This window comes from Rhinolophus sinicus, chromosome 3, assembly GCF_057876585.1.
Source record: "Rhinolophus sinicus isolate RSI-liver-muscle chromosome 3, RSI-T2T, whole genome shotgun sequence".
Lineage (NCBI taxonomy): Eukaryota > Metazoa > Chordata > Mammalia > Chiroptera > Rhinolophidae > Rhinolophus > Rhinolophus sinicus.
Genome location: NC_142503.1, coordinates 3,544,477 through 3,616,565, shown reverse-complemented (window position 1 = coordinate 3,616,565; position 72,089 = coordinate 3,544,477). Strand labels below are relative to the sequence as shown.

The 72,089-nt window shown below is 44.0% G+C and overlaps 2 long non-coding RNA genes across 2 annotated transcripts; both read left to right on the top strand.

Annotated features, from left to right (window-relative positions):
- The first annotated feature begins 32,001 nt into the window (after nucleotides 1-32,001).
- On the top strand, nucleotides 32,002-37,315 carry LOC141570738 (uncharacterized). The gene is made up of 3 exons (XR_012495195.2): nucleotides 32,002-32,707; nucleotides 32,982-33,064; nucleotides 34,179-37,315. It is a non-coding gene; the product is annotated as an uncharacterized LOC141570738 (long non-coding RNA).
- Nucleotides 37,316-38,520: 1,205 nt separating this feature from the next.
- LOC148758449 (uncharacterized) lies at nucleotides 38,521-57,462 on the top strand. Its single transcript, XR_016020533.1, has 3 exons — nucleotides 38,521-38,587; nucleotides 48,787-48,913; nucleotides 56,063-57,462. It is a non-coding gene; the product is annotated as an uncharacterized LOC148758449 (long non-coding RNA).
- Nucleotides 57,463-72,089: the final 14,627 nt, after the last annotated feature.

Genomic DNA, 72,089 nt, shown 5'->3' with positions numbered 1-72,089 from the left:
AGTTTTTTCCTTTCTTAAAATGTGTATACATTTTTTTGGCACCCTCTATTTTAAAATATGTATGCAAGCATTTACCTGGGCACAAGTGACAATGAATGAGTGTAGATGAGACCATTAACTTTCAAGAAGTGATCTCAACCAAACCATCTAATTTTATAAATGGATGGCTCCAACTAGGGGAACAAGGAGTCTGTTCTTCGTGGGAAGACTCTGTGACATACATAGACCACATCGCTGCCCTTTAGAGTGTAACTCCTTGGCACGTGGAGCTGTCTGGCTACAGAGTGCGAGCCTGAGCAGGAGTGTCACGTGCAGGCGGCATGGCCCCGGAAGGGGCAGGTACCACGTCTGTCCTGGGTGCTCAGCCCGTGGGGAGGGAAACGTCCTCATTTGTCAGACGGGGCCTAGCAGGTTTGATATCCTGCTGCTCCACCCACTCCAGGAAGCTCGTTGTCCTATTGGGAGACCTGGGAGGCCCTGGCTGGTCTCTTCCTTGTTTTCCACAGCTGTTCCTGACACCACCCACACAAGTGCTCAGGATCGTGTTGTCGTCAGAGCTCACCTCTGATCAGCTCAGAGAATGAAAACGCTGACAGCGCTCTCAGCCATGTCTTCGATGCAACATACCAAACCCAGAAGAACTGGGATAGTTACTCGGAAGCTAAAGATGCAGCACCCCCTCCGGACTCTGTGCCAGGCTGGGGGCAGAACCTGCAGCACCCCTTCTGTCGCCATGGGCTGATTGGGCCAGGATATTGGATGGGGACAGCAGTGAGAGGTTCGATTCACTGAGAAAGATGAGGACAGCAGGCTGGTTGGATGGAATGCCAAGCATGGCAACATGGCCCAGTTAGCTTCCTGGTGAGAGAGTCCAGCTGGAAGGGAACACCCTACATGTCCTGGTGTTAGGACGTGGGAGAGAGATGCAGTCACCATGCAACAAGACGCCCTGTGTTACGAGGACATAGAATAGAGAAAAAGGCACAGTGGCTCCGTGTCCTACATCCCCTGATCCCAGGTTCTGCCTCCCTGGCTCTCTGCTCTGCCAGCCTCAGGCAGGTGACATATACGGGACTCAGCGGGACGCAAAGTAGAAGGTCCAGTCACTCCTCTGGGTACCCCCTGAATATGTCCCCTCTCACCGTCCCAATGCCTGAAGAGCCCTCAAGACAGTCTGGCTGAAAGGGCTCTTCCCTGGAGGGTGGCAAATGCAACACAGAGGCCTCTGTCCCTTTAGAAGGGAACCTTTTATTATAAAATGCAGTGGCGATTGGTGGTGTGGAAAATGATGTTGTCAGTGTTTCCTAGCAATTTGTGATGAGGTGACAGCTTGGGACATATATGGTCTGTCACAGTGGTGAAACCACCTAGCCTGGAAGCGAGGCCCATCTTTATTTTTTTTTTAATTAATCTTTTTTTTTTTTTTAATTAGTCTTTCCCTCACTTTATGTTTGTTTTGTTTTTTATGTTCTTTTGTGTTCCCATCTGTTGAACTGTTTTTATCCTTAAAGCACATGAATACATAAGGCTGCATTTTTTTGCTAACGCTGCTGGTCTCTGCCCTCAGGGTGTAGGCATCAAAATAAAAGCCACATGTTCAAGGACAGGGCTGACACCCCATGTGGAGTAGGTGTGGTGGATTTCACGGACAAGAGATGATTTTTTTTTTTTTTAATTAAATTTATTGGGGTGACAAGTGTTAGTAAAATTACATAGATTTCAGGTGTACAATTCTGTATTACATCATCTATAAATCCCATTGTGTGTTTACTACCCAGGTCAGTTCTCCTTCCATCACCATATATTCGATCCCCCTTACCCTCATCTCCCACCCCCTCCCCCCTTACCCTCTGGTAACCACTAAACTATTGTCTGTGTCTATGAGTTTCTGTTTCTCATTTGTTTCTTTTGTTCTTTTGTTGTTTTTGTTTTATATACCACATATCAGTGAAATCACATGGTTCTCTGCTTTTTCTGTCTGACTTGTTTCACTCAGCATTACTCTCTCAAGATCCATCCATGTTGTCACAAATGTTCCTATATCATCTTTTCTTACTGCCGAATAGTATTCCATTGTGTATATATACCACAACTTCTTTATCCATTCATCTATCGAAGGACATTTTGGTTGTTTCCATGTCTTGGCCACCGTAAATAAAGCTGCAATGAACATTGGAGCACACGTGTCTTTATCTCTAAATGTTTTCAGATTTTTTGGGTAGATACCCAGGAGAGGGATTGCTGGGTCATATGGTAAGTCTATTCTTAATTTTCTGAGGAACCTCCACACTGCCTTCCATAACGGCTGCACCAGTCTGCATTCCCACCAACAGTGTATGAGGGTTCCTTTTTCTCCACAGCCTCTCCAACACTTGTTACTATTTGTCTTGTTGATGATAGCCATTCTGACTGGGGTGAGGTGATAAAGAGATGATTTTTTTTGTCCCAGTGCTAGACGCCCAGACAGTACCTCCCAGAAGGGTATGGAACCGTAGGTAGCCCAGGGAGTATTTTATTTCATTACATTAATTGTATTCACCTCAAATTTACATCATAATTAGAAGCATTTAAAACCCATTCAGGGTCAACAAACTTTGAAATTATATTTCCGTATCAGTACAGTGCCTAAGGAAAACAGCACACAGATTGAAAGGTATTTGTGGAAACTACCCTTAAGGTAACTTCTCTGGTTTCTACTTGAAGTGGACTTGGATCGTCCATTTTATTCCATCAGGAAGAAATCTAATAGGAATGGTTCCAAATCACCTCTCGGGTACAAGAAGCCCCTGGACGTATTATCCCCAAAGCTCCTGGTGAGGCCAGTTGTACTGGAAAGTGTCCGAGGTCACTCGGGTTGAGGGGAGGAGCTTCAGGTCAGCGGCATCTGGGATGCAGAGAAGACAGGTGGGTGATGTTTGGGCTCCATAGTGGCCATGCCCTGTATACCCCTTCTTTTCCATTCATTTTTAGACTTGAAAGTGTATTTGCTCAGTGGAAGATATCCTGCAAGTCTTTCACAATTGCCTAAATAAATATGAAATAAAAGTTCTATTTAAGTTTGTTTCAAAGGCAACCCTCTCTCATCCCATGTGCTCATTACTTTTCAGTCTGCTCATAAACTAAGGGCACCAAGTCTTGGCAGTATATTTAAAACAAAAATAAAACAAACAGAAACAAAACAAAAACTTCACCAGTGATAGGTAAGTTGTTATTTTATTATTAGTCTCTAAACTAATTTCATTTTAAGCACATGAAAAACAATCTTAAGGGGAAAGAATGCTAGATTTGCTATTAGAAAATAAGGTTGTACAGCCTGCCATTGTCTGTGCTACTCAAAAGTAAATAATTGAAAGGCAAAGAGAAAAATAACTAGAACAGATTAAACTTCACCCTCATTCTAAGGCCGAATACAGTCTAAAAATACACCTGATCTTCTCTCTGTTCATTGAACTGTTCATGCCTCAGTTCGCTTGCTCACTGTTCTGACTGTTTCCAACGACACTTCCGCTCTTGCTTAAACCACACGCTACCCAAGACGCACTTCTGCTGTCTTCCTGGGGGGACCACTCGCAGCACGAGCTCCCCTTCATCCCGCTCCCCCACAGACCTCTGGTCGGATCTTCACGGGACTCTAGGTTGCCCGGCGTCCTGTTTCACGGCTGTAATTCTAATTTACAGATTCTAATGAAGGAGCTGCGTGAAATTTCAGAAAGTCTCCTGTGCTTTCTTTTGGAGTTAAATAGTAAATGCCTTTGCTGCTATTGTAAGATTTATTTATCATATCAGTTTATGCCATTAGCATATGATGTTTTAAAGAAAGATTTTCCTTATTAATCTTTTATTTTCCCTTCTTCCCCTTCCACTTAATATTCCTCTTTGAATGTAAGAGGTGTGCAATAGTTGTTGATATTATTTAAGCTTTTTCTTAAATCACATGGCTCAGAGCTTTGTTTTTAATTTGGGATATTCTTTTCTGCCAGCCCATACGTGGCAGGTAGAATAATGCTCCACACCCCCTGCCAAGATGTCCAGCCCTCATCCTGAAACCTGTGAGCATGTCACCTTTCCTGGTAACAGAAACATGGTAGGTGTGATTCAGGTGCCTGTCATGTAAGGGGGAATTCCTCTCTCCCCCCTTCTGTAGTTTTTATGGCTGGACTAATAATAAAATTGACACAAGACCAGATTAGTAGGAGCAAAAACAATTTAGTTTGCACGAGAGATCATAAATAATCCTCTGAGAAGTGATGAACCAGATAGCGTTTTATACTTTTTAGACAAATCAACAATACATTTCTTTGTGAAAAATCAACAGGACAAAAACACTCAGACTTGGGTGCTAATTAGTGAGGACTATGTACAATGTTTGGGTTTGGGGAGTAGATTAGTGAAGGGGTAACAAGATGTGTTTATGTAAGCTTTTTGACCCTGGATTCCTTAACTTTAGGAACTAGTAGTAAGGGTGTCTCTCTCAACTTCCCTACAGCAAGGAGGGCAACTATCACAGGGTAGAATTACTTCCTGCATTCAAGGAGGCAAGGGAGGGTCAGCGTGCCTTGCCTGCACTGGCTGCTTGTCAAACAGCTCTAATTCAAAGTAATCGTACGCCATGCAAGATGTTTGCGGCAGGCCTTCCCGGGCCTGAGCATTACCGATCTGGAGATGGAGATGTTCCCTGCATTACCCCAGTGAGCTCACTCTAAACTATGGAGTTCTTAAAATCAGATAACTTTTCCTGGCTCTGATCAGAGATAGATACAGTGACAGATGAAGGTCAGAGAAATGCAGCATGAGTCAATCCATCATTTCTGGTTTTGATGATGGAGGAGGACACCGGAACCAAGAAAAGCAGGCAGCCTCTAGAAGCTGGAAAAGACAAGGCGCATTGCATGATGGTCCACCCTAATCCATTATGACCTCATCTTAACCTCACTGATTGTATCTGCAGAGACCCTCTTTTCAAAAGGGCACATTCTGAGATTTCCCACTGGACATGAATTTTGGGGGGATACCATTCAACTCAGTACACTCCTTTACAACCCCTGGAAGGACTGCAGCCCTGCCAACACCTTGATATTAGTCTGGTAAGCCCCATTTTGTAATTCAGCCTCCAGACTGAAAAATAGTAAATTTGTGTTAAGTTATGAAATTTGTTATAAGTTGTTCCAGTAGCCATAGGAAACTAGACACCATTCAGCTGGAGCCACCAATGTCATCTTATTTTTAACTACACGTTACATATATCCTCCGCCCTCTACATTCACTGAGAATGACATATTCTTTAGTATGACAGAGTAACGTAAGTCAGTGCCAGTGATCTCTTCAGTAAAGTCCAGTAAAGGACATTGCAAAGTTCTGTCAAGTTCTCCTGAACTTTCTATCGGTGTTAAAGTACAAACGTCTGTGTTATTACTGTAAGGTGCAGGGCTGTGGGACCATGAATCTGGCTACAAACCTGCACCATCCTCGGAGCTTCTTGGATTTGATACACTGAGCTATTCATCGACTCCTACACACGTGTTGTCTCATGTCCTCCATGATAACCTGCCAATCATGGTAAACTGACAGCAAACTGAGTGATGGTGCTTTGTTCACAGAGAAATTCAGACAATATGTATGGACACTTTTCTGACTCCACACACAAAACAAAATGAAGAGCAGAGTGGGGTAGCGGAATAGTGCAGTTGTCACCCAACTGTTATTTGCCACTCGTTTATAAACACTGCTATGACCACATCATGAAATCCTGCTCATTCTCTTCCATGCCGGCTGTTCCTTCATTTTAGTTCCATAAAGGGATTCAAAAACAGCGAGCAATAGAGCATAGCTGCCACTGGGGACTGCAGGAACCCTGAGCCTGGGGAAGACCTAGGTGGAGAGACGTGGTCATACTGTCCTGCTCTGTCTTGAGATGCTGCCTGAGAGCTCAGGCAACTGGCCTCCTTAGGAGACGGCCAGTCCTAAGGCCAGGTCCTTCACCTGCTAGGCCAGCGCTCACACTGTGAAGCACAGTATTGTATGTCACAATCAAGGGGGATAGATTGGGAGGGATTTGGGGGGAGTACGCTACTAGGAGCTAAGTGCGTTTTGTCTCGGAATTTTTAAATGATATATATGTAGATAGATAGATAGAGAAAGAGAGAGAGAGAGAGAGAGAGAGAGAGAGAGAGAGAGAGAGAGAGAGAGAGAGCATAACTGAATGTATTTTCTGACACGTATCACAGAATATGGCGTAGAATACATTCCACATTGCTGTGTGTCTGTTAGGGTTCAATGAATTTCTGCAAATGAGATCAGAGCTCTTACCAAATTAACAAATGCAGAGCAGAGGATACATTTCATCTTTGACACGTCCTCTTGGGAGACTTCTAAGCATTTTAATGTGAAATGAGGAGCAAGACAATCTCCACGGTGAACCCCATTTGCTTTTGTGTCCCTACCAAAGCATGTCATAATGTTCATTTGTGGTTGATTAGAGGTCCAGTTTGTTTTATTGTGCAGAAAGAAATGAGACAAATAATAGGCAATATGTCAGGCTGCTGGAAGACGCTTCCGCCACTGTCACGGTGGATAGTGCAGTTCATTTCATGTGTCCACAGGAGTCCCCACCCACTGTGAGGACGAGCTGACCCGTGTTGTAACTGCAGCACCCAGAACACCCCTGGCTCTGGAAGTGCAACTGAGCTGGGGTCTTTGTGAGACCAGATGGTTGTAAAACTAAACTCCAATGCCAACTGCAATGGACGTCAGCACCAGCGCCTTGAGGCTGGGAGTGGAGAAGCAGGTGATAAAAGTTCTTGTCATTAATGTCCCCGCACTTGCCTGTCTCAAAGCTGGTTAGCATGCGGAAGGACAGTCAGGTTTTCCCTTCAGGCTAAGACACATGTCATGCCAGCCAACTTCTCTGGCTGGGTCTCTCCTGATTTCCACAGTACAGGGTAACAGTGGTGCCCTCTATGCAACCACACAGAGGGGCGTCTGTCATGCCCCTTTATTGAAAGACTCCCTGGCCTCAGATAGTCAGATGGTCTGCGTGCCCTGCTCAGGCCAAGGGTTTTGCCGTGTGTTACATAGTGACCAAGGTGAGAGCCAGGCTTCTAGTGCTTGCTCTGCCTGATATATGTGGCACTGACAAACACTGAGAGTTTTTGCCCTGTCTTCCTCCTCCTTAAAATAGAGAGGACGTTACTTTCCCAAACTATTTCCTAACATTATTTTCCTGTACTATTTGTTAGTTTCCTAAGTAACAATCACATGAAAATATATTAACAAACATAAATTTCTCTGCCAAGTGAGATGAAGTATTACTATCTTAACATTTATATCTCAAAAATAAACATAAAAATCCCCCATCTTCTATTGTAAATTAGATTGTATGACTCCCACTTCGCGGATTCTCAGGAGAATTGGGGCGAAGAGAAATCGACCACCTTGCCCCAGATCAGGGAGCATGATGCTTTGGAAGAAGGCATGACACCTCTTCCCTCGTTGCTAATCATAGGGGAGGCACAGGAGAAAGGGGCCATGATCTGAGTTGAACTTTGGGCAGGTAAACTTGTCTTTCTGACACCCCAGCATATCTCCAAATACTTTAAAATAGATACTAAATTGCCAGATATGTTTTTAACCGACATTGATTCTAACGCATTTTTAGAGGAGGTTGTCTGGTCATGCTTTGAAAGTGTGTCCATTAGACTCGCTCATCAAAAATGGTTGCCAGACAGGTCTTTAAAATCACAATCGCTAGTATTAATCCCAGGCCTTGTCTCAGGAGCCTCCAGCACAATCCGGTATTGATCTTATTGACCTTCATAAAAGCCCTGGGGGAGAGGAAAACAGGCACAGCCTTTATTCTCTGAGAGAAGACACAATTGAGCTGGGTCCCAGCAGGGTGGGGGCGTCTCTGAAGACCACTCAGGGTCCATCCACTCAATTCTTCTGGATGGTGTGAGCTCCCCTCCCCTCTGGAATTGCAGTGTGGCGTGAATATTCATGAGATCCAGCCACTTACCCTTATCCCATTTATGCCATCACCATCCACAGCATTCAGGCTTTTAAATTCCTCTCTAACGTTATTCAGTCCTTGATTACTTTTTTTTAAGGTAACACTGTTTATAAAAGAGCCCTAGTGCTTAAATGATTTGTGGATGTGAATGTGAAATTAGGAGACTGAATATATGCTCACGGGGAGGAAGACATCTGCTCTCGGAAAACAAAGGGCCGTAAATATCAATATTAGACAAGAATTCCAGTCTCTCAGTCTCTCCTCCCCCACTAGGGCATTTCATACTCAGAGATTTAATGAGCAGCAAGACCAATCTCTGCTAATTAGTCCTCCACACATAGAATATAGCAGATTTATTACTTCCAAGCCTTTAATGTCTAATTATTTACAGAACATTTAGCTGAGGGTTGAGAGACCATGAAAGGGTCTCATGACCTTCAGGCTCTTTTTAAAGAATATTCTCTGCGGGGCTGAGGCAGACCTACTCACAGAAGTCCCCGTGGTTTTTCTTTCAAACCACTGCACAGCACATCAACTTAATTATCTCCCTGCCGTGGTGGTGGGGGATGCTGGGATGCAAGTCCCATAGACTATCCGTGTGCTTCTCTGAGTTGTCACGACTGTTTCTTAGCGTTATCTTCATGGTAGATGACAAGTACCAATTAAAGGACACACAGAAAATGATATGTTAGGGTTTGGGAGCTAATGTTTGCCAGACCCTACTATTTTCAGCTAAGTTGATGTGCTGTCTATATGTGGGGGGGCATCGTGTATGCAAACAGGCAGACACATAATTTCTCTACATCATCAGATTTATTTCCAAAGTAAAACCTAGAAGTGTGAGTGGTCAGAGCAAAAAAGGTTAATAGAAAAGTATAACTGACTGTGAACATTTTTTAACATCTTTATTGAGTTGTATAATTCACATACTATAGAATTCACCTATGTAACGTGCAATTCAGTGGGTTTTGGTATATTCTAAGATATGTGCAACTGTCACCACAGCCAATTTTAGAAAACTTTTATCACCTCAAATAGAAAACGCATACCCCTTAGTTATCACCCTGCATCTCCACTCTCCTCCATGTCATCTTTTGCCAACCATTAACCTACTTTTTGTCTTTAGAGATTCACCTATTCTGGTCAAGTCATATAAATAGAATTGTATTGTATATATTCTTTTGTGACTGGCCTCTTTCAATTAGCATAATGTTTTCATGGTTCATCCATGTTGTAGTGTGTGGTCGTGCTTTGTTCCTTTTATTGCTGAATACTACACAATTGTATGGATAGATAGCACATTTTGTTTACTCATCTGTTCACTGGTGGACGTTTGGGTTGTTTCCACATTTTGGGGCATCATGAATAGTGTTGTTATAAACATTAGTGTGCAAGTTTGTGTGGGTGTGTTTGTTAAATTTCGGTTGGGTACATACCTAGGAGCGGAATTGCTGGCTCATAGGATAACTCTGCGTCCTTGTTTGAGGACCTGCCAGACCATTTTGCAGAGCAGCTGCACATTATACATTCCCACTAGCCATGTATGGGAGCACAAGGGGTCATTCAGAATGATATGTTCTTACCTTTCTAACATTTTACATTGCCATCCCTGGAAATCCCGTTCTCTCTGAGTGGAGAATAGGGCCACCATGTACCCATTCTCCTTGTTTTCTTCATTGCCAAAGCTCCCTGTACAGACCTGGTATTTGAGTCCCTCAAAGCAGAACAGAATTGCTACCAGCAAAGCCTATCACTAGCCTGGTGCTCTCTACTTAGTCAGAGTGGACGAGATGATTCCTCCAGTTCAGGTAAAGGGCTACCCCGACGGTGGCCCCACCTTGGTCCAGGCATTACCTGGACGTGCCAGGTTTACCTTGTTCTTTTTCTCTGAATGACTCTGTGAGGTGTAACACAGTACAGGCTTCAGTGGGCAGACTCTCCTCTATTCCCAGGTCAGCCAGTTCTGTCTGTGGGACAGGAAATCCTGAGCCATTCTCTCCCAGCCTTATTCATCTCACATGTAAACATGCTGGAACAAATTAAAACAGCAAAAAGACAAGGCAACCGTCTACTCCATGAGTTTCCTTCCTCCTTCCCTTCCTATAGGATGAATGTGAGGTCACAGAGCCCAACATACTTGTTCAGCTCACTCAGCGAAAAGGAGAAAAGCTGGCATTCACCTCTGACATTTTAATCTAAACTCTAACGATCGCTTTTGGCACACCCGTTTGGGCTTGAGTGACGCTTTTATTGGTCGGGAGCATTAACTATGAGAAAATTTAGGGCTCTGGTGGGTTTCTAATTAAATGTATTCATTCAGTTACTTTCTTAAATACCGAGATGACTTTCTTACCTTAAAATGTCGGTGTGTTGGTCGTCTTGTTGTTATTGCCATCATCGTACTTTGCAGTCTCCTTTTGGTAACAGTTCTATGAAACACAAGCTTCTGACATTCACTGATCTGGATAGCAGATGTTGGTACATTCTCCCCATAAAGGGCCACACAGTAAACAGTTTCATGTTGTGGATCATGGGGCTCTGTTGAGATTGCTCGGCGCTGCTGCTGTAGGCAGAAGGGGATGTAGGAAGGGCTGGAGCAACAGGCCTGATCAGGTTCTGCCCACCTGTGACCGGGGGAGCATCAGGATGTCACATCCACACACGGCCACATAGGAAGTGGTCACCGGAATAAGGATGCCGTGCTCTCTGTAGAGGGCATGGGAAAGACCGAGGGGCTGGGGTGAGCTTACTGCCCTCGCCTTTGCTTACAGAGTCATTGCTGATCATTTACTTGAAGCTCAGGTCAGAAGATGAACATCGAAAGTCATGAGTGGTGTCACACTCCGAGGACGATGGTTAATTAAGTGAATCACAAAAATTAGCCCCAAAGAGAGACAAGAATATCCAGTAAATTGTAGGTGGACCTGTGACTCCCTGCCAGAACAACATCAATTGACTTTAGGCAAACACTGATTCGCCCAGATCCAGATTGGGAAGGAAGCCGACATTGTAAGGCCCACTCCAGGAGGTGAGAGAGAGGCAGGAGAAGAGGGAAAGACTCCAGGTCAGGTTGTAAGCAGCCCTTGTCCGGAGAAGACCAAGTTAGAGGAGTCACTTCAAGCACAGGGTACAGACCCAACAGAGGAGCGTCCCCACCAACTGGGGTCAGCCGGATCTCCAGGCAGAAATAATTCACAAGGACAGGGGAGCCCAGGACGAAGAGGGGTTTTGGAAGCTGTGTGGAGTTGTGTGGTCCTTGCTGTGGAAAGTCTAGTACTGGCTCATTATTCAACTTCTGGCCCATGTAAGTGGCAATAGTGATAACCTGACAGCTGTGGGTGATCCCAAAGCCTGCCCCTGAGGGCAGTACATTACCCCCCCACACCGGGGAGGCTGTGTTAAGACATATGCACCATCATCAACGTCCTGTGAGAGCAAATCACTCTCCTTGGCAGGTGGAAAACACCCACAGGTATATGGGCTATGTGTGTGGTGAGGGGGAGGAACTGGCCAGTAAAACAGAAACTGGAGGAATGGAAAGTAGCCTCTTAGGGAAACTCCAAGACATTGGTACAGTTAGAAAAACAGCAATTCGTGAGTCGTAAGCAATGTGGACCATAGAGCCTAACACAGAAAGGGGAAAGTTCACCTAGATTACAAAAACTCTTGTCTCTCTGTGTCAGACGAATTTTGGTGGCTTTTTGAAAATGAGTGCTGGAACAATCACACTCCTTAAAACCCACAGATGGCTCCAGGGGGTACCTCAGAAGAGAGTCTTTTACAGAGGGATGAGCTTCCCATGCATCCGTGGATGACTTATCTCCTGCTGAACAAAACAGCCGCTTTCCTCAGCCTGCTGCATTTCCCTCTGTACTTTCTGTGGGGGGCAGGGTGAATTGGAGACCTACACACTCCATCGGGGAAAGGCTGAGAAGAGCTTCTTCTGAGGGTCATATATGTCATCTCATTATTGAGTGACAGTTCCCAGAGCAGCATGAGGAAGCCACACACAGCACCTGGTCACTCTCCCTAACATGTCCCCACAGATGATGCTCAGTGGTAAAGCTCAATGAGCAATGTGTGCTGTGGACGGAAGCTCAGAGCTGATGTAGGCTTTAGGCAAACAACTCGCTCCTAAACAGCATGCAATGCAAAGTTCTGAAAAGGTCCCCATGTTAGAAATTGGCTCAACTTAAAGCATAATCTATGTCCTTGCCTGTTTTCATCAACAGTAGCCATTCACAGGTGAAGCAGTAACCAACCACGTTGTCAGTCAGTCATTAAAATCTGCCATCAGTTCCTGGGAGTGGACACACAAAAATCTGATGACTTTCAGTGGAGAGGTAAGTAGGAAGGAAATTTTTGGGGTGTTCAGGAGAAAGCAGTGTCAAACAAAAACTGTCACGGCCAAAACCTTTTCTAAAAGAAAGGGTTTATTGAGCTATAAGCTATCCTAAAAAGGACCAGAGGCTGGGACAGCAGCAGCGTGGATGGAAAAGTAAACATTTTCCCTGTCTTGGACTTAATGGGGATTTTTACACATGATGTTTTGGGAAAGAAAGATGTTAGTTGTTTTGAAAGAATCTACATTGGCTACAGATAAGGGGGCAAGAAAAGGTGGAACGAAGGTCGTCCTAGGATAGGTGCACAATCTGTAAGGAAGAAACATTTACTACTGACTGGTTGTGGGCAATAGTCCTGAAAGTCAAGCATTCGCAGGATTTGGTGGCACCTGGTGGTCAGCTAAGAACCACCCGGAAGTTGTTTCAAAGCCCCAACAGACAACCGGGAATGTGAGCCGTCTGTTGTTAGCTGGCCTATGGCTTTTAACTGGGTCATTGCTCTTGTCACTTTTTCTCACTCTCTGGCTGGCTGTAATTCAATTTAGGACATCTCAGACTGTTTCTCTTATCACGGTGTGGGTGGAAAATAGAGAGGCTCTAGGGATCTGGGGCTAAGACGGGGACCCCAACAATAGGTGTGGAGGAAGTCTTTTACAAAAAGATAGAGAAACTGAAATTTAAGTTTCAGTTTGAATCTGGGTCTGGCCTTGTTTAAACACATCAGGCACTCCATTTGCACGGTATAAAATAAAGCTCAGTTCCCACATTCCTGTGCGCCTTCTAACTACCTAGAAGAGGGATGGTTAACATTGCAAGATTCTACCCCTGGAGATGATCACCTAATAGGTTGGGAAAGGGCCTAAGTACGTACGTTTTTCACAGATGCCTTGGTGTTTGAAGCATGGGGTTCAAGAATCATATTTGCAGAAATATGGTGTAGAAAAACCGCGTGCATGAGTCTGATGGAAGCTGTCAGAGCCCAGGCAGGAAGGGGAGGAGGAAGTGGTGCGCTTCCCCAGGGCAGTACTCATCGGGAGAAGTCTCGACAGTCATCTCACCTTGACTCAGGTCCAGAGAGTGTCATTTCAAAGCTCAGGAACGTGTCCGAATCGTCCAGGCCAAGCCACGTTCACCATCGTCTTCACCATGTGCGTTATTTAGCTGTGGAAGTTTGGTCTGTGTGCGTACGTGTGAAGACCGCAATGCTCATACACACGAGCTCGGTTTCTTCGTAATTAGGCATGTTCTTCACACTTAGCATTTCACAAAAATCTTTCCAACGGGAACTTGTGAAATAGTGTTTTGGCCTTTGCTCCAGGCACATTTGCACTCCTGGTCAATGGTAACTAGTAATTGTGCAAGAAAGGAAAATCCCACAGAATATTTGAGGAAGAATCCTGTTGGAGTGAGTGATTTCAAGAATGAACTTTTCTGAAGCTGAATAATACTGAATGTCAACTTTAATTATATATACACACATAGTCACAGGATGTGGAGTACAGCGTAGGGAACAGAGTCAATGGAATTGTAACAGCTGTATATGATGTCAGAGAGGTAGTAGATTGGGGAATGGGGTTATCACTTTGTGAGGGGTGTAAATATCTAACTATTACATTGTTTTGTACACCTGAACTAAAAAAAAAAAAAAAGAACTTTTCTGTCACCAATATAATAAAAGGTAGTATGGATCCCAAGAAAGTGTAAGACAGTTTTTCTGGCATAAAAGTGGAATCGTGTAATATTAGTCCTTCTGACTGGTTTACTTCACTTAGTATAATAATGTCCTCGGTGTTCATCCATGTTGTAGCCTGTGTCCGAGTTTCCTTCCTTTTTACCACTGAATAATGTTCCACTGTATGTAAATGCCACATTTTGCTTATCTATTCATGCATTGATGGACACTTGGGTTGCTTCACCATTTAGCTCTTGTGAATAATGCTTTTATAAGCATGAGTGTACACATATCTCTTAGAGACCCTGCCTTCAGTTTTTTTGGGTCCATACCCAGAGGTGGAATAGCTGGATCATTTTATGGGTTTTAACAGACCAGCCACCACCTTCAGGATGGAGACAGAGTGGCTTTAATGTGATCAAGAGTAGATGTGAGTGGCAGTGTTGGGGGTGTGGGGTGTGGGGTGTGAGGGGGTACTGGGTGCCTCAGCTCATATCATGTCCCTTCTTGTCCCTGCACAGATTTAGGGGCAAGTGGTGGACAGTTCTCAGACTGGCTGGCAAAGCCCATCTCAGGAGCCTGCCTCAGCACTTTGCCTCAGTTTTCTATGTGCATGGGTTTTTCTTTTACTTGATTTGGTATTGTTGATTATTGCTTGCTTGCTTGCTTGCTTGTTTTCTGAAAAGCCAATGTAACTTTCTCAGTTTGAGAGCAGGGCAGCTTGGAAATGTTGGCAGGAAATCACTCAGGAGAAACCTTCAACCAGTGGGGAACAAGTTCGTGGATAACTGATATGGCCCCCGTTCTCCACAGAGGCAATTCTGAGGTGCTTCTGCACAATCCTTGGAGGGTCTCCAGCACCGCAGGCTCAGGAGGTGAAATCTAAACAGCACACAGGTCATTTGTTCTTTTTCTTCCATGGCTCCCTCCCCACTCGTTCCCCTTGACTTTCAGGGATTCCCTCCCAAATAAACCACATGCGCTCAAGCCCTGATCTCAGCCTCTGCGTCTGGATGAACCCAAGAGGAGAATACAGTCAAAACCTTGACCCGTTCATGTGAGTGGGTAAGAACTGACAAAGCATTTTTTACATAAAGGGCAAAACAGCCTGCATGTGATTTCAGCTCATGGATTTACTCACCCTCCAGAATTTAGAGCTTCTGATTTTTGCACTAGAGGTCTGCCATCATCCAGGAGAAATCATGCGTTTCCTTACCGAAGCTGGGAGAAGAGGGAACAGAAAAATTAGGCAGAAATATGCCAAGAAATCTCACAAATGAAAGATGTTCATATGTACTTATTTCCAACCAAATACAAGTAGATAGTACAATAGTTAATGTTGATGATGACAGGTTTTACTGCTGTTCCTGAATTCAGGCTCTAGACACAACCTAAACCGTACTTGTTTATAACATGGAGTCACTGGGGTAGATTTTGGTCAGGCTATAATGGCTCAACAGTGGATGCTTCATATTAATTAGCTTGGTTTCCTCTGGACGTTGTAGAATCCTCCAAGCAGTCACACATTATGAAGACTTATTTATTACGTACACCTGCATTTTGAAATGCATAGGTTATATGATAAAAACAGTTGATCTTAATAAGCTCTGCTTAATTTAATATTTAATCATATTTGAAGTATCACAGGAGTGAATCCAAGGAAACTCTTAATGTTTCTGATTATGATGGTATATGTTTTAAATTATAACGATCCTCTTCATGTTAGCCAATTTATTTGACATGTTCATAAGATGGGCACTTTTTGAGCATATCGGGAATTTTAAATAAGCTAGGTACATTTCTGCCTATTCATATGTTTTATGCAGAATCATTGTAACAAAATAAAACTCGATACTTTTTTTGTTTGTTTCCTATCTATTAGGTACTGAACTGTGTTCCTCCAAACTTTCTGTGCTGAAGCCTAACTCCCAATGTGATTTTATTTGCAGATAGGGCATTTAGGGAGATAATCAAAGTGAAATGAGGTCATAAGGTCATAACCCAAGAGGACTGGTGTTCTAAGAAGAGAAGAGAAAGCAGAAATATTTCTCTCTCCAATTGCATAGAGAAGCCATGTGAAGATACAGCAAGAAGGCACCATCTGCAAAACAGTAAGAAAGCTCTCACCAGGAACCAAACCCACTGGCGGGCACCTTGATCTTGGACTTCCAGCCTCCAGAACTGTGAGAAAATAAGTATCTTTTGTTTCAGCTGCTAGCCTGTGGTATTCTGTCACGGAAGCCTGAGCTGGCTGAAATGCCGTCACCCTGAGATGTGTGTTCCTGGGCGCAAATACTTTGATTCAACTCTGTGCACCCCCAAAGGCGAGGACAATGTCATGAATGAGGGGGATCATCGGGAAATGCATATTGAGATCCCCTCGAGAAACATTTGTGGAGAGCATGCAGACATCCGAGCTCTGCATCTTGGAGATGAGCAAGTCACAGACCTCACTTGTAGATACCTCGCCCCCAGTGACTCCAGTATTTGGAACACACATCACAGGAGCCAGGACAGGGCACCAGAGACCAGACAAAGGATCCACTTAATTTAAGGCAGGACCTCTCTTTGAGGCTCACATTTTAAAAGTAGTACTGACTACCTTGATGTGTTCATCAGCCAGACTATCAGGAGTGAACATCCAGCGGGTCCAGTGAATCCAAGGGATGCTCTCAAAGGTCATGTCTCACATTTCTCTGTCCCCACAACAAAATCAGTCTCCTTGTTCCTCAGGCAACCCATATGGTATTTGTATGCAAACCCCACAACAGGTGTTGGCAAAGTTTGAAGTGTGACATATTCTCTCTTTGTGCATCCCTCCCATGGAAGTGACACAGTGGGGCTGGGCCACCCACCCTGTGCCCCTTCTCATGCCTCCCTCCCAGAGGAGTAGGATGGGTCATAGGAAAAGTCACGACACTGAATTAACCACCACTTATGAGCCTTAAAATGTGAAAGGATAGCCGTGTACATGACCACGTGTCAACTGGGAAAAGTAGAACGCACCGATCCTCATCTCTTCTGAGTCCCTCCCCGCCTTCACCCCCTTCTCCATCGGGTCTCACCCAAACGCCGTCTCTTCCAATGCTGAAATCATATGAAGAAATCCGTGTTCCCATGTCATCTGTGATGTCCTCAAGTAAACAGGAAAGGCAGTTTTTCAGCTCTCAAAAGCTGCATTAAACATCACAATCCACCTCTTAGGATAACGTGGGCAAACAAGGCTGAGTCTCTCACTCATGGCCCCTTAAATTAAAAGACATGCAGAAATAATTTTCCTAATGCTTTAAATACATTAATGGAGTCGGTACCACAGAGATATAACTGTAAGTACCATCACCCTAGCCACCCCCAGGAACACCACACAACTTACTCAGGACGCAGCAACGGAATGAAAGAAACAAGGCAAAAGAAATAAAATGGGGATCAGGAAAGGGGGTCATTTTACAGAAGGAACAGTGAAATGAAAAATCTACACAAAGTAACAACAAGCTGCAGCTGCTTCCCCATGGCATAGCTCTACTTCAAGTGGAGTACAGTAATTAATGATTCTTCTGGATCCGCAATCAAAAACTTAGAGCAGGGTCTGGAAGGAGGAAGTGATGAAGACCAGATTGTTCTACTTAATCATAAGGTGACAGTCACTCTGAACTTCTACCGATGGTCCAGGATCAGTGTGTGTGTAGGGGGGGTGAAAACCAGGAGGAAGGGCTCAGCGGTGCTGGAGAGGTTGGGGCCCAAGAGCAGGTGGGAGCCCAGAGCCTCCCAAGAGACACTGCCAGGGGAGCTCATGCGTTTCTAAGGATGGAAATGCAGACCCCTTTTGGCTGAAACCCTTTCTACCCCACATACAAATAACATTGTTTTCTCCCCAGAATGGCCCTCTACTAATGCAAAATGTCTGTAAAACGTCCTACACTCATTAGCCTTACGTTCACAGTGTTTCAGGGCACTGCCACAAGAGGGGACTCGCCCAGTGTAGGGCAAAGCCTGAGGTCAAGAGAAAGCAGAAGCCTCTGAGGACAGGTGACAGAGGTCACAAAGCGTGGCCCATGGCCCCTCCAAGAGAACAGAGAAGTCACTGGGGACTCGGCAGAGGAGTGTATTCATGTCCTCTGGCGGCTGCAACACATGACCACACACCCGGACACACATTTATTATCTTACAAGTCCGCTGGTCAGGAGTCTCACTGGGCGAAAACCAAGGTGTGGGTAGGGGTGTTTTCCTTGTGGGCTCTTAGCGGAGAATCCACTCCTCACCTTCCCCAGCTTCTAGAGGTACCCATGTTGGCTTTTGCCTGCATCAGTCCGATCTCTGCTTTTGTCCTCACATCTTCCCACATGCCCCTCTTTTTATTATGCTGGGTCCAGGGCTCCACTCCAATGATCCCCAACTCAAGACCTTCAACATAATCACACCTGTAAAATCCCTTTTGCCATAGAAATGAATATACTCAGGGGTCTTGGGCATAGAATGTGGGGGCATCTTTGGGGGCCATTGTGGTGCTAACCATTCACCCACCTTCTCAAGGCCAAACCTTCTCTGATCAAAGGGAAATGCTCTCCTCCATAGATTAGGGACATGTGGGCGCTGCTGTTGTTGTCACAGAGCAGATATACCTCTGCTGCCCCTCGAACCAGAGTTTGTCCTGGAGCTTTCTTTGTCCACCTTGAGGCATATGTCTGGGTTTCAGAGAAATGGTAAACCCACCACCAGTTTGATGGGACTGTGATTTCCTTTCCCCAGTCCACATGGCACTACTGACTTTCCAGAATTCTCAGATAGCTGGTCCCCGCATTCTGTCCCGGTGTTATAGCTGCATTCACTGGGGCACACCGGGGAGAGTGTGCCGACTCCATCTTACCTGGAACTAGGTCCCTGACGAACGTGTTTATCACCCCAATGTCACATCTTGGGAGTCAAATAATCCTTGTGCGGTAAGTGGAAATGAACTTGACAAAGTTTAGTTTTTGTTTGTTTTCTTATGTGCATTGTTTAATTCCTTTATCATATGATATTCATTATTCCACCACTTTTATAAAAAAAGAAATTCAGACAAAGAGCCTAGAGCCACACAGCTGATGTGCAGCAGATGGGAATCAAACCTGCACCTTCAAATTTTAAGTCTAGAAGTTTTAGTGCCATTCTGTGAATTCTTTATAAGCAATATAATCAACTAGGAGACATTCACTGTCACCAAGATTTTCCTCCTGGGATGGAAAAAAATCACAAACTTTGTACAAAAGTGAATTTTCTTCCACTAGACTTGAATTAAGATAGCGATGAAGATGATGATGATGATGGTATGATGATGTAAGACGGACTAGATAACGTCTAAAGAAGTAATTATTTGTAAAAAAAAAAAGTGGATATACCTTTCTACAAACCTCCCGTATCAATATATCCATCAAGATAAAGGCACAATTACTATCATACTCTACTACCCAAATCTTGATATTTATGTATTTATTCTTCATATAACCGCTATAGTTTTTCCTTAGGGAATTTGATAATGAATAGTATCAAGATCTCAGACTGGGTTTATCAAACCGTATTTCTCTAGGAGAAAACATGGTTTTATTTCCTTGGGGCCTGATGAATAAGAGAAGAAATGAGATCTTCTATTTTCCTTTTACAAAAAATTATATTACTGAGAATGGATGGCTAATAGCGATTTTAAAACTTCTGAAACAGACTACTGAAATTAATGAACACATATTTTCCAATTTCTGTGTATATATATGTCATCATAAATATCCTCTTTTCATATTGAGAAATAAGGATTTTATATATTTCCACTAAAATTGAAAATAGAAATTCCAGTTGTTTAAAACTCTGAAAATGAAAGGCGTCTCAGCAGAATTCCCCTGATGAAACTTTGCTAGAGGCATCTGGTGTTCCTGAATTTTAATAATCCCTTTAAAAAAAGAAAGTTTTCTTTATTATCACCCACACTGAATGTGAGCATTTGTTTTCAGGTTCTCACCTCACCTCACCATAATCAGAATAATAAATATGGCAGCTCCCTCCTTCAGCTGGAGGCTTAGAGAAGCCCGCCCCTGAAACCTTCCACATCCTTTGATAAAACTCTCAGAAGGCTGCCTGCAGCCGTGGAAGCTTCCACAGTTAGTCTTGGCATTTTTCCTTTCTAAAAGGTTGAAACTGAAAACTGTATTAGAGAAGACACCAAACTGGCGCACGACTGAGTATAAGATTTCGCACTGGAGGGAAGGAAGCCATAAAGGAATTCGGGAGGGCCTTTGTCTTAAATAAACCTTGTGTTCTAAAAACAAGAAACAAGAAAGGATCCCTCTCCTTTGTTTTTTTGTCTGCTTTGGGAAAAGCATCATTCATCACAAGGGCATCCGTGAAACACAGATGGAGTCTTGGGCGGGTGGCAGGCAGAGGCCAGCTTCCCCACTCTGCCTCTAGTGGCTCCATGTCTACAGTGGGAAATCCACACTCACACTCCTTTCCCTTCCAAAAAAACCCACATGGTCCATGTAGGAGCACGTGCCAGGAGTGGTGGGGCAAAGCTGTTAACGTTGTTTACCTAGAACCAAAACCAACATGAGAGGCAACAAGCATCTATTTGAGATCAAAGAGAATTGTAATCTGGGGGCATAGACGCAGGCAGAAATCCAAATTATGGCCCAATTATGAGTCGAGGGATTTTCATGAGAAAAAAGAAGGTAAATAATTACATGAATAGCAGTAGTAATTTTGCTTGGTGCTAACAAGCTAGGTTACTCTTTAGCACACATGGCTGGTTAGAGATTCTGAAGAATGTCCATGCCATCAGTCCTCGTGGCCAGGAGGTCTGCTTTCCTGTTTATATGTACTATCAAATTATATATACATGCATACATATGTGTGTGTGTGTATAAAACTCCATGAGCGCTTTATAGTGCTTGACTACTTCATAACATTATTTTGAATGGTTTATTCTAAATATCTAAAACATTTAGTCTTTGAATTGCATTGAAATTGAACTATGGCATTGATTCCACAGTGTCATTGAATAAAGAATCTATTCAGCAAAGAAACGCTTTATGCTGGTCAAATTATTAGTTCTGAATCAACTGAAACTTAAATGTTAAAATTTAACCAAATTGATAACCAGATTTCACTTTAAACCAAGGAAGCATTGAGGAAAACAACACAGACTGCTGTTTTAAAATTCAACATAATACTTTTTACTGAACCATTGTTATGATAATCTAGTTATCACTTAGAATTTGTGAAGAAAGTGGATTACTAAAATAGCCCCCATGGCTATCACCCTGGATGTCATTACACTAATGCTCAGGGAGACAAACACATTCATTTACCAGAAGAGCTGATGACATGGACACACTGGGACAAGTTCCTGAGAGACTGTGGGACTGAGGAGAACAGAGCTGGCGGCCCGGGCATCCTGCATGGGGCAGCCCACATGGGGAGACACTGGCTGTTGTTCATTGGAAACAAACAAACAAACACCTCATTTTCTCTTGATTATTACCAAGCTACTATAGGTTCATTTACAGAAAATTGGAAAGAAAAAAAAAACCTTCCAGTTAATTTACCCGTACCTCACTACTCATATATAGCCATCGGTAATGATTTGATGATCGGGTGCATTTCTTTTAAGTATCTTTCTGTGTCACACACACACACACACACACACAAACACACACACACACACACACATAGATTTACATTGTAAAAGCTGGTGCTTTAGTTTTACATCTGTAACGTGCTTGCTTCCTGTGTGAGGAGTACCTGGGCACCCAGCTCTGAAAGTTGGGAACGCAACCTAGCAAGGAGGCCAGAAGGCTGTGAGCCATTGGAGCCATGGGTGTGGGTTCACAGCTAAGGAAGAGGAATCGTGTGCCTCCTGTGTGTTGAGCCCCTGCGACATGCCCCAGTAGGGACCTTTTATTTCTTTATGTCCCTCTTGTACATCACCACGTGTCTGCGGGTTTAAAGCCAACACCAGCAGCCCATCACATATGTCTGCAGATTTGGAATATAGACTCCTAAATGTTTAAGTTAGCTCATTTAAAAAGTACTGCCTTTACCAAAATTAAGCCCAGAGCCTGTTTGCATCCAACAACCTCATTCTTCCATGTCCAACTGGTAGCCACTGGCAAATGGTAGTGCTGTCCAGCTGAACAGCAGGGGCTGGTGTGGAGCTCATGACAAGCTGCTCTCCCAGCACCGTCCAACACATTTCAGGAATAGGAGGCTGAAAACAACAAAAAACAAAAATGGATGAGGACGAGTGATCAAATGACTTTTCCTAAGGAGACACAAGATTGTATAGAAAGAATAGGAAAATTAACACTCCTGCTAATGAGATGGCTACAAATGGTTTCCTTTCCAACAAAACAAAACAAAAAAGCAGAGCTTCAAAGGCAGCAAAGGAAGAGCTGAGTCTCAGAAACTCTAGCATATTTGTTCCTCCCAGCCCCCTGGCTGCCCTGATTCATGAGCCCCTGAGTGTGGAGCAGATGATGGGGTCTCCTCCGTGGAGACGGACTTACTAAATGCCCAGCACACTGAACAGGACTTGCTGTGGAGCCTGTCAATGCACATCACTGTGTGGCCGTCTTACAGGGGAGGCCTGCTACCCCCAGTGTCCTCCAAAACACTAGTCCACGCACCCCCACGGGCATCCATGGAGTCCCCATCTTCCCACGCCCTAGCCACATTGGGTGTGATCAGTCTTTTTAAATTGCTATCAATTTGATGGTTGAGCAATGTGTCACTGTTGTTTCCATTCCACTTTAATTGTTATCAGTGGACTGGATGTCCTTCTGGATATATTCTTCTGCTATTGCTGTCCACACATTTTGCTCTTCTACCAGTGTGATTGTCTTCTTTTAATTCTCCATTAAACTACCTTCCAGACACTTTCTATGGCCCAGGCACAGTTCTAAGGAGTTCATAGAAATTACTTAATTGGGTGCTCAAAACAACCCAATGAAGTAGAATAATCATCATCACCCCATTTTACAGATGCACAAAGTAAGGTGCAAAGAGGTTAAATGACGTGATCAGATAATACAGTTAAGAATTGCACAGTGCCCGGCAAATAGCAGGTACTCATTATGTAGTAGTTGAATTATAACTTGTATTATTGTGTTATTGTTCTCTCTCCATCTTCCTTCCTTTTTTCCTTCCTTCCTTCCTTCCTTCCTTCCTTCCTTCCTTCCTTCCTTCCTTCCTTCCTTCCTTCCTCCCTCCCTTCCTTCCTTCCTTCTTTCCTCTTTCTTCCTCTCTCTGTCTCTCTCTCTCTCTCTTTCTTATTTTTTAATAGACTTATTTTTTAGAGCAGTTTAGGTTCACAACAAAATTTAACAAAACATGTAGGATTTCCCATATAGCCCCTGCTCCCACACGTGCATAGCTTTCCCTACTACCCACTCCCTCAGCAGATGGTGCATTTGTCACAACGATGAATCTACACAGACACGTCATTATCACTCAAAGCCCATAGTTTACATTAGATTGTACTCCTGGTGTTGTGTATTCTAAGGGTTTGGACAAATGTCTTACGACGTGTATCTACCATTATAGCATCACGCAGAGTAGCTTCACTTGCCTAAAAATCCTCTGTGATCTGCTATTCATGCTTTTCTCCTCCCAGTCCCTGACAACCACTGGTATTTTCACTGTCTCCATAGTTTTGCCTTTTCCAGAATATCTTAGTATTGGACTCACACAGTATGTAAACTTTTCAGATGGGCTCTTTTCACTTAATAATATGCATTTAAGTTTCCTCGATGTCTTTTCATGTCTTGATAGCTTATTTATTTTTAGTGCTGAATAACGTTCCTTGTCCGGATGTCGCACAGTTTACTTACCTGTTCACTGAAGGACACCGTGGTTGCTTCTAAGTTTTGGCAATTATGAATCAAGCTGCTAGAATCATGGGTTTGCAGTTTTGTTGTGCACACCAGTTTTCAACCCATTGGTGTAAATACCAAGGGTCATGATTGCTGGATCATACGGCTAAAGTATGTTTAGTTTCGTAAGAAACCAGCAAACTGTCTTGCTAAGGGGCTGCGCCATTTTGCATTCCTACGGGCGATGAGTGCGAGCTTCTGCTGCTCCACACCTTTGTTGGCATGTGGTGCTGGCAGTGCTCTGGATTTGGGCCTTTCTGGATTGGGAGGGAAAAAGATGAATAGCAGGTCACAGAGGATTTTTAGGGCAGTGAAACTACTCTCTATGAAGCAATGATGGTAGGTACATGTCTCATGGTTTTTTTCAATTGTAATTGTTCTAATGACATCAGATGTTGAGCATCTTTTCCTATGGTTATTGCCATCTGTATGTCTTCTTTAGTGAGGTGTCCAGGACTTTTGACCATTTCTTAATCAGGTTGTTTGTTTTCTTATTGTTGAATTATGAGTTCTTTGTACATTTTGGATAAGAGTCTTTTGTCAGATATGTCCTTTCCAAATATTTGCTCCCACTCTGGCTTGTTTTAAATCCTCTTGACAGTGTCTTTCTCAGAGCAAAGTTACTTTCAATTTTAATGAAGTCCAGCTTATCAATTATTTCTTTCATGCATCATGTTTTGGTGTTGCATCTAAAAAGTCACCTCCATACCCAAGTTCATCTAGATTTCTCCTTTGTTATCTTCTAGGAGTTTTCTAGCACTTTGGTCTATGATTCATTCTAATTTTTGTAAAGGGTCTATGTCTAGATTTATTTATGTTGCATGTGGGTGCCCACTTGTCCCAGCACCATTTGTAAAAAAGACTATCTTTCTGTACTGCGTTGTCTTTGCTCCTTTGTCAAAGATAAATTGAGTATATTTATATGGGTCCATGAGTTGCCATTCTAAAGGGAGTTATGTGCACTTTATACATCACCAACATTAACCTCTTGTCAATTGTGTATGTTGCAAACCTCTTCTTTTAGACCATTGCTCGTTTTAATTTTGTAAATGGGAATTTTTAGACAGAAGATTTCAACTTCTGACAGCATGATCTGTTAATTATTTCTAAGTCTCTGTGTTTTCTACCTTGTATAGATTATAAAAATATTCTATTTCTTTTCTTCTGACTGTCACATCATCTTCTTTGTATGTTATGCTGATCTATCTACCTTGTAGTCATTTTGTGTATGATACTAAGTAGGAAGGCATCAAACTCAATTTTTCCCAAATTGATAATCAGTTGTTCTAAAAGATATGAGACATAGCACATACTGTTCCTATGCTATTGCAATAAAGCTCTTCTTACATACTTGTCATGAAAAGGGTACGTTCTTCACTGAGGCGTATGGGTTTTATAATGTTTCTACTTTCCATATTAATTTTATAATTGGCTTGTCTAGCTCCCTAAAACGTGACTGTGCTGTCTGGATGGGTATTGCCTTCACTTATAAACTGATTAGAGAGAGACTGCCGTGTCCACAGGCCAAGTGACCCCCACCCCAGAATCGCAGCGTGCCTCCCAGGATTCACATTTCTTTCTTGTTCTGCAGAAGTTGTTACAGCTTTGACGTGCATTTACATACATTTGGGGAACACTGTCTCAGCTTTTATTTTGGTGGAATTCTGAAGTTTTTGTTATAAAATGCTCTAATTGCTTATTCCCATGCAGACACAGTTATTGTTTATAGTTCTTATAACTGGCTGCTCTACTCAGTTTGCAAAGGGTTTTCCATTCATCCTCTCTGCTCCCCTGGACACGGAATTAAATTGTTGGCAAATGCACTTTCCATTTATTTATGTATGTATGTATGTATGTATGTATGTATGTATGTATGTATGTATGTATTTATCATAGTGATTAGAACGTCCAGGTCAGTGGTGACCAGTGGCAGGAAGATCAGAAATCCTTGCATATCCATGACTCTAATCGGCTGCGTGTCTTTTTACGCGTACAGAACATTTAGTGTAGGGCAGCAGAAAGCTTGTGTCAATTTAAGGAACGCTCCTGGTATTCCTACTTTGCCAGGTCCTCTTGAAAGAATGGTTGTGATTTTTATCCCATGCGATTTCAGCATCTGAGATAATCACATGCGCATGCATTTTCTATTTGAATATGCTAATATAATTAATCCCATTAATAGATTGGCCAACATTTTAATAACCTTGAAAGGTAAGTAGGCTTAGAACTATTCTTGCAGATCACCACACTGAAAGCCAGAGAGGGTAATTCATCTGCCCATGATAATAGCTATTAAGGGATGGAGTCAGGATCTAAGGAGGTTTGTCTGGCCCCAGGCTCATAAGCTACCCTAGCCTAAACCACGCCAAACAGATTTCCCCTTGTCTTTAATTTAGGCATGCCCGAAGTAGTATTTTACTTTAATCTACAGGCGATAACTAATAAACATAAAGTTGAATGTAGGAGAAAACTAGCTGTAGAAGCACACACAATCACACACACACACCATGACGCACACACACACGCACACACGCACACACAAGTGATGAAATACCAAGTTACTCTGAGCTTGGGTGAACTGAGTGGCATTAGGTTCCTTTTATTTGTCAGATTCATTTCTGTGCTGTGAGAGGCTGTGTTGGCGGCTCGCACTTCTTGCTTGGTTTTTATTTATCGCTTTCCCACTCAGTACGTTTTTGCAGAGGTGGCACGGTGGGCTTTAGGTCTGTGATCACGTTCATTAGCACGCCAGCAGCGGCAGCACATGCCACATGTCCCCACCCCGTGTGGCTAGGATGCCAGCGGGATGCAGAGGGGACCAAGATTTATGAACACTGTTAATTATCTCCATGGCCTTTTGCAAAATGAGGAAGGACGACCGCAGTCTCCTCTCGGTCTTCAGGCAACGTTCCCCAGTCGCTGTGTGTCTGCCTCTCACCTTCCTCTTTCGGATGTTTGCTCTCCTGGGTTTTCTCAGGAAAATGCAAATCCTCAGGATTGTGGGTGTTGGGTATGAACAGCTGCCTCCTCTGCAGAGGGCAGCTGCCTGGACGCTGCTCCCAGATCCAAGGTGGAACTCTGAAAGGTATATGGCCCTGGCTCTCGCAATAGCAATGATGCACAATTTCCAATCCAGAGCTGAACCTCAAGATGTGAAGATTCCTGCTTTGCCAACGTTAGCTTTATCAGCAAAACAGTGCGTTTGCATGAGCCCAGTGTTCTTTTCCCTGATTCCTGGGGTTCCACGTTCACTGACACTCTCGCCAACGGTCCTAGTGTGGAGCTGGGCACAGAAAGAAGCCATGTTGCTCTGCTCTCAGCAGGCCAGAGATGCTGCTGGACCCACGCTCAGCCCTGCTGTCGTTTCCTCCCCTTCTCTCCCACTGTCAAGCATAGGACATGTCAGCCAGGCTCCACCCTGGCCCAACCATCAGGACCAGACGCTTTTGTCACTCCTCCTCCAGGGCTGGGGAGCACGGCTGGAGATGCCCAGGGTCTCCTAAAGCGATGCCCAGGAGCCAGGCCGCGGAACCACAGCGGTGCAGCCACAGGCCATTCACAGAACAGATGCAGAGCGCCTGCCCTCCCGCCTGCCTGGGGCTGAGTGGGCGCGGCAGCAAAGCATCCTGCGTGGGGTGGAAAGCAGGGACTGTGAAAGGAACAACCTAGAACAACCTCCCCAAAGTGTAAGCGCAGGGAAGCTCTCACTGGGAAGGGGGACGTGAGCTCAGTTTCCATTGATTAGCTTCTCTCCCCCAACCCCCACCCCGTGGTGACAGTCCCTGGTGCTCTTGCCCCTGTGTGAACCTCTCCTGGAAGCCTGAACCGCCCATGTCGCTAGCTCCATCTGAAGATGCCATTCCCCACTCTGCCTCTTACTTTCTCAGTTTCAGGGGCAGAGGTTACCAGCTGCAAAATAACAAGCACGTATAAGTCGGGGTCCTTTGAATCACGGTGTCCAGGGGAGAAACAGCCTATATCCGGCAGCCTGCACACCCCACCTGAGCGTCTTCTTTCTATGATATTCTGCCAATTGTTTGTGCAACAACACCCCCCTCCTCCCCGAGCAAAACCATCCCTTTTGATTTTTAGAAACTTCCAGACCAGAAGCATTGATGTAATGAGTGGTGGGGGGTTGCCCTCCTGCTTCTCCATCATGGTGTGTCAAATGGATGCTCTCTCCCCAGGTGAAAAACCACCAACCCAACTCCTCTGGCTGCTTCCCTGCAGCATTTCATGAGGCGAAATAGGAGCAAGGCCCCATGACCCCTCACCTTCCAGTGACCACCTCAATCCACACTAAGGAAGCCCAGCCCCCTCCAAGCTCGTAGGTCTGGCTGCTCTCCAAACCTCACTCTTGGAGGATTAATGGCACACTATCGCACAGTTTAAAACGTCTCTCGTCCACATTATTTTCTATATCCTCAGTAGTTTTCTTTTCTTTCTTACACCCTCAATGTATTCTTTATATAATGACAAGCCATTTAAGCCGATCAACCTCGCCTGTCTCCATTTTTAAATCCTGGAGACTTTCTCTGCCCCTTCCTTCCCTTCAGGGGTCCCTGTTCCCTGTGTGCAGAGAAGAGACGAGGATTCCTGCTCCCTCATCTCAGCGCCAGGAACAAACGGTGTTCCCCAAAGACGGCATTGTGGGGGTGGGGGAACCCCACTTTGGCTGTGGACAGTGATTGTTCAGCCAAGTGGAGGGTATAATTTAAGAAAGAGTCATATCATGTTTCTGTTTCATTCTGGAAGTGTGCCCACTAATAAAAATGCTAAATAAGGAGCATGTGGCTAAATATAAGTCAGGACTTCTGCGCTGGGGGGGATCCAACCCAAGCGGCTTACTCTAGTTTTCGATTTTTAAAAAGTAGTGCTGTTTTGAACTATTTTCCTCATTATTAATTTATAGAAGAATCATGGAGAGGAAATTCGTGAAGGCAAAGACTGTCAGACCTGGAAAAGATCTAAAAACATCTCTATTTCTGTTTCCATTCACTTAGAGAGTCAGGAGATAGGGGGAGCAGGGTTGAGCAGAAGAAGGTACTTATATCCAGACCATAAGCAACCTCGCCCCAGAACCCAGACCCAGTTCCAGCCTAGAGTCCGTCCCCAGGCACAGCTGCCCTGTGAGCCACTGGCTGTGCTTGTGGCCCCTCCTCCTGGGGTGCTGGCTTATGTGTTCTTTTTACCATTTAAAAATGAACCATGAGATAGAGGACTACAGACAATTTTTTAATTCTCCTTTCTGCTTAGCTTAACTCAAATCTCATCAAATATTTGAAAGGCAAAACTTACAATTGCAAGGGGAAAAAATGGTAAAACTTCTAAAAACAATTTTAAGCATTGGCACAGTTGCCTGAAATTTCTTATGATTTGTGCACAGGAGAACTTTGAAGAGCACCTTTGGTGGATGATAACGCCCATCTCCTCTCTCCCTAAAAGGCCATCACTACGGGGCATGGGGTCATCCGCCTGCCCCTCAGGTGCCCAGCAAGTCTGAGGGTGGAGGAGGCAGCATTGTATTACATGTGATAAACATTGGCAGTAACATTTAAGAAATGAAATAAATCCTGATATTTTGGTGTTTATTGCTTTCTGAAAAAAACACAAACAAACAGACAAACAAACAAACAAAAAATTGTATCCCTGCAGTTCAAATTATTTCATTAATAAAATCCACCTATTAAAAACAATTTATTTTGATCGAAAACATTACTCTTTATATGAAGCAATGATTTTCTCTATTGCCTATAAAGCCGCCTTGGGAAAGAATGTAATGAGTAGTTGTAATGTGGGGGGGCCAGAAAGGCAGGGGACTGAACTCTTCGCGTTGCTGAGAATAAAAGCCGCACAAGTCTAGGACTCCTGTGACTTGTGATATTAACGCGTGTCGTGGACACGCCAATACTGTGTGGGCCCTTCCAGGGCCACTGTGCACCGACGGTGTGGAGACTTTGGATAAATTGAAGGTCCCTGGGAGGTAGAAGTTAAGTGATGGTCTCCCCCACTGGCCAACCCCTCCTAAGTATTTCCATGGGTTTCTGGGCATCTTCTTTCCATACTGATGAAGACAAGTGATGAAGCGACAGCTGTGGGTCTTCGGTTCTTGGTCGGCCAGGATTTGTACTTGTGCGTAAGGCTCCAGGGCTGTGCACACCCCCAGTCACCCTGGTAAGAAGCACACAGGAGTGTCCCCATGAAAACATTACCCACAGCGTTTGTTTCTTTGTGTAAGAACAGTGATTTGTTAACAGTTTAAGAAATAAAAGGTAACCTCTATTTAAGAAAGTCATTAAAAGCAACCACCATAACTAAGAAAACACAATGAATGTGACCTCATGGGGAAGGGGTCCCCTTTCTTTCTGAGAGTGACCATTTGCATAATACCAGAGCAGGTGGGGGGGCGGCATTTACAGCCATGGCCCTTGAAAATGGCTGACTTTCAGTGGTGCTCACATGTCCGCTTCTCCCATCACACCTTCACTGAAACAGACACTGCCATGGTCAGGTCACAGAGACCTGAGTGCTGCATCTAAAGAGCTTGTCTGGGTCCTGAACTTGTTTACCCCCCCAGCATCCTAGCTGGAGGAAATGCAGCGCTCTCTAAACAGTAGAACTGAGGAACGTTTGATGGAAAGGCTATTTACAAAGCTGTGCACAGTCTCCAGGGAAAACAATAAGTGGTGGCCAGGCCTGGGTCCTGACACGAGGGAGCCATGCCACCACTACACCGAAAGTGGCAAAGGGCAGGCAGGGAGGTCTCAGCCTCGGCATCGCCCCTTCCCGTCTCCTGCCTAGGTCCCACTCGCTGTCCCCACCTGAAGCTAAAGGCTCAGGAGCCTGCCAACAAGGTCCACCTGGATCAGCCTTGGGGTCAGGGCTGGGTGAGAAAGGGTGGAGGCAGGTTTCAGGGTACCTGCTTCTCCCTGCATCTCACACTCTCCTGGTCTCCCTGTTGCTGTCTTCTTCCTCTGCTCATCATAGATGGTGCCCTGCCTCCGGGAAGATGCCCATGCCATGAGGTGAACTAGAGGATTAGTACCTCCCCAGCATATCCCAGCCCAGCCCTGCTTTTGGAGCCACCACCTGACGGCTCCACCGTGAGGAGCCCGCAACACACCACAGGTAAGACTAGTCTCTCCGATTCTGCTTGTGGCACCTCCTCCCACTGGCCCTCACTGCCCACCAGCCTGCTCTTTATGTAGGAGTTGCCCTCACTTCCGCCTTCTCCCCCAGCCCGACCCCCACTGTGCTGGCAGGCCCTGAGCCCCCCCCTGCACTCCCACTGCCCAGTTCTGCCTCCGTCCCTGAATCCCCACCACTGCCTCCTGACTGGCGCTCCTCACCCCAGGCTTTCTCCCTGCAATGCAGCCTGTCTCCGTGCACACCTCACGTTTTATGTTTTTCAGAAGCGTATCTAACAGGCTCACAATATCCACTGAGGAATGGGAATCCTGAAGAGTTGAAACAACCATCAAAAGTGTTCTGCTATTGGGGCGGCCAGATGGCTCAGTTGGTTAGAGCGCGAGGTCTCAACAACAAGGTCACCAGTTCAATTCCCGCATGGGATGGTGGGCTGCGCCCCCGGCAACTAAAGGTTGAAAATGGCAACTGGACTTGAGCTGAGCTGAGCTGCGCCCTCCACAGCTGGATTGGAGGACAATGGCTTGGAGCTGATGGGCCCTGGAGAAACACACTGTCCCCAATATCCCCCCCAAAAAAAAAATGTTCTGCTATTTGCAACATAATTATAGTATAAGGGTTAGACTGAAAATAAAAGTTTGTGTCCTCACCAATCCTCAGAATCTGTCAGATGGGAAATAGAAACCTAAACACGAATGAGTGAACGCTAAGCTTTGGATAGGTGAGGGGGACCTCCTGGGGTCCCATTCCTGCTAAAGAAACAGCGTAGCCCTACTGTTGACCTAATGCCACGCTCACAGCAGGGAGAACTGAGATGTTCCACAGCAGCCGTGAGGGTGGTGACAGCCACGTGCCCAGTGTGAGGGGGGGCAGGGACAGGACCTGAGCCTAGGGCTCCGGCTGCTAGTTTCATGCGCGTTTACGAATCTCTCTGTGAATTCTTCAGGGAGAAGTGGAAGTTAATTCTAGGACTGTTCATCTGACCACTCAGGGAGCTTTCTCCTGATGGAGAAGCCCAGCCTCCTGCCCCGTGCATTTACTGACCATCTGGAAAGGGGAAGGCCTGCCAGTTGCCATAGAAACCAGACTGGTGCAGCAGAGAACACCTATGTCAGAACCAGAGAAAACGCATCTTTCCTTAGCTCTGGTCGCCACCAGAGTCCTGGCCAGGACCCTTCTTTATCCGTCCTTCACTGTTGCAGCTCCAGCCGTGGTCTGTTCTTCCCTGGGTCCCCACCGAACGCACTTCCGGCCTCCCAGCAATCAGTCTTGGCACCTCCCATCCACCTTCTTCCACAGTCTGCACAGATCTTATCAAGTCACAGCACCCGGAGCCTGGTCTGCAGAGCCAGGCCCTGACTGACCACCCCAGCAGGGCAGGTCCTCTTTAGGCAACGCCCTCCACTCCCTCCCTGTCGCCGGGCATTCGCGCCAGGACCCTTAGTCTAGAACATTCCCAGTGCTGTGCCATGGTTTTCTGTCTTGTTCACCCTTATATTCTTGATTCCTAGCAGAATTCTGGCAACGTGGTGTTAGAAGCGTGAAGGCAGGAAGAACGCACAGGACTGTGAGAGGCAGACACAGGCAGCTGGGAGGCTCTGGCTCAGCAAAGGCGATGCACCTGACACCCTGGGATTCCTCGGACAGGTAAGTGAAGCTTTTCCAACACTGTCAGTGTCTAGTGACACTAATGCCCTCACCTGAAGTTCGGTTTAGAATCGGGCCGACGTGCACTTAGGGTCTGTAGTTCTTTGGCCAGGGGTCAAGAGGCCCACCCTGCAGGCGTCCTTCCATGCTCGGCTCCCTCCCTGGACCGAACGCGAGCGAACACAAGTCTTAGTCCCTGTTAGGTTCACAGACAGGATCTGGGGACAGGCAGATGATTAATGAGTGTTTAATGGATTCCTTTGCTATGTTGAAGCTCTATGGTTTTATGTGGCGGATTCAGCAAGTCTCTCCTGTGTCCTAGTGATTTCACTTGGAGCCTACTCGTGAAAGTAAACTGTAAGTATGGAGGTAACACCTTTCCTATTTCTCAGAGCAGCTCATATGGGACAAGAGCCAAACAAATAGAGGGTCCTGGACCCATTTTCCACCGTCACCTGGCCAGGGGCTGGGCTGGCAGACCCCGCGTCTGCAGAGCTGCCCTGGGATTGCAGAGCTCTGAGGGGAAGTGGCCGCAGAGTCATGCAGTAGGGCTATTATTAGTGGTGCATATCTAACAGTAACGTGACCGGGAGCGTGCACAGCCAGCTTTCCAGCATGCACGTGTGTGCTGGTCATGACCTGAATAATTAATCACACACACCATAACCCAGACTCCCAATTCCGTGGTGCTGTCTATGAATTTTCAATTAATGCTGTGCCTTTTCATCGGTGAGCTTGAGCTGCTTGAGAATAAGAGAATAAACATCAGTACATAATGTAAGAGCACTCTTGGCATCACTTTTTCCTTTAATGAGTGAGACACGAAGCCAGCTTCCAGCTCTGATTTAAATGTGGAAGCTGAGCTGCAGCCCAGAGAGCTGTGCTGAGAAGCCCGGCTCCGGGGAGAGAGCCGGTCAGCTGCCAGCCTCCCCAGGCCCTGGCGCCGTGGCCTTGGGTAAGCCAGCCCAACCTTCTGGGGCTCAGCTAGTTTGCTAGTCAGAGCAAAGCCCAGATGACCTCCCCCTGCCCTCTGTGGGTTTGCCGTAAGTACTGTGTGCGGTGAGGGGTCCTACACCAGGCAGGGCCAGTACAAACGGGTGTGCCCTCCAATGGGGAGGTTTGCGGGCTATTTACAGAGGTGTGGGTAGCACGTAGGAAACGCCCAACGGTCTAGTGCCTTGTTCAGAAGGGGTGAGGATTGGGGACCCAGGGACAGAGAGAGCCAGGTCGAGAGACACCTCTGACAAGAGCTGGAACCTTCAGAGGTAAGTCAGACAGCGTGTGTGTGTGTGTGTGTGTGTGTGTGTCTGTCTGTCTGTGTGGGTATCTGTGGGTGTCTCTGTGTATGTGTGTGTTTGTGTGCCTGTGTATGTGTCTGTGTGTGTGTGTTTGTGTGTGTGTGTGTGTGTATGTGTGAGGGAGGGTTGGTCAGGAATAAATACGCTGACCCTACCCTGCTCCCTCTTTCTAGTGTGACCCCATTCTCTTCATTGGATGGAGACAAATGGAAACCAGACATCAAGGGACCCTGTTGACCCAGCTCATAAAAGTCAGGCTCCTGGAGCAAATGGGAAACATTCAACAAGATTGCTTTAAAAACAAACAAAACAAAACACAATGTGCTACATAGAAAGGATTTTTAAAAAGTTGCCAGTTCAATGTAAGATTTTAAAAATCAAATAGAGAAAGTCTATGATTTTTTTGCACACATGGATTCTTCAATTCACAGAACTTTTGCAGTTTGAAAATGTGATTAAAGCATTTATCATAACCGTACATAATGTAAGACTATTTTTGGTATCATGTTGCCTCTGCCAACAGGATCAATGGGTCACAAATGTAGTTTTGTTTTATTTTAGGTCAATGTAGATTGTCATCTTCAGGAATTGCTTACATAACACTTATTGTCAGAGTTATCTAAAACAATCAATGAATATTTACTTTATAATCGTTCTCATCTCAAATATTTCTAGCACTATTCTGCTAAAAAGCTGAGGTGAACTAGCAACATACGTAAACTGGGACTGTCTAGGTTTCACCACACTCTATGCCACAGCAGCACTGGCTTTCCTAATGTTACATTTGAAATATTTCAAATCCTACATTCACAGAAGTTCTAAAAACAAGAGGGAGATGGGCTTGTGCAAAGCAGGGAGTCACCAAAAACCAGCATATGTGTTCTTATTTCACCTCCGAACCTGATGACACAGGATGGCATCCACATAAGGAAAAGCATGGGTTTATATACAACCCATGCCACTTATCCTGAAAAAGGCCGGCCTGTTAGTATTTTAGTAACAAAGATGAGCAGGGGGAAATCTCAATGGGAAATACTGTATTTGTAAACCAGGTAGAAAATACATCTATTTCATGCTCATTTTAATGTCTCAGGAGAATGAATACTTGTGTCCTTACATGTGTCAGAGTCCTTTCAATTTTCATTGACCCATTCTGCAATGTAAACAACCTTTTTATAGAGACAGCAAGCTTTCAGCATGCTCACTTAAAGAGGAAATACTCCTTTTACTCCTGGAATGGTCTTCTTTAGTTTAATCTGCAAAGAGACGTCTAGGTGAGAAGAGACCATCCCTCGGTTTTGAAGGCTGTTCTGTTTTCGGGAGGCACACCACTGATCAGATAGGCTCCCCAGTCTGCTTACTGCAGCCCAAGCTCCCTCCGTGTGACAGAGGACCAGCCTTGTTCTCATTAACACCTTAGCAGAGCAAACAGCCAACTTAACACTCTGATTATGACTGAAGTCCTGACTTGGCAGAATCCTCAGGGCTGTCCATGTTGAGTTCAATTTCTAAAATTGGTCATCAGGCAGATGCCAGGGAGGGCTACCCCTGTTTGGGGTCAGGACAGCGACCTATGACAGGTTGAGGGCCACCTGGTTCGAGCACAAAACAGGTGTCTGGTCAGAAGACACCCCACCTCCTCAAGTGCCTTCCCCCCGGCACTGTCTCCTGCATGGAGACCAGAGGAGGATTACAAAGTTTATGACGAGAGCACATGTCACTCAAATGAGATAAGCATCCCTGTGGGGCAGACAGGGACCAACATGCGGCATGAGCAGGGACCAGGGCGTGGCCTCAGAATCAGATGGGAGACCGTTTTTTCAGGATCATGGCTGAGCCCCCGCGAGAAGGGACAGTGGAGACTCACCGAGCTGTATGAACCTGCAGTGCAGGAGGATGCTGGTGTGACTTAGTTCTGACCTGGACACGTGGTGGGCACCGAGGCAAGAGCAGTATCTGTGTGTAAGCAGGGAAGGGTGAGTACACTCAGCACACACACACACACACACACACACACACACACCACATCTACCACATTCACCTTATATACACAACACATATACCATGTGAACAACACACAGCATGCAACTCATACACACATACCACAAACATACATGCAAACCACACACACACACACAGACCACACACACACACATCCACTCACACACTAAATTACTTTAGATGAACTTCAAATGGAAGTTTGAACGCATATGAAGAAAGCAATGCAACAAAATCTGAGCTCCACAAACTTGCCCAAAGGAAGCAGTCATTCCAAAGGGAATGTGACTAATGGAATGGAGCAGTCTTCCAAACGAAGAAATGACACCCGACGAACCTTAATAAGATTTATAAAACAAAGAGACTGACACAAAACAAACAGAAAGAGATTTGTAAGGCCGATTAAAAGTATAAAAAAATAAAATCTCACCAGGATAAATACTGAAAAGCAGAATAAAAATCATTCCGAATTAGAAGATAGAGCTGAAGTGCTGGGCCTGAATACGGAGATAAAGAGACTGAAAATATGAACCGATCCTGAAAAGAGTAAAGGTTAACTGAGAACTTCCAATGTTGACCTACAGTAGGAGTTAGATGGGATGGTGAACAGGCAACACTTGAGATTACAAAGGCTTAAAATGTCTCTCAAGTGAGGAAAACGTGCATTCGTGTGTGTTTGAGTGTACGCCCAAAGTGCACATTCAGCGCTCAACAGGGCACATTAAAAAAATCTGCACTAGTTACATCATAATGAAACTGAAGAATATCCAGGCTTCAAAGAAACTTATAAAAGCTTCCAGGAAAGAAAAAAAAAAAATAATAACCCATAAAATACTGATAAGCTCTTAACTAAATAGTGAAATTAACCACCCACCACCTAGAAAAATCATTGAAAATATTAAGCCCGTTGATTAAAAGGTCTAGTTCACATAGATACTGTGAATTCCAGGGATGTTACTTAAGTAGAAGCATCACACTCAAAACATGCACTTTCCAGCACAGCATCACGTTGCTAAGAATGTATGTTCACATCAAAAAGTACACCTTCGAGTTCCGCTCACCCTTTGGCTCTATCTACACTTTCAAGGTCGGCAAGTATTTGTGGTTGTGTAGAACAACCCTCAGATTCATGCTTCACCTGGGACCACAGAGCCACTGTATCTCCTTCCTCAACCTGAAGCCCACTCAGGAAACTTCTTACTCAACAGGAGAACGTAACCACTAAACTATTGTCTGTGTCTATGAGTTTTTGTTTTTCATTTGTTTGTCTTGTTCTTTTGTTGTTTTTGGTTTATATACCATGTACCAGTGGTTACCAGAGGGTAAGGGGGGGAGGGGGGGGGAGATGAGGGTAAGGGGCATCAAATATATGGTGTTGGAAGGAGAACTGACTCTGGGTGGTGAACACACAATGGGATTTATAGATGGTGTAATACAGAATTGTACACCTGAAATCTATGTAATTTTACTAACAATTGTCACCCCAATAAATCTTAAAAAATCACTGTTTTCATCAAGTTTACTACTCTATGATATGAATATGTTTTATTCAATTAAAATACTCCTATTGATAGTGAAAAAACAAAACAAAACAGGAGAACGTTGCTTTGCCTTTCTTATTCTGTTTTGGAGTGCCATGTGTGTCCACTGTGTGGTGTTTACACCCGTTTCATGATTTATTTACACGGCACAGTGCTATGTTTCTTCAGTGTCGAGCAAAGACTTGATTTGTATCTGACATTGTATTTTGCAAGCGCACGTTCTAGTAATTCATTAAATGATTATGTAAATGGATTTAAAATTATTTTATAATATGCAGAAATGTCAGTGAATTTTTTATTTATAAGTGTGAATGTGTTTTAGTGGTATTTGGGGAAATTGAAGGGCAGGTGATTTTGTTGCGTTGGGAACAACAAAACTCATTATACTTTTTCCAATGCAAAATAATGGAGCATAGTTTCCCGTTTTCTGAAAATTGAAACAAGTTAGATTTGGGTGCTGAGAGGTACCTGTATTTGTCAGTTACTCATTCTTGCCATCACAATAGAGTTTGCATTTTGTGATTTAAGATTTTGCTGTGCAACAATAAAAGACTCTCATCTGTAGAAAGTTCTAAGATGGTCCCAGCATTTTCAAGGGCTTCAGGGCCTCTTACAAAATGACCTCATCGTGCCCACTTCTTGTCCATTACTGTAGACCAGACCCGACCTGGGTCCTGATTTGTGTCATTCCTTTCCACGGATAGAGCCAGTCCACACCAGCTCCAGGTTCCAAGATCAGACATGACTTGAGTAGGCGAGTGATACGTCCTCTGCGTCAGGACTCAGGAAGCACCTAACTACAAGGCCCACTCTTCTCCAGATGACTGAGCCAAGACTCTGGGCTGCCCTCCTGGGGTATCTAAGGAAAGGCCCAACACACACCTTCCCAATTCCCATGTCTTGCCTCCTAAGTGATACCTAAACTCTGTGCCCACTGACCAATCTGCACAAAAATACCTGACTTGTCCAAATGTCTCTCCTTGCCCCAGACCCTCCGTCGCTGAGCCAGCAGACAACCCTTCCCAGAATCGGCAACCTACAAGGTAAGACATTCCCTGATCAACGTCCCGTCATTCCACCCACTCCCCCACACTCGGTTCTTTGTAGCCCTGCCCACTCCTCTCTATAAAAAAAAACACTCCTTCTGGCCTGACCTTTGGGACAACCACAGATCTTTGGGTCAGCACCCTCCCCCTACAGCAATAGGCTCTTCCCCTGACTGCAATGGACCTTTTTGAACAAAGACTCTCCTCCCCTAGATCCAGATTGGTTTTTATCTGACACTACGCACCCGAATCTTATAACGCAGGCCCTGGACCTGAGCTTTTATTTCTGAAGCTCTCCCAGGGATAAACGTCCTATCCTCGCACTCCTCGCTCCGTATCCAGCACATTCTCTGCTGGCACATAGCTGCCTTGACCTGCAAAGGTCATTCTCTGGCTCTGAGCCCTGAGATGCTTCCACCTGGGTTAATTCCCGTAGTCACAGCACACCGTTCCTCCATTCGATAAATAATCAGTAAATCACGTGTGCCAATTCACACAGCTAGGCAGGGCCTCCTCCCAGCTGTGTCCAGCTGTGAACTTTTCCTTGTTGCCTACCTCAGCCCCATGGGCAGGTCTTATCTCAAATTCAGACTCCTGAGAGTCTTCCCAATTTCACTGTGTGTCAAAATATACGGAGGAAAAAGCATTCATTGCAATATTTCTATTCAACAGTAATGAGAAAGTACTGAGCAAGGGACATTCACAGAACCTGTGAATGCCAAAACATTTTACAGGGTTTATAAAATAAAACAGATAATAAATAACATAATTGCCCTTCCTTAAAAAAATGGATTTTAAAATTTGGTCTATTTATATGATGATCCATTATAAAACATTTAACAAGCAATCTAGATCTTAATGAATCAATACAGTTAGATTTCACAAGAAAATATGCTGAGTTTAAACATTTTGGCCTAAATTGCTTTAAGAATTACAAATATTAAATTTCCAATAGATTGGCCTATCTCCCAGTTATAAAACCATGAAGCAAATAAGACATTTTAGTAACAATTTATCCCTACCATTAATATTTTGTGAATAACTTGAATTAAACTGTGATTAGCTCTGTATTAGATGTTCACTGCTTTCTGCCATAGCAAACATCTCCTAATCATCTCTTCATGCTTGGAATCCGTGCATAAACTTTGCTGAAATAATTTAATTTAGAATCCTGAGGTCATCCCTGAAGTAATTTGTACTCATGAGAAACTGACTTTTTTCCTTGAATTTTTTCTGATAACTGGCATCAGCATGAGCGTGTGTGGGTAGATGACAGTTCCTCTTAACATCCTGACAGTTCCTTTCAACATCCTGAAACAAATGTTTCAGCCACAGGAGTGGAGGTGCATACATGTGGAGAAGAGTATCTGACAGTAACCCAACAGGCAAACAGAGTTTTCTCAGCCAGAAGAGTCTCAGATGCTTTAGAAATGCAGCTGTTCTGTGCTAAGAAATGTCCCACGAAGTACACAGGACGGTTTCCTGCCCTTCCACTGTCACATCAGTGACACACTGGCCTCTAGGAAAAAGAAGGGTGTGGAGTGAAGAGCACAGATGCTGTGTCAGAGTCCTGGCTGGTTCATGTTCCAACTGTCCTACTTTCCAGCTTTGTGACCAGAGCCAACTCACCTGAAAACTGGTTCTCACTGGTTCTCTGTCTGCCGAATGGTCCAGGTCCTCTCTTTGTAATATCAATATCCTGTGTTGAGGTAACATATGCCAGAGCACATGGAAGGCTGAAAGCATGGCTTGTGTGAAAGTCCCAAGATCAAAACCAGGGGAAATCCCCGTGTTGCCTTTGATTCCAGTCCCCACATTTGCGGTAACAAGTGCCGCCAGGCCAGGAATCATCTCAGTTCAGGACCCACCACGAAACTACGACGTTGCCTGCTGCCATATAAATAGGTGCCGTTTTGTACACCCAGAGTAAGATGTCATTGAACACTTGAAATACGGTGAGCCAAGAAAATCACTAATACTTGTGACTAAGGGGTGGGAATTAGACTCGACTTTTATCTAAACTGCAGCCTGGAAAAAAACAAAAAACAAAAAAGAAAAAAAACATGTCCCAGCAACTCACAGACCTGTGAATGAAAAAACTCACCTCTCACTGAGATTGTAGGAAAGTCTTTTGTGCGTAATGATCATAGCAAAGCTTCACTCACACGTGCTTTTGTATGACAGTGGGGTGTTGGGGCGTGCCCTAACAAACACAGAAATTACGTGGCCTTGGCGTCAGGGCTGGGTGGCAAGAGGTGAGCTAACTAATGTAAGACGCTGGGAACATGGATTTCTATGTTACACGCTGACCAAACACTTGGTCACACTGTTATCTCTGATCATTTAAAGGTGGGGAATTAGCTGCTGAACTGAACTGGTGGAGCTGGACAGAGATAGTGAGGTAAACGTGGCTGTATGAGCTCATTGTTATTGTTAGGTCAGCTGCGGGCATGGTCAAAGCCCCTCCTCGCATGATAGAAACTGGGGCCCCTGGCGTTTCCCAGAAAAGGCAGCGGACCCTGGTGCGATAAACAGCTCTGGATACAGCCGCTCGCGCCCGATCTGCGCTGGGGCGGGGGCTGCTCATCTGCCACCTCACTCAGCCAACCCCCACCCCAAAATTGCATATATGCCTCCCTCCCTCTACCCTGGGAGCGACTTCACCGGCCATCTGCGGACCGGTGAACCTCGCCCCAGGGCGCAGAATAAAGCACGCACTTTGCTCAACCCGCTTGACTGTCAGTCTCATTATCTCGCCGCAAGCCTTACAGTTATTATTCTATATGATGAGATTCTCCAGGAAAGATTTGATCTCAGAAAAACAAACAGACGAAAAAAAAAAGAAAGAAAAAAACCTTGAAGCAGAATTACAGGAAGACTAGGTAGGACCCCAAAATTTCCGAGTCTGAAGATTCAGAAAATAAAAGCGTGTGGATACCTGTTGCATTCATCACTGGGTACAGGCCGCCTCTCACCACCTCTCACCACACCCAAGGCATTTAGAAACAATGCTGCACAACAGGTGACAGAGCATCCACGGGTCCCAATGTACGAAACGAAGAGTCTACTGGACACGCATTTCCCATGCTGCTGCGAATGTTATTTTACTCTCTATGCCTGAGGTTTCTGCCTCCAACAAGTGGTAACAAGGAGCTGCTCAGCAGGAATTTCCGGAGGGCGGGATACACCTTGCTGCTGGTCGCCCCGCTGCCGATGGAGGTGCCAAGACACAGGCTCCCAGCAGCCCAGCTACTCCCGGACAACAGGTCACTGAGTTCCTTCTCTGTCTAGCCTGACAAGGCTCCCAGGCATCTTCCTAGTGTGGGCCTTTTATGTAAATATACATGTGCTCTTTTCTCCTTTACTGAAGCTTATGGAGTTAAGGATTACAAAAACATGCAGGCCTGTAACATGTGCTTACTGATCACATCTCTGCAATGAGGTGTTGATGCGGATAATATACTTGGAAAAGAATTGATAGAAGAATTTGGACATTAAGAAGCTCTAATGTATCAGTCCACTTTGAAGAAAAAACATGATATTTAAAAAATAATGGAGCTACCACACATCCATCAAAATGGCTAAAATCCAAAAAGCTGACAATACAAATTGCTGGCAAGGATGCAGAACGACAGGAACTCTAATTCATTTCTGGAGAGAACACAAAATGGTATAGCCACTTTGAAAAACAACTTGGCAGTTTGTTGCAAACTACACACAATATTACCAGAGAATCAGGCAGTTCATGTACCTAAGTATCTACCCAACTAGTTTGAAAATGTTTGTTCAGCACACAAAGGCTGAACAAAAAAAATTTTATAATAGCTTTATTCATAATTCTCAAAAACTGGAAGAAACAAAGATGACTTTCGATAGGTGAATAGGTAAATAAACTGTGATATATCCATGCAATGAAATACTAAGTGATACAGAGAAATGAAGTTTCAAACCAAGAAAAGACTTTGATGAATCTTAAGTACATATTTTGAGTGAATGAAGTCAGTCTGAAAAACCTGTGTGATTCCACTTATGACCTTCTGTAAAGGTAAAACCATAGCAATAGTAAAAAAAGATCTGTGTTTGTTGGGAGTTCGAGGGGAAAGAGGAATGAATAGGTGAATCACAGAGAAATTTTTGGAGACGTTAAACTATTCTACGTGATATTGTAATGGTGGATGCACGGCATTATATGTCTGTCAAAACCCCGCAGAGCTGTATAGCACAAAGAATGAACATTAATGTATGCAAATTTTAAAAAAATCATTGAAGAGTTTGGAGAATCTCAGGAAGAAATGTGGCTGTGACAAGAGAGTGGAACCATATTACAAGGGTAGGAAGCAATCTCACGAAAGAGGACAAGGGAAATTGTTGACTTTAACTTTGACGAGGATGGGAATCTCTAAAACTAAGGGAAAAACAACTATACTAAAGCACTGCACACTAGTTGCTAAAGTTGTTACCCACCAGTGTGTAGGTTGACAATTCTGATTCCACTGTACATGTACACTGGAATGGAACTGTGATGGTGCAAATGGCCTGTGGCTGGTGGGGGCCAGGCTTCTCACGGTGAGTGTGAGAGTTGACAGATAAGGAACAGGAGGAGTGATCATGTGATAAAGGGTTAGGGTTGGATACATCAATAAGACTCATATTTAGCTTAACATAGATTCGTGGCTATATATAGAAAAAATTATATACGTTTACGTTTCCTGGATATGTCAGCTGAGAGGATCTAGAATAAAGACACTCTGGTAGCAAAGGGCACATCAAGCACCCAGATCTTGGTTTCTAACCTGATTTTACAATGAAAGGAGCATGAACTCTTTAGAGCAATGGCTGATTCTAAGACTGAGGAGAAAATATACAAGATGAGGCTGGAGCATCGTGTAGTGCAATACTGTAACGAAGTACTCAACACACACACACACACACACACACACACACTCACACACTGATGAGAGTTGTGAAATACAGCTTCAAAGTACAAGAACTCGCAATGTCCGGAGCTGGAACAATTTGAGTAATAATAAAAATAATAATTAATAATACATACAATACTATTGGTTTACAAAATAAATATCCATAAGTCCATAGTGACATAAATAAAGAACTGAGTAAATAAATAAAGGGAAGAGAAAAGATAAATCTCCTGTGCAAAGTAATTCTAGATAATTAATCTAGATACTCTGCCCTCACAGAGGTGACACATGTCCCCACTCCTTAGGGATAAGCTATGTGTAGTGACTTCCTTCCCAATAGTAGAGTATAGAAAGGAAAAAGAACACCTGCACAGGGGACAAACCTGACATCACCTCAGCCAGGTGGTCAAGGTCAACATCAGCAGTGATAAGCCATGTGGCCAACATGTAACCTTGATGTGATATGATGAAGATGGCACTTTACCCCTGTGGTGTTCCTCCTAGAAAGTCATAACCCCAGGCCCACCAGGAGACAACATCAGACAGTCCCATTTCGGGGACAATCTACAAATTGCCTGACCAGTACACTCAAGGTCATCAAAAACAAAAGAAGTCTGAGAAACTGTCACAGCCGAGAAGAGACATGGCAACTAAACATAGCATGGCATCCTGGATGCAATCCTGAGACCAAAAAAAAGACACATGGATAAAGTATGGACTTTAATTAATACTCCTGTATCAATATTGGTTCATTAATTGCAACAATGGTACCGTGCTAATATAAGATGTTAATAATAGAGGAAGCTGGGTATGGGACATAGGGAACTTTGTACTGTGCTCAGAACTTTTCTGCAAATCTAAGTTTTTCTAAAATAGAAAGTTTATTAAAAATGTAATGAAGCATTCACAAAACGAGTATCTCATTTTGTTCACACCTACAAGGTCATAGCAAAGTGATAGAAGCTAAGCCAATACTTTCAGATTTTGACGGGGAGGCTGGATTTTGTGAAACGAGTAATGAAAATGCTGAAGTCCTGTTAGTGTTTCACAGACAAGAACTCGCATTCAGGTACCTCATTTAACATGACGCCAACCTCTCCAGAGAAGGGAGACAGTAGAAGAGAAGCCCCAAATATGTCAGGACAAATGTTTGGAAGAAATGTTAAGGCATGAAAATAAATGATTGGGTAGTCTGACCACAACTTGCGGAAAAGCATCACATTACAAACACTACTCCAAGCCCAGTCATGCGCTCAGTGGCTGTATGTCCCAAGCAAAAGGACACGCAAGCACAAGCTGGTATGGGTTGTGTTCCCCATAACGATGTGGAGGTTCTAACTCTCAGAAACCATGAGTACAGACTTATTTAGCAGTAGAGTCTTTGCAGGTCATTGAAGCCATCATAGTGGGCCCTAGTCCAACATGGCTGATGTCTGTATAAAAAGGGGAAATTGGGACATAGACACACACACACACACACACACACACAAGAGGACGCCATATGAATTGGAGTGACACTGTCACAAGCCGAGGACCACCAAAGATTTCTGGCAGACCACCGAAAGCTACAGGAAAGGCACGGATCAGATTCTCCCTCAGGATCTCAGAAGGAAGCCTTGATTTCAAACTTCTGGCTTACAGAACAATGAAATAATAAATTTGTGTTGATTAAGCCATGCAGCTTGTGGTACTTTGTGACAGCTGCCTTAGCAAACTCATGCACACGCGTTTTTCTTTCTTGCTTGCTTTTTTTAGAAAACTTTTTTTTCATTGCCTGTTGCCTTATACCTGTTTCACAACCATTCACTCCTGGGGTCTCATATATGAAGAAGGGAGACCACCTACCATTTCTGTGGACCTAGAATATGGACTTGTCAATCCACCTGCAGCCGTATTCTTGTTCACTGTCACTTTTTGCCAAGCAGTACCGGTGACTAGACACTCTAGCTAACCCTTGACCACCACACCCTACTCAAACAACTGTTTTATTCATTAAGAAACCTTCATTTTAATATTATCTTGATTATAAATGGTATTTTGCAAACTCTCTTTGCATTAATTCTGTATGTTTAACCGTAATTTAAAACGATAATTTGCATCTGAGCCGGTGCAGCATCATTGCATATTGCAAACAAATGCACAAGCTAATGAGTTCATTAGGTGCTAAATAAGTAGGCAACTGCTATTTTAAATTATTTATGTTGTAGAGAAATCAGTGCAGGATTGTTAAAGAAGGGTTCAGAATGTTCAAGTAGAAAGGTGGTCATTTTGCTTACACTGTGACACGTTATTGTTGTCTGTTTATGGCTAAACTGCTCGCCCACATGCGTCTTATGAGCCAGCAGCTCCAATGGGACTCAAAATGGTACTCCGTGGCAAGCAAGGATGCTGAGCCACCCCAAGAAAGGAATCCATACAGAACATAGGCTTCACCATTCCAGTCTCCCCTCACAGTCATCTGGTCTCCCAACATTCTGCTTTGAAGACATTTTCCATCTTTCTGTTAAACCCTCATGGTCAACAAGCCACAGGATTGGGTGTGAGCAGCAACAACTCCATCAAGTGGAAAAGTCACAGGGCTTGATCAAAGCCTGGAAGCACAAGTACTTTGCACGACCATTTGGCTCAGAGTCTCATGAAACGTCCTCCTTCCATTGCCTCCTGTCCCAGAACCTCGCACAGAGTTCTCTATGATTGGTTGGCTGAGGAAGAAAAATAATCATCAGCCCTGGTTATATAGATAGTGTTTTACGATAGAGTTGCCCTGATGAGTGGTTGACAGCTGCAACATTATGGTGTCACAAGGGATGTTCTTATAAGACCAGGGTTAAGGTGAATTCTCCCTGTGGCCAGAACTTGAAGCAAAATGATGTATTGTCCACTTTTTCTAGACTGAAACACAACACAAAAAGGGCTCCACACTGGTTTATAAGTTGTGGCCATTGGGTTGACTGGATGTGTTACAACATGTGGGCAGTAAGAGATGGTCTGTAGAAGAAAAAAGACGGTTTGAGTTTTCAGAGAAGATTACTTAACTTGATTTCCAAAGAATTACCTCAAATGAAAGTGATATAAAAAGTCTGTTATATTGGACTCTGTATTTCTAAAGAAAATAAAGCTATTCCTGAAGAAAAAGGGGCCCCATTATAGTTAAATGGCCTCAAACTTCCAGGAAGCCAAGTGGAGGCAATTTCTTAGGTGCCTCCAAGAACTGGGTGCCAAGGTCAGAGCCCCAGGACCCAATCTACAAGGGTACCCCGCAGCCTGCATTGTACCCATATGGTGATGTCTTATGAGTTAATCAGACATTTGGGAGCTGAGAGTCTACTGCCAAGTGACATCCGTTCTAAGGAAATGAAAGTCTGGGCAACCATATTACAAGTATGTTCTGAAATAAGGACTTTTTTTTTTTTTTTGTAAGTAGATTCATTCTAATATAGGTGGTACCTTTCTCCTTTCATTGAGGAAATTATTCCTGAAGATAGAATAATATGTGACATGACTATACCCCCAAAGACAGAACAGATAATAAAGTTATGGGTAATGACATAATTATATAGGTACATTGTAACAGTCAACCTCTGAATGTCAAGTGCAATTTTGGTGTCTGTCTCGAACATGATGGGTGGCTATGTCAGCAAAATAAACACTGCTTCCATCTCAGAGAAATGCAATCCTCTTTGGACAGTAATTGGTGTCAGCAGTTCTTGAGGTCTTGAAAAGGGAACATTGAGAGTCGCAGGTGTGGATTTCTTAGTGCCTGGTTTCTCATAGCCTCGGACCCACAAGAATTGCACAAATTGCCATGGGAACTTATGCAAGATGACGAACTCAGGACACACTCAGGCTTCGAGGCCAGTCTGAGCCACTTCCGTCTGACTGGCCTTGTTTTTGCAAGTCACAATTTAGGAGCATTGGCAACCAGAGGTAGCCCTGATGACCACACATTCCTTTTCTTTATATTATTAGGTCGATGAAGTAAACCAGGTGGATAGATGTACAGTGATGGGTAGCAGGTGAGGGCTTGCAGCTGCACCTCCTAACTCACACGCTGTTCTGCGCTGGCCCGTGCGCTGTCTTAGTGGGACATGGTCGTCTTCATTTTCTGCACACCTGATAACATTGAACACGCACTCGTGTTTTCAGTATTGGTTGGAATCCTCAAAGTAAAATGTTAAACTATTATGGCTATTTAACACATTACTCCATTACTCAGGAGGGTGACGCGTTCTGAGACGATCATCAAACTGAGTGACTATTGACCTCCTAATGTACTAAGATTCTATCAATTCTATTTCCTTAAAGTGACAGACTCCTTCATTTAAACTTTCCTAAAAACACATCCTCCAAATAAAACTAACCTCCCTCAACCACTGATGTTTAAAGATTACCATAAAGCTCTTATTTCTAAACAAACATTTTAAAAGCCCTAAAGCATCAAATTTAATTTTATGAAATGTCTCGTTTTATAAATTGTGTGAAATCCGCTAGTGTGCTATTTAGGTCGTTGCAGGCTTCCCTCTCAGCCATCTGGTCTCCCGAATGGACTTTTTCCTTTAGAGCAGCAGTTTGGAGGAGCCTAGACCCCCGGGCACACAGGGCATGCCCGGCACTGAGGCGCGTGGAAGCTGTTACTGAGGTCTCTCCCAACGCAGCTGCTGACTCACCGTGAAAGACCGGCCAGGTCCCTCAGCCCAGAGGTTTCAAAAATGAATTGTTCCCATCAACTCTGCCTAATAGAGTGTATAATAAAGGACCATTTTCTGGCACTAACAAAAAAAAAAAAAAAAAAAATTATCAAGCTATGCTCTGCCCACTTTAAAATTATGCCCAAAGTCAATCTTAGCTTCTGGAAGCTAAAAATTCCAGGAAAAAAAATTCTCTGTGTGTTTCTTTTTGCCAGTGTTCAGCAGATTTAGACGAGATCACTGCCTACTCTCCTTTGAAAATACTCGTTCGTGAGCTGCTGAAAGTTTTGTATGAAATCTCCTCCTTTCCTAACGAGCGTGTGGTTTAGGCTGCCGTGGCCCTAACATAGGTCGTACCCCCAGAGGCACGGTGACCGGGGAGAGGGGAGGAAGCCCCTGACACACACACCGTCTTTAAATTCTGAACTAGGTGGAGTGCTGGAGAGGGGACAGGAGAAGCAAAGCCTACCATTTGCGGAATCCTTGGTTGATTGGTAGAAACTCATATGAAATTTGATGTAATGTGCACTTGACTGATCTGTTCACCTAAAATAATTTACAGTTCATTCCTCCCCTTCCTCAAATCCAGGAAACAGTGACTAATGTGGGTTCCCAAGAATGGGGGTTTGATGTTGCCAACTGCCTGCTCAGAGGTGCGATCCTGCTGCTGACGCAATGCCTCCTGGCCCCCAAAGCCTCCTCTCTCCGTGCAAGAGGTAAGCTGGTGTGAGGCAACATGGCCTCGCTCCATTAGGGGACAAAGAGAAAGCGCCAGAGAGGAGCCAGACACAGCTGTGAAGGCAGCATCTGACCAGAGATGCAGAAAGAACCACTTTACAGCATATGCGTGCTATAAATTTCTCACACGCACACAAACACTTCTTTCATTTTGAAGTTAAACAAAAAGCTACACCTTTTTAAGACTTTCTGTGCAACTTTATATTATAAAAAGAGTTCTAGGGAAATTTCAAGCAAATAACATTGTAAGCTTAGAATGTTTTATATACCGAAAACAGAGATAACTACTAAAATAAAGATATGGATGACTTCATTTTATATATATATATATATATATATATATCCCCAAAGAACACTTAATTTTCCTCTGGATTTGAACATATGTTTGTGTTCCCTCTCACACTGACCGTTAAAACATAGCTTATTTTATTTGTAATTGCCAAAATAGCCAAGATGTACTTCACTAGGTAAATGGATAGACAAACTGTGGTACATTCAGACAATTAAGCATTATTTAGTCATAAAAACAAATGTTTTATCAAGCCATGAAAAGACAAGGAGAAACTTTAAATGCATGTCACTAAGTGAAAGAAGCCAATCTGAGAAGGTGAAGTACTCTGACTCCAACTATAGGACATTGTGGAAAAAGCAAAACTCTATCAGTGGTTGCTGGGAAGTAACGGTGAGGACAGAAGAGGGGAGGGATGAACAGGTGGGGAATGGTGGATTTTTAGGGCAGTGAAGCTCTTCTGTGTGATACTATCATGATGGATTCACGTCATTATACGTTTATCAAAACCCATACAATGCACCCAAAGAGTGAACCCTAATGTACACTATGGACTTTAATTAATGGTAGTGTATCAATATTGGTTCCTCAATTTTAACAAATATACTGCCCTAATATAAGACGTGATAATAGAGAAAATTGTGTGCTGCGGAGGAGAAAAGTATGGGGGGATTCTCTTTACTTTCTGATCAATTGTTCCATAAACATAACATGGCTCTAAGAAACAGTCTGCTAATTTTTTTAAAAAAAAAGCTTATAAAATTAGAGCTATGACATCGAAGCCCAAAGCCGGCGATATAAATTCCTCAGAATAGCCACATGAATGAAAACCAAGGCAATTAAACAAACACCCAAAATATGAGTGTCAGGACCCTGTGGCCTCGGGCTGGCGACCACAGTGTTTGAGTGTCAACCAGCACATCCAGCACCAGTGGAAACGACTGTCTATACCAACCCAGACGTTTCTGAAATGTGAGGGGTGCCAAGGGGTTGCCCAATCGCGCGGGGAGGAACTTGGCACAGACCTGGAGATTCTGCATCCTCAGGTTGGAGAAAAGCGAACCCAGTCAGGGCAAAATGCCCTGGGTCCCCCAAAGCTATGAGGTCACAGGGACAATGGTCACCCTTCAATATGACAACGGTTATTTAGTAAGATTTAAAGCTAAGAGTTTTCAAATGCCGTCTACTTCCAGAGTGATTGTGTGGCTGGGGTTCAGATTGAAAAGCGCCAAGACTTTCCCAAGCACACGAGGTAAAGACTGCAGGCAGAGGAAGGGGAACTGGAAGTCAGAAAGAAAGGCCAGGGACACCCCTCCAAAAAGCAGGACATCTCTGTGAAGTGAGTGTCCTGGCCCTGTTCCGGACAACAGGTAAAGAGGAGGGGAACCTGTGCACTATCGGGGAGGTTGTGCAGGAAGCCAGGGGTTCTCGGCGCCCAGCCAAGAAGGCCTGGAAGTCCCACTGGGTCTGAAGAAATGGTAGCAATTTAGCAATTTGGAGAGCTGTCACTGAAAAGAGAGACAAAAGTGTTTTGTTTTGTTTTTTCGGATTTCCAGCTACTGCCACAAAATAAAAAATGGCACTAACAATTGTTATGTTGTTATTCTAAAATAGCGTGTTTACTGAAAAAAGTAACAGTTAAATAGGGAAATAATAAAAGAAGGCAAGAAAAGGGACAAATGGCTAATTCCTGGCCCAAGTGGGTGCTATTATTTCTCATTGGATGGTCAGTTAGCCGTAGCAACACTCTGTTTGCCCAAAGGCTCAATTCTCAACAAGTTCAATTTCGTGTTTGCAAATAGCTGTGAAGTCAACTTGTAACAACACCCCTAGATTGGAACATTGTCCATGAAATGTTAGTCCTTTCCTTTGTTTTTCTTTACTGTCGTCACACAGTTTTTCTTTATACTCATCACACAGGGTGCTTTCCTGCAGACCTCTGAGCTGTGCGTGCACTGTATAGCAGGGAAACACAAACCCAGCTATGTAAGACAATTATCTTATGGCGCTTGAGATAAGAAGTCAACATGGGCTCACTGAGCTCAAACCAAGGTGGCACAGGCTGTGGTGCTTCCTGCAGGCTCTAAGGAAGAATCCAATGCCTTGTAATAGGATGGAGGCCCCTGTTTCCTCATTGGCTGCCAGTGGAAGACTGTTCCAGCTCCCAGGGATCCTCTGCAATCCTTGGCTCATGGTCCCCTTCCTCCATCTTCCCAACCCGCAAGAGTCCTTCTCGTGGTCTAGAATGTTCCAGACTCTCTTCCTGCTAGTACATCTCTCTGAGGATTCTTTTCCTCCCTCTTCCACTTCTAGGGATACACATGATTGCATTGAGCCCACCCAGACACCCAGGATAATGTCCCTATCTTAAGATCTGTAACTTTAATCCCACCTACAAGTCCTTCTGTGACATGACACATTCATGAGTTCCAGGTATTAGGGTGTGCACATCTGGCTGGGGGTAGGGAATATTAGTCATTCAGCCACACCTTCCATGTGAAAGCAGCATCGGTATTGTTCACTCATGTCAATCACACACCCATTCATGCATCCACTTTGGGCTCACACTCAACCTTCACGCCTCTCCTCTCTGCTCCCAAAAAGCACTCATCTCCAGGATGGCGGCAAAGCCGAAGTGCTCTGACTCTTGCTGACTCACCTGTCCTTGCTGACAGCTGCACGGAATCCAGACAGCCCTTTATCCTTCAGAGTCTTCAAACAAAAAGCCAGTCTGAGCTCATCCTTGAAATTCTCCGAATCTCCCTGCCGATGGCCTCTTCATGATTCGGGGCAGAGAGTGCTGGCTTGTGAGAGCCTTGGGATCTCTGTGGAATGGGCTTCTACCTCGTGGGCTCAGCGCCCAGAGGGGAGCCTTACCTGAAGTCCAGTGAGTGGGTGAGGCGACCTGTTCTGTGATCTGCATGCAGAGGACGTGGACGGATCGCCACTCTCCGCTCCACAGGTGTTGACCACTTGTTTATGGAAATCATCTCGGACATCTCCATGGAAAGAGCCCTTTACACTGTGAAGGAAGAGCTTTGGTTGGTGCTTTGGTTCCTAAGGTTCTCGATGCATTTTTCACACAGAGAGCTATTAAAGGCGATTCTGGTGAGCCTAGGGTGTGCAGGAAAAGATGAATTACTCATGGTCTGAAGTGAATTACAAATACAGGGAAGTGGAGAGAGCAAGAATAAATTCATAGATTGCTTATGGGCTTGGAGTTTACGTGTTTGTAGGACCTAAACACGCCAAGGCTTTAGCTTCTTACCTCAAAAAGAGCTAATGGCTTTCCCGTTTCACCAGGGAAGGTGATGGGGATTAGGGGTTAAAGTAAAGCTGGGAAAATCTTAAGACCCATTAGGAAAGGAATCAGGAAATTTCAATAAGGAAGGACACCAAAAAATCAAAGTCAGGGGACTCTGGGGATAGTTGAAAATACAAATTTCTAATAAGCGTATTTTGATGCCACACTTGAAAAACAGGCCACTTCAAGATCCCTGCCTGCAGTGAAGTCGTATGAGCCGTGCAGTTGGATAAGGTGGTTGCAGCTGCAGCCCAGGCCCATGATCCACTCCACGTCTCGCTTCCTTTCCACAGGCCCATGTCCTAGCACAGGCACACGCTTCCTCTCATGGGGAGGACACCTTCCCGACCACACGCACCCACTTCTGGCCTATTGTCACATCACTTCTGGCCTATTGTCGCCGAGATGCGGAGGTCAGTCTAACCATGAGAAAGTGCTTGGCGAACCCAAATCCAGGACATTCTACCAAGTGTCTGACCAGCAAGCTCACACAGATGTGTCACTGAAGGTGCTTCGTGCAAAGCAGCGGTGTGAACGCCCCACACGGCAGGCATTTGGTCGGCCTGGCTTCCACAGATGCCGCTGCTCTTGTTGTTATCACACCGACCTTGCCTTCCAGCAGGGATGGGCCAATGTGGGAGGTAAAACGAGAACTGTCTATGTAAAAGACCGGTAGATTGTGTATCACAGAAATAAGTACTATGTCTTTCACAGAACAGGTGACTAGACATTGTTGTATGCACAGAAGGCTTTCTGAAGGAAGGGAGGAAGCAAACTTGACTTTGGCCAGAAAGATGAATAGTACTGAGTTTGAGGAAGAAAGACTTTCAAATAGATAAACACACAAGGCGGTCCTGGAGGTGTCCAGGACACCCCTGGCTTTGCAGCAGCTCATTGTGCATTCAGAGGATGGCAGCACGTCCTAACTTGCTATAGCACAACCAGCAAGCGGGGTCATCTTTGAGTTAATGGTTCCCACCTTTGAGTCATCGCTTAGTTTCCTGTTGCTCCTCTAACAAGTCACCACAAACTTTGTGGCTTACACTAACACATATCTTACGGAAGTCAGAAGTCCAAAATAAGACTCAGGTGCTCAAATCAAGTGTGTGGGCAGAGCTGGCTCTTTCTGGAGGCTCCACAGGAGAATCAAGTCCTTGCCTCTTCTAGCTTGTAGAGGTACCTGCATTGCTGGGCTCCTGGCTGCCTCACTCCCATCTCAGCCTTCAGAGCCCATCGCTGGCACCTCCCCCCATGGACCCTCGTGCCTCCCTTTTATAAAGAGCACTGTGACTACCTTCAGAGCCCACTCAGACAATCCAGGATAGTCTCCAGCAGTGAGGGGGGTATGGGTGGAAGAGAATTTCAGAGGACCTCAAAGACAAGCCTTGTGAGTTAGACATTCTACCTGTAAGGAGCCAGCCAGGAGCAATGGAGGGAATATTAAATAGGCTCCTAACATAAGAAAAAGGGCATCTGGGCGGCCAGATGGCTCAGTTGGTTAGAGCGCGAGCTCTGAACAACAAGGTTGCCGGTTCCATTCCTGCATGCAAAGGTGGGCTGCGCCCCCACCCCCACCCCGCAACTAGACTGAAAATGGCTACTGGACTTGGAGCTGAGCCACAATTAGATTGGAAGACAACGACTTGACTTGGAGCTGATGGGTCCTGGAAAAACACATTGTTCCCCAATATTCCCTAATAAATAAAAAAAAGAGGACATTACGAGCAAACACATGGGAGACTGTCACCTGCAGTTTGGCTTGCCAGAAAGGAAGCTGGCTGGGACACTTCGGCACAGTTGAAAAGACCCAGGCGTGGGAGTCCCCTGAGAAGGGAGAGCAGGCATGTTGGGGTCAGGGAGGGGAGGAGCAAAGGGAAAGACAAATCAGAGGCGGGTCCAGGAGAGGTGACCACCAAGCCCTGGGGACAAGTGGGAATGCTCATTGTCCTGAAAGCTGTAGCAGCTCCCAGGTTGACGTGGAGACTACAGGAGCGCTGAGAGATCTGCTCCCAGGCACTCACTGCGGTGATGTGGTGTATTCTCATTCTCTTAGGGGGTATTTGTCATATTTATCTAGCTTATAATTTAATTGTTTCAATGTTTGAAAGAATATAAAGGGTCAGACTACACTTCAGAATGGAACAAAGGAATGCCCAACTGATCTGAATACGTTTTCCATTTTCATCAAACGGGGACAACCTCGACCCAGTGAGCACAAAGACTGAAGATTCTCAAGCATACAGAATCATGTCTAGAAGTTAATGTAAATAAGAAGTTTGATAAAGGGTAACACGGAAACACGAGTTAGGATTGACACAGACCTTCCCTATGGCAAGCCCCCTGCCCAGCTCTCTGTGACAGTGATTGCCCATGTTTTGATCACAGGATGAGGTTTTTTCCTTAAGAGTGTTGTGAGAATAATTAGAAAAGTTACAAAGAAAGTTAGACTTTAGGTAACAATAAAAATTGGAAATTTTGTTCTAAAGTCTATAAAACAAAGCAAGAGTCTTCAGAAATACAGTATCTATATTTGCACTGGCTACAATGCACTTCTTTTTCCCTCTTCTCACTCAAGTAAAATCCATTCCCAGCCCAAGTTACTTGAAAATGTCAAATCAGACTCACTGTGGGATCATGTGGTAGGTATTCAAGACCATCTGATTTCTTTGCTTTAAATATTTTAAAAAGAAATGTTATCACTTCCAATGGGAACCTAAATCAGTCCTCTATTGCATATGCAGATGAAAACCCAACAGGAACATGAAAATGTTCATGTGACAACCAACAGGCAGAATTGTGGAAAATATTTCTTATCCAATCTCTTGGAAATTAACATGATAAATTCTACTTAGGTTCTCAGCAACACAAATTACTTAGCCAGATATTTCTTTCATTTATTTTTTTCTTGGTAATATATTTATGTTTATTATATTTTCTGTTGAATTTTCTTAATTCTTTTAATCTTTTTTTAAAATTAGAATTTATTGGTGGGGGGTGGGAGATGAGGGTAAGGGGGATCAAATATATGGTGATGGAAGAACTGACTCTGGGTGGTGAACACACAATGGGATTTATAGATGATGTAATACAGACTTGTATACCTGTAATCTATGTAATTTTACTAACACTTGTCACCCCAATAAATTAAAAAAAAAATTTTTAAATAGAGTTTATTGGGATGACAATGGTTAATAAAATTACATAGGTTTCAATTCTGTAATACATCACCTAGCTATTACATTGTATGTTCACCACCCCGAGTCAGTTCTCCTTCCATCACTGTATATTTGACCCCGTTTACTTTAACATTTGTTTTCAGATATAAACAAGCCTTCCGAAGGTATTAGGTTTGCTAGTTTTGGAATATTAGCATAGACATCTTGATCCAAATTATTGTGTTCCTTACTTTCATTGTAAATGGAATATGTGAACTCAACCAGATAAATAGCAAAATTGAAACATAATCTCTTTTTGCCTGGAGTGAGTGAGACCCATTCATGACTGTCCTGTCTGTCCCTCCCTCCCCACTCCCAGCCCAGGCAGGGCCTCCAAGGCCCCTTCTACACGACCACCTCTGGAGCGTCTGAGAAAGTGTGTTCACGTCAAGAGCCTCATTCTCTCCATCTGTGACAAGAATCTTAGAGCCATGACTCAGTAAGAACCGTATCATCTGGTACCTGGACAACCTGAAACACTTTGGAAATGAATCCCATTGTTTCGTCTACTGCTCGTACCCAACGTGATTCAGAACCTCCAGGGCATATGGGAAGAACAGAGGTTCTCCGAGTGAATCCAATCTGGAGCAAAATGAGAGAAACAGAAGTAAGAAAAATCTTTTGGAAAAGAAAGAAGCTGGAACAATCTGTACTCTGTTAAATCTCAACTCATACAAAGACAGTGACGTAGACATAGAAGGCATTCTAACAGCCAGAGCCTCCAGTCAGGAAAGGCTGCTGTGTTCACCTGGTCCCTTCTTCCTGTGCTTTCCACACCAGAGCGTTGTTCAGAAGTCAGAAGAGAAAATGCAAAACATCCCACTTAAACATGGCAAGCAGCTAGTTTTTAAACATTTTCTTAAATCCTTATGCTGACATTTTTCATTTGTGTTTTTCTTCACAAATCCATGTGCGCTTAAGGACATGTGGATCCGTGATTTGTGGAATAATCGTGAGCAGGAGGAGTTCCCTCCCCACCCTCTACCTTGAATCCATGTGATCCAGGTCTTCCCGTCCCCAACAGAACGACCTTGGTCAGGGTCACCAATGACCTCTGCTCTGCTAAACCCGCCCTCCAATGCCACCTGGCCTTCTGTCCACACATCCATGCCTCTCTCCCTTAAACCCATCCCTTCCTGCTGCCTCGCCCTCCCCTCACCTATCCATGCTGAGCTCGCCTCAGTTAACCTTAGCAGCATTTGACGCCATGGAGCACGCTGTTCCTGGGAACACTTTCATTCCCTGGGTCCCAGGACGCCCACTCAGGTGGTGAAGGACCCTGAATGATTCCACCACCATGCAAAGGAATTGCTCCTGGATGCTCTGTCTGTATTTGGTGCCTGACCTCAGGCTTTTCCAGGAGAATTTAATGGAAATCAGAAACTAATTTGTTCATTGAGGAAGGAAGATGGAGGCCCATTTTCTCCTGGGATGTCAGGCTGGCTCATTCCCGCTATGATTGCCCAGCCCCAAACCAAGGGGTCTTCCTAGGGAAGCAAGGAGCAGCTCTGATGTGGCATTGGGGACACTGGTGCTCCCAACCTTGGTGCAAATCAGTGTCCTTGATAGGGAACTACAACAAAAGAGTTTCTGCTTTATTTTTTAAGGCACGCTTAGAGTGGAGTGGTACTTCTGGGACCATGTAGAACACATGGCATTTTAGAATTAAGACAAAGACTCTTAGAGTTATGGCATTTTTCATATGCACATATTAGCATAGGGAAGAGCAATCCATCTTGGTTTTGATAAGTTAACCTTCTTCATTCAATACAACTGCTCTGTAAGTGCTATACATGAACAAAATAAAGGAAGCAGAGTGGAACATGCATTATGCAAATGTAAGTGTTATTCCCTAACCTCAGTTACCTTTTGATTACTGGTTGCCTGGGTATGGCCTGGCTTTAACATGCGTGTGTGTGTGCGTGTGCGTGCGCGCGTGTGTGTGTGTGTGTGTGTGTGTGTGTGTGTGTATAAGAACCTCGACCAACGAAATCTTCCCGGTTCTTATAGCAGGTCTACACATTTGATTAAATACTTTCCAATAATACAAGAGGCTCCAGTTACATTTGAAGACTCTCTTTGCCCTCAGAACTGACCAGACTCATAAGTGTGTCATAAGTATGAACGTGGCTATTTCTGGCCTATAGTAGGCAGTCATTTAATATGTGGCAAAATAAATGGAACTTTATTTTGACTGATTTTTTATTTTATTCATTTATTTTTTTTAGTTAGGCTGCAAAGCCTTATTTTTAAAACTCACTTTTACAGTGAACTAGTTAGAAAAAAAAGGGGAACATTCAGTCTTTTAAATATTTCTTCCTTTACATTATATAACAAGTAGCGAGCTGTCCATCTTCACTGCAGTTTAGAGTTTTAAGAATAAAAACTTTTGTAAAGAAGCAGTTATTGCACTTAAATGTGAAATACAAGTCAATTAGTTGCAATATTTCCAATGCACATTCTCACGGAAGAGAATAAAAAAAGGAAATCAAAACAGAAGTTTCCCATATCTCTAAGAAAAAGTTCTAATTGCTACTTCTTGATGTTTTCCTATAGCTGCACTGAGAAGAAGCGTTATTAGCTTCTATTCAGAGTTGATCAAATCATCGCTTCTCAGCTTTTTGGCTAAGATCAAGTGCAGAGTTGATCAAATCAATTTCTCCTCAAGTTTTTACTTTATTTATGTATTTATTTTTTGCTAGAAGAAATGGCTGTTAGCCAATGGATCACAGTGGGTACACCTGGCAGGGTCGTGTGGTCGCCCGGAGTGGTTTCACCATCTCCCTCTGGATTAGTGAAACTGAATGAACCTTGTGGAGGAAAACAAACTGTCAGAGCATAACTTTTAGGAGCAAAAGAGATTCTAAGAGCAACTTCATTTGGGGAAAGGGAACCTAATGAGGCTCAAACAACCTAATTTATCCCTAAGGCAGATAAAATAATATTAAGGTCAGTGTTTTTACAATCAGCTGAGTGTTGGAGTTGCTGTTTTGTGATTTTCAATGTGAAAGCCACGTAATTTGATTATGTTTTTCAGACCCAGAAACAAGGTAAAAGCTTGGTTTTCATCCAGGGCAAAGCTGAGTTTGAAAGCTGGCTGACATCCCTCGCTTGCCAGACTAAAAGCATTTTTCCAAAGACAAATGTTCAGAAACGTCCACTTATCTCCATGGCTTTCCCATTAATCACTGAAGGACTTCAGCAGGAAGGTCTCCATGTCCGGTTCCTTCATGAGGGAGACACAGTTCTGCCAGCCAGGCAGCTGCTGGGGCCCTTCCCCTGGGAGACAGGAATGAGATTGGAGCAGTTATCAGCAGTGAGGGGGCCTGGGAGATTTAATGCCCTGGGGCATTAGTGGCGTTTTGTTTGCAGACTCACGTAGCCGGGGGCATCATCAGGCCCCACATGGCCCCAAGCGGAAGTTGGAGGAAGGACTGCCTCACCAGCTTCGCTGTCTAGTTCCTTCCCAGAGGCCGCTGCCAGTACATGAGCCTGCCATGTGCCTTCTCTCTCCTTACCCAGGCTCTCTGGTCAAATGGCAGGTCTACATCTTGAGAGCAAACTACTCTACTTTTAAATGGAGAAATGTCCAGGAGAGTTATTACTGCAAAATACTCTGAAATGTTTTTCCTTATGTGTATTTTCAATAGCATTGTCATCCATTCACAGGAATATTATAAGACACTTCTAAAAATTAACAGTAGCGCTTGATCAATTGTCATGAAAGTAAATAACTTGTTTCAATCACTATTTGATAAAGAAATGGAATCTATCAGCATCCTGGAAGTACTCCTGAGGCCTCTTCTCAACGGCTACCTACCCTCCTCCTGAAAGCTCACCACTTTCCTGACATCTAGCACCAGAAGGCAGTTTGGCCTGTTTTTAAACTTTCTATAAATGAAATAATCTAGTGTGTAGTCTTCGTTCAATGTGGCTTCTTGGCTCATTGCTATATTTGTAACATCTACCCGCATTGTTGTGTATAGCAGTTTATTGATTTCCATTGCTTTGCAGTATTCCTTTGTATGAACATAGCACAATTTACTTATCCATCCCACTGTCGATGGCCACTTGAGTTTTTTTTTTTTTTTTCCTTCTGTTTTGGGCTAATACAAATAATGTTACTACAGACATTGCGTTATGTCTTTTGGTGTACATATGTGGGCATATTGTTTGGCATTATATCGCTTATCTACTGCTACATAGCAAATTTCTCCAAAATCTACTGTGCTGAACAACACCCCTTTGTTATCTCTCATGGTTATGATGGGTCAGCGGTTGTAGAAAGGCTCAAAGGGGCAGTTTTTGCTTGTGGTCTCTCCTGTGGAGGCTGGCAGATGTCAGCTGGGACTAAGGTCTTCTGAAGTCATGAATCATGTGGCTGGTGAAAGGACTGTTGGCTGTTGGCTGTTGGCTGGGGGACACAGTTCTTCCCACATGGGCCTCTCAATGAGGCTGTTTGGGTATCCTCATAACTGGTTTTCCCCAGAGGGAGTGATCCAGGAAAGCAAGGATGTCTCTGGATCTGTTTCTACTTTCTCCTTTGTCTCTTGGCTTTTAGTCATTTCTGTCTGCCTCCTGGCAGCCTGATAAAGGTTTGCTGAGTGCTAGATACTGAGTATGGGAAAACCATAGATATATTTGAATCTCTTGCTGTGGTAATTTTTCTTCAGTTTCCATAATGAAGATGTGTTTTTACTTATTTTGAAGGCATTTGGATGATAAGCATGTCACTTCAGTCCAGACGTGGATTCAGCTGGTTGCCACTGGGTGGTCCTGGGGTTCTTTCTGATAATATGGAGAGCTTCTGAGGGCACCTCTTCTTTTAAAGGCCTTGAGCTCCAAGTTTTGTCCCCCTCCCTAAGTCTCTCTACCCAGAGATACTTAAAAATCAGCAGATGTGTGAAGGGGACAGAACATCATGCTGACCTTAATGCATTTTACTTTTCTCCATGATTTTGACCCCTTCCATCTTGGATGCCTTAGTAACCCTTATCTCCAAGTTTTATATCTGCATCTGGGGTTCCAGAATCTTGTTTGCTGCCTTTTGCTCAGATCTCTAGTCTCTGGGTCCTGAAATGCTTATGAATTAACAAGTGCCTTAAAGAGTAAAATCACAGAATGCTGGCCTTATCTCAGTGAGTTCCTCTCAGATACTGATGGCCTAACAAGTTCTCTGATGCACTTAAGCAAAGTTGAGAGTTAGTTGTTGTTGTTGTTGTTTGTTTGTTTTCCCTCAAGATATTATTGCTGTTTTCGGTAGGTGGGTTGATGGGAAAGAGAATATTACACCATTACCGGAAGCAGAACCTGTACAGGTTTTAAATCAGAGGTGCATTTGGGATGCTAGAAGATTTAAAGAAAAGAAGAATCATAAATGCTGTAGTAGGCAGAATATTGCTCCCCCTAGAGATACCCACACCCTAATCCCAAAAACCTGTTTTATGCCTGGCAAAGGGGCGTTAAGGTAATAGATACAAGTAAGGTGGCAGATAAAATTAAGGTTGGTAATCAGTTGATCTAAGACAGGAAGATTAACATTAATTATCCAGCATGCCCAATATAATCAGCAAGGTCTTTATAAGCGGGAGACTGAGATAGAAGAGAAGTCAGAGTCACAGAGAGATCTGAAGATGCTAAAGCTGGTTTTGCATTTGGAGGAAGAGGGCCCTGAGCAAAGCGATGCAGGTAGCGCCTTGAAGCTAGAAGCAGCAGAGGGGCAGAGTCTCCCCTAGGCCTCTGAAGGGACGTGGCCCTGCCAACACCTTGGGTTCAGTCCACTGTGAGTGCTGACCTTCAGAATTGCTAGAGAATACATTTGTGTTGCTTTAAACCACAAATTGTGTGGCAATGTGTTACAGCAGCCATAGGAAACTAATCCAAGTGTGTCCCATGTTGTGTGATTGAATGCAGCTTTTTAAATTTCCCCAAGAACGCTGTGACTCAGCTCTGATTCCACAGGAATGGCATGGCATCTCAGGCCTGGCAGGTAAAATTAACGGTGTGTATGTGCGTAGTGCTGCTGTGACACTGAGCGCATGAGAGGATCAGCGAAGACGTTAAGCTTTTATTACAATTTCACAAGGGCACAACATCACAGTACTCCCCTTCTAAAGCAACTGGATGGGAGGAAGCAGCTGGGAAGAGTATATTCTCTTGGTTCATTCCCCACCTCCTCTCAGTCACCCTTTCATGTGTCCCAGTGACAGCCCAGCCTTGCTCCGTGTACTGACACTGAATCAGTGTCATGACACTGAATCCTAATTGCCCGATTTCCCAAATCCCCTCTAGTCATTTCTAAAAAGCAGGTACTGTGTCTTATTCAGTGCTGTTTTGACTGAAGTGAGAGCCACAGAATGGATAATTAATAAATATTGGTTGAAGTGAATTTAATTAAGAGGAATGGAATGGATTGAGAAATTGAAGATCTCGAGGGGAAAATTGGAAAAGAAACTTAATAGTGTTTTGTGTTCACCACAATAAATAATACAGACATAAACTAAATGAAAACAATATTGGTTATAGTCCACTTTTAGAGAGTAAATACTCAGCAAGTTCTATTTATATTATCATTTATTTATTTTCATAAAATGCTCTGCAAACACTATGCGACTTACTGTGTCTCTCTTCACATGAAAATACCCACTTCTGTTTCCCAACCTCTTCTCTCCTCCAGGGACTGAAATATAACGTGGAAATGTCGATGTTCAAATTCTTATGGGTTGTGGAAAATAAAGAGGGATTAATATACGTATACTAGAATTTTTCAAGGAGAGAGGGGCTTTTGTTTGGGGAGTGAGATAACTAGATGATAGATATAGATACCGACAGACATATGTCCTAGGGCGATTCAGGACGGACAGGAGAGACCTGTACAGCTCATGACGACGTATTACTGAGGGAATGAAATGAAACAGGAGAGGGTGACATTAGAGCATTGAAGTAGAGTGTCCAGTGAGGGGTGGAAATACATTAGCAAAAAAATCAGAGGTCAGAGTTGGGTAAGACAGGCTCTGCAGAGCTAACTGGAGTCAGGACAAGTGTTAGGTAAAAAAATCAGTAGGAAACAAGATCTAGGAACCATGCAGGGGGAAGAACCTGCAGCCCAGCAAGACGGAATGTTCAGGAGCCCATCAGCCATGAGAGAAACCCCCTGCTCCCCTATACACTATGCTGGCAAGGTCTCCCATGAGGTAGGAATTAATGTTTGCAAGAAAAACCTTGGCGTTGATAAAAGTGAGTGAGCAGGTATCTGGGAATACCTGCTGAGGTGACAAGTTGGGGAGAAGTGACAGGCGCACCTGTGGAAGACAGGCAGCAGGGGACAATGTGGGGGGGTGGCTGAGGCCGTGCAAAACTCATCTCAGAGACCTGCCCACGGGAAGAATCTGAGCCTCCATATGTTGACATTTCTAGGACTTCAATAAAGATCACAATAACAGCAAAAAAGAAAATTCAAAATAAGCCAAAATACTCCTGGACGTATTTGAATGTAAGCATCAAAAAGACAGTTCACTAAGACAGGAAACAAAATGCAAGTAAAAAAGTTCTTTGGCCAGACTTAAAATAAATATTGTAAGAGAACCTTTTTTCAATAAAACATTTGGACGTTAAATTCCAACTCGTAGAGCAGAGGGAACTAAACGAGTATGGTAATATACAAGATCACAGGTGCCTAAAAGCATCTCTGAGTAAGCAGGACGCGATGAAGTCCAAATGGTCTCAGCACTCTCTAGGAGTTTGGCTTCTGAACACTTCAGGGGGCATTTCCGGGATGGCTTAGCACGTGTGCCTGCAGCTCCACTGACACACACCTGAGTAATTGCTCAAAGAGATGGACCTGGAAATATTTGACTTTCTTAGATGTCTACGCATTTTGAAATTAATGTGTGATAGATGAAAGCAATTTGTATTAATGCACGTCCCGTCCATGATTTATTTCTGTCAGTTCTTTCTAGAATGAAATGTTCTTAGCTAATTTGCGGTTTTAGCATGAGCATTTTAATAGGCAATTCCAAACCGTAGTGATGGGAAACCAGATCTATTTTAATCGTCAACCTTTTCCTGGTGAAATGGAGTTGGTGTTATTTGCATAGCTGAAATCAGGGACACGAAGACTGTCCCCTGGTCCCCTCAGGCATAGGGGCTGATTCTTGGTGAGACAACCCAAGGAACAAATGCTTTTCTTTCCAGTAGGCAGTGCTGATTGATAAGGGATGATTCTTCAGGCATGCCGTTGGTCACTTGGCAACGTTATTTCCGTGCATGGTGCAGCAGTGGGGGTTTTGTAATATCCGTGTTTGTATCTCACTGTGGGAATCTTTATTATTCTGAATTTCATGGTTGAGTCAGAGATAACACCTAAGTTTATTTTTGTACTTCATTTGAAGAGCATCTATTAAACAAATTTGAAGTAGAAATAATATTTCAAGCAAATACTCCAAGTGCTTAGATGAAAAACTGTTTTCAAGCACCGCCAAGTGTCTGGAAGCCTCTGTTTACTGGTAAACACGCGGCATACACATCGGGAATCACTGGCTTCTTTATGGAAAGCTTTCCTTATGAACCCCACTTAGATCAATTGTTTCCAGTGTGGTTTTGTTTAATATTTGCACATGCGAAAGTAACAGATAAGGATTTTCCATAATCTGACTGGGAGCCCAGCTGTCCCCATGTGGGGCCGCAGTGTTACTACCTGTGGGCCCCTTTGGTGGGTGTTTGGGCGCCTGTACATCATGGCAGCAGAACTGCGAGCGGGAGGGCAAGGCACTGTGAGGAAGTGCTTATCGCTTGTCAGTCTTGCCTCAGCCTTGATGAAGAAGCCTCCGTGGCCGTATCTAGTCAGGTAACCAGACCCAGAGTCAGTGTGGGCGGGGACGACACAGAATGTGAATACCAGAAGAGGGGGTGAGCAGAGCCCATCAACATGTCCTCTACCAGAGGCTGGTATTGGGGGACTCAAAGGAAAATATTTTGTTTTGTTCGATTTTTAATTTTTTTCAATTTGTATTAAATTTATTGGGTGATACCGATTAGTAAAACAATGTGGGTTTCAAGTCCACAATTCTATAATACACCATCTATATATCACATTGTGTGTTCACCACCCAGAGTCAGTTCTCCTTCCATCACCATGTATTTGATCCCATTCACCCTCATCTACCACTCCCCTCCCCGCTTACCCTCTGGTAACCACTAAACTGTTCTCTGTGTCTATGAGTTTTTGTTTCTTTGTTTGTTTGTTGCTTTCAGTTTTATATCCCACATATGAGTGAAATCATATGACTCTTGACTTTTTTAGGACCTCAGATGGATCAAAAGACCAGAAGAGCCATGCACAATGGTGAAATCACTTTGGATAGATCACTAGGGAGGAAAGTTATCATCCCTCAATAACAGACAAGAAAACCGAACTCAGAGAGCCTTGCTGACTCAAGGTGTGACCACAACAAATCAGATGAGCTAGACTACAGTCTAGGGTCTAGGTGTTTCTGTTAGCCTCCTATTCCAAACAATTGTGAAACAAAAGTCAAATTTTCCTTAGGGCATTGCTAAATGTTACTTGGCTGAACAAATAAGGGACATAAAAAGCTTATACTTTCAGCACAAGAAAAATAAAATAATTCAAAATTTTAAAGATGTGCGTCTTAGAAAAAAGGTTTGTGTCAATATACCTAAACACAAAAGTATAATGATTTCAATATAGTTTTATCCTGTCATGTTTCACATAAGAAAAATGTCCTTGAGGCAACTGCTTGTCTGTGGAAGGATTCCTGTCGCTCATTTCTTAAACAGCAGACACACTCTCCCAAGGCATGGAGACCTCAGGGCTTTTGCATCCTCTGCCTGGATGGGCTGCCCCCAGACGGCCACCTGGCTCGTTCCTCGCTCCTCCTCGGGAGCCCATCCTTTGCCACCTGATCTAAAATTACAGCCCTTGTCCCAGTGCTTCCCATTGTTCTCCTGCTTTATTTTCTCCTTTGCGCTTGTCCTAATAACATACTACATATATATTCGATTAATCTTGTTTGCTGTGTTTCGCCCCACTGCAATAGAAGGTCCACATGAGCAGAAACATTTATCTGCTTTGTTATCTGTCATGTTTTCAGCACCTTGAACTACGCCTGCATATAGTAAGCATTCAACCAATATTTGTTTCGATGAATAAATCTGAAAAGAGCACTCGTTTTAGAATACAACAGTCCGGGTTTGACTCCGCTTTCCTCTACTTACTGTCTCTGTGACTTAGATACATCATTTAGCCAAACTATCTGAGCCTCCATGTTCTCATCTATAAAACGGGCTAATAACACCCACCTCCCCATGTTGTAAAAAGGAAAAATGAGGAGGAAATATATGTCAACATGTGTAGTAGGTCTGCAATAAACATTAATTGTTCTCCTCTCCCAAAAGGCCTTACCTGACTCAGAGACATTTCCATCAGCAAATCAAAACACGTGCCAATGAAAGTCCAGAAAGATTGATGTTAAAAAATAGACCCAAAAGTGAAAGCCCCACAAATGGTTGAGGAGTGTAGTACATGCCCCAGATGAGCTCAGTGGCAGAGGCCACTCAGAATGATATTCCACCAGCCACAGGTACCCGGTCAACCCCCCAACAAAGAAAGGACATGGGATCCTAAGGATTCGGCTTTGTTGTTGGCTATGACCATTCCTTGAAAGGTTACTGTGCAAACACATACAATGGAAATGACTCAACAACAGCAGCCAAAGGCAGGATCGGTTTCTCTGAGGGCTGCCGTCATCTTTGACCCCATTATTCCCTCTGATGCAGTCAGCTTCTCCCTGTTCCAGTTTCCGCTGCGGTATAGTCAATCAACAGGTGACACTACCTAGTTCTTATGCAGTTAAGACAGAAAGATCCTCCACTCAGACCTCAAGTTTCTCGTGGGTCACTGCTTTGGGATCCCACCTACATTGTTGGGTTAGATTTGCTGAAAGTCCGTTTAGAATGCTTGCTAACTATGCTCATGTAGTTTTCTCTTCTTATAAGAGCTCTGTCTGGTTTTGGTATCAGGATCGTGCTGACCTCATAGAACGATCTGAGAAATAGTCCCTCCTAAAATATTTAACAGATGTTTCCCCAAAAGATATACTGGGGGGGGGTGTCAATGAGTCTGTGAAAGGATGCTCAACACCATTAATCACTACAGAAATGCAAATTAATTAAAGTCACAATGAAATACCAATACACTGATGGCTAAAATTTAAAAAAGATTGACCACCTCAAATGTTGGCAAGGATATGGAGCAAGAGGAACTCTCACTCACTGCTATTAGGAACGTAAAATGTTACACTTTGGAAACAAATGTGGCTGTTTCTTCAAAGGTGTAATACAACTACCATATGACCCAGCCATTCTACTCCCATATATATTTACCCAAGAGAGTTGAGAAAGCACAAGTTCCTACTAAGACTTGTACACAAATATTGACACTAGCTTCATTTTTAATTAACAAAAATTGGAAACAACTCAAATGCCCATCAGCAGGAGGATGTATGAACACACTGGTACATTCATGTATTCCACAGCTTGGAATAATCTCAAAATACTAATTCTGAGCAAAAAAGAAGGCAGACAAAACAAGTATGTTTACTGTATATATAATTTCATTTATTTAAATTGTAAAAAATGCAATCATATTTAAAGTGACAGAGTGACAGGAAGCAAATAATTGGCCACTGAGTTAATGAGGGGTGGGCCGAGGCAGGGAGGGAGGGAGAGATTGCTAAGGGGAATGAGGAAATTTAGCGATGATGGATCTGCTCATCATCTTGATTGTGGTCAAAGGCTTACAAGTGTAATCACGTGTCAAAACTTTATCAACTTGTACACTTTAACTATATGCAGTATAATGACTGTCAATAATACCCTATAAGGCTGTGAAACATAAATAAGCATTGTACAAAAAGAAAGAAATTTAATTTTGTATGATATCTATTATTTGTTACTGATCCAATTTAATGTGTTCGTATTGTAGACTTGGGAAAAATTAACAAAGTGCAAGGAAGGGAATGAAAATAATCAATCATTAAACTACTGCAAAATAACCATCTTTTAAATTTTCTATATACTTTCTTACTTTGGTTGTATGTAAATTTTCCTACAAATTTCATATTGTAAGGTACATACTGTTATGTAACCTTCTCTTTTAACCTAATAAACTAAGCTAAGCATTTCACCACATCATGAAACCTTCTCTGCAGGTTTTAATGAGTTCATAATGTACTGCTGTTTATTAAACTGGTATCCAGTGAGAGCTATAAGTTTTTCCCTAATTTTTGCTTTTAGATATACTACAATAAATGTATTTGTATATACAATTTGAAGCATTCCTAATTATTTTCTAGCATAAATACTTAAAAACTTATTTTATGTTTAGAAAAAATAATTGCTCAGCCAAAATATGTATAAGGTTCTAACTCTCTTTGTCCATGGTGGCAAATTTCAGGAGGGTTTATTTTTAACAACATTGCACTTATCTTTATTTAAAAAAATCAATGTGATATATATATATATATATATATGTATACACACACACACACACACACACACACACACACGGTTGCCAAAAAATGTATACACATGACTTGTATTCATCTTTTGTTATTGGTATACATTAAGTATTACAATTTTAATACAGTTTTTTTCCTTTCTTAAAATGTGTATACATTTTTTGGTGATATATATATATATATTCACTAACATACACATCCAAGAAAACGCAAAAATGCATTTCTGACAAAAGAAAGTAAAATAGTTGATTTAGGTTCAGTGGGGATCAATTTATTATTTAGTGAAAATCCAGATAGTATGTGATAAAAATCAACTATTTGTAAAAGCTGCTTACCATAGACCTAAACTCCAAGAAATGGTTTCACTATCTAGTTGTTCTTGTTGCTTCTTTTATTGCTGTAAGACCTTCAAAAGGCTGCCTCTGTGAATACAACCTTCATTAAAGGTGTCCACTGACCAGGAGCAGGGACAGCGACTTCATTTCCTTAGTCTGCCTGACTTTCTTAGGTCGGGGAGAAAGTGATAATTGAGCCTTATAGGGAGCACACAAAGAAACAGCCCCAAGCCTGCAAGTAAATTAGTGTCAGGGCCACAGGCTGAGGTGCTAATTGACTCAGGGCTATTTCTTCTAAACCTGATCCCTGAGACCTGATTTCACCTGCTGGAGACTCAGATTCCCTCCAGTGGAGGTCCCACCTCCAGGGTCACCGCTCTCTTCTCCTTGAAGGGCCACGTCCATCTTTAATTTGCTGCCTTTGTTTGATCTGCTCAGAGGCAGGAGGGGAAGGGTCCAGGAGACAGCACGTAAGCGTGGGTCTAACAGAGCCACCTGGTTCACCCATTGCCAGTGCTCTGGCCTTCTAGAAGATGCCATGAGTGTCCTCATAGGAGCCTGAAGGGAGAGGACCTCAGGAGTGCCCCATCCAATGGCATCCTGGATGCAGCCTGCACAATGGGTCCTCCTAGTGACCTGGCTTCCTGGGCTGCCGGTTCTTGTCCCAGCAAGGTTGCCCACCAAGGCCTCACAATGACCTAAGAGCCTTCACCAAGCTCAGCTGTTCTGGGACACGCTCGCCAGAACCTGGGCTGCACACAGGGTTGGTCTCTTGTACATGGGTGCAGCTAATAGTCTGAACAGTGACCGGAAATGATGTCAGTGCCCACTTATGCATGCCATGCAATCCAGTTTGCACCTGGTCCCTGCAGCTGACGGCCTATGGTGGAAGGCAGGAAGCTCTGAGGAGGGGAAGGTGCAGAAGGTCCTTTATGGGGCAAAATGTAAGCAGATCTCTAGATGGGATCATGTATATGGTCAAAGTGCATGATCCCAGCCGTCTGTGCCACGGAGGGTGTCCCCCAGGAAGAGTCAGCACACTGGGCAGGAAGACTCTGCCACTGTCCTGTGCAGGGGACATGGCATTAACCCTCAAGGCTGTGTCTTCATCAGAGAGCACCCTTGTTGCTTTGCAGCAACAGAGGCAAAAGAAAGCAGAACTCTGCCTTTTCTCCTGGCGGGGTCGGTGAGGTCCACGGAAGGTGGCCTCCAGATAGAGATATTAGACTTCAGTGTATGTAGATTTTATCTCCCAGGAGCGATCACTTTCCCAATGTTGGTGCAGTGATGTACATTACGTTCCCCGTTCTCTGAAACGGGGATGCAGATACAGGATGCTGTGTGCAATTAGGCCGAAGAAAACAGCTTGCTTTACCTCTTCCCTTCAAGCTGTGTGTTTAGCCTCTATATCCAGCACTCAGAAAGGGCTGTGATTTTTTTTTTTTTTGGGGGGTGGGCATCATTTTGCTCTGGTTGAGCTCATTTACCAACTTTATCTGAATCTTTTATTGAAGGTGAATTAGACTGCATACTTATGCAATGTAATAGCCCTGAATCAGGTTTTTCTAAATTTACACTTGAAAAGTTGTACAGAAATTCCTCGCAGCATTCTGGAAGCTCCCCATTGTATGAGCTAAGCCATTACAACATAAGGTGATTTGAGAGGAAACCCAAAGACAGCTGTAGAGAAAAGCCTTATGTCTGAAAAGACAGTAAGAAAAGAGGTATTGGGCAATTTAAGCAAGCAAACTTGCCAACTCTGTATTTATGCTGTGGGATCAAAAGCTTAGCTACATTTACATGGAACAAAGTAGGGCAGAATGCTGCCCCAGGCAGATGTGCTCTGCCCTCACTGACTTCCCGCAAACCCTGTTTATTTTGCTCAGGCAAATGCAAGTTGAATTGCTTGGGTCGGAACTGGAGCACAGTAGCAGACAGACTTGGCCGACAGGGTCCTCATTCACAGCATTCTCAGCACAGTGTGGTCATCACAATGGGCGCAAAAGTTTTCTCTCAAAGGTGTTAGGGGCAGGACAATTTCAGATCACCAACTTACCTTTGCCTTTCTTCCAGTGGAAGATTGATTGAACAGTTGAACATTCCGTGAACAGGCAGTTTAGTGTATATTGTTAAAAACATTAGCAACCGGGCTTTAATTCTATCGCCTGCAGTTTCTCATACATTCAAACACTTCACAAGCTGTAATGAGGCTTCATTTTTTTCATCAGTGGGGACAAGGGCAAGGTGACACGTTCGCAGATGGATCTGAACAAATCCATTACTTCTGTTATAAAGTACATCTCGGGTGGATGCAGAGAAACAGCTCAGTGTGTTTCACTGTGTGGGCTTCCTGGGCCACCTCAACCCATCCCCCGGGGTTGGGGGCACCCTCTTTTCAATGGGCTGAAGTAGGCATCATCCACTTAGCAGTCGTGTCACCCACCTGGTAGCCGTGTGACATGGGTTGGGACCGTCCCCCTGGAGCTGGGGTGTGGCCCACTGCTCACCCTCCCTATACAGCCTGGATGTTACATAGGCTTGACTGATCCTCTGCTGTGCTGTGCCTGTCACATGACCATCCCCTCCTGAAAGCAAGTACAGTCTACTGTGCACAACACAAGCCAGTCCTGGTGGGGAGACCAGGATCCTCTCTCCTAGAGGGAAGGGAGGAACTGCTGCTACCGTCATGCTGTCACTTGGGGAGGAGGGCAAATGGCAGCTTCGGCCCTAGACCAGGTGGAAAGCAGGAGGGCCAGTGGGGGAAACACCAGCATCACAAGGAGGGCAAACCCCAGGGTCTCTCAGGCACAGTCTCCAAGGACCCACACCAACAACCGGCCCTCTCATTGGCCTAGGAGCCCCTGTTTGGAGCCCACAAGGAGGCTGCAGCCAAGGCTGGGAGCCAGGCCTTGCTCTGGGCCTGGCTGGAGGGATCACTCCCCTGGTGTGGAGGTGCCACTCCGCTGTTCACCATAGTGACATAGTGACAGAGACTCCCCTTGACCAAACTTTAGATGGACTCCCCTGAGCCCTCTTCAAAGAGCCCCAATCCTTGGGTGTTGGCCTTGGCCTACCTACTCCAGTTTTGGCAAGAACCCTGCTAAGTCAGTGGAGTAAGAATCCTCCTCCTTTGATATCTCAGTCCTTGGCCTTCCTTTGGCAAGGATCTGGTGAGGCTAGTTTAGTAAGAATACCCTAACCCTTGATGTCCCCTCTTAGTGCTTTTCCATCCCTGACCCCCTCCCTCTGGTCCTTGGCTATAAATCTCCAGCTGTTTCTGCTATATTTGGAGTTAAGCTTAGGCTTACGGAAGCCTCGCTCCCCTATTGCAATAGTACTGAATAAACTCTGTCTTTACTGCCTTTAATTAGTGTTGGCTCTGTTCCTCTTCATCCTAATGGGCCTCTCATCTCTCTGCTTGGACAGAGGCAGCCTAGGGGCCAGGCAGGGAAAGGTGAAGAGGCAGCAACTCTCC